This window comes from Erpetoichthys calabaricus, chromosome 3, assembly GCF_900747795.2.
Source record: "Erpetoichthys calabaricus chromosome 3, fErpCal1.3, whole genome shotgun sequence".
In the NCBI taxonomy this organism is placed as follows: Eukaryota; Metazoa; Chordata; class Cladistia; order Polypteriformes; family Polypteridae; genus Erpetoichthys; species Erpetoichthys calabaricus.
The window spans coordinates 167,576,012-167,648,100 of NC_041396.2; positions in this window are offsets into that span (position 1 = coordinate 167,576,012).

Consider the following 72,089-nt stretch of genomic DNA (forward strand, 5'->3'; position numbering starts at 1 on the left):
TACTGTGAAAGCAACATCTCTCCTGTGAAACAATGATGCCATGGTGATTTACTTTCTCTTGAATCTCTAAAGCAGTGGTTCTCACTCATGGGACTACAGCCCATAGGGTGCCTCAGTAAACGTTCAGGGGAACTACAAGATGACTAAAAATAATTATAAAACATCAGTAAAATACTTACATGGCTAAAAATCAAACTACAGTAACTAAGGAAAATAGGCAAAAATCATAAGATTATAACTACAAGTTTAATAAAACATTTTAGGCAATGTGTTGCATACCTGGCATAGTTCTCACTAAGACCAGATTTTTCACTGCTGCATGGAATCTTGGCAGCATTTCTGTCAAAGAAATAAAATGGATAATTTTTTTATTCTTCCACTAAAAAAAACTTTCAGCTGATCTAAAGCAAGCAAAAGCTTTCACTGAAATTTAAAACGCTGATGGAAATGCTCCAGTGCTAAATCCAGAGGATAACTAGGACTCACAGCTAACATAAAGATAAAGAAGGTTGCTGTGAAGAGGTCAGCACTAACAACCAATCCCTGGTCATGCATATAGAGATGGTTACCCTGCACACAGATGCTGACATGTCTGTTTGACCTGAGGGAGACTCTACGTGAGTTCAGACAAGAGACCTGATTTTGCTGAGTTTCTAGGAAGTGACAAATAGCTTGATCTACACAGACATATTTGGTGAAACAAATTTAACAAAGCAATGCAAACACAAATAGCATGAACAAGTTGAGGCTTTTACAAGAAAATTAAAACTACAGAAAAACAGTGCCTCTTCAGAAATAAGTGGGAATGCAAATGCATGCATTCATAGCAGAGTGAAAGCTGGACTTCAACACCATCAAAATCACATAATAGTGAATTTCTCAAAGATGTTGGAGAAGTTTGATATCTTATTTCTTTGCACCACCAGAGGAGCAAGCTGGTTTTGTACTTTTGGTTTAAAAATGTCTTTATTAAGAACACTGTAGCAAAGCTTCCAGGCATTTCCCCATATAACCTCTTAAAAAAGCTTATAGATATTTCATCTGATGTCACCTGAGAGCTTGTTTCGCTGAAGTACCATTAGACACATTTTGGTGTGAGTGTGCTACAGAATACCCAGTATGTCATGAAGCAGCACTGAAGGTACTGATATCACTTAGCACCACCTACCTATTTGTATTTTTAGCCATGACAGCCCTCAGAACTAAACACAGGTCCACATTGTGTGATATAGCAGATCCACGGCTCTGAGAGAATGGGCAGTTTTTAATAATCTGTTTGGCCATGTCAGTCTTTGTGGGAGCACTCATGCAACCACAGGGAGTTGATGAGATAATTAGGCAAGACCCACCTGCATGTGAAGGTGCGATCATTCTCAATTGCTTGATTAGCTTACTGCGGTGCGTGATTGAGACACTGCGCCCACAGAGTCACATAAGTACGGGCCGGACCAGGAGATTGAGTGAGAAGAATCAATGATGGAGGTTAAGGAGAGAAGATGGCAGGAGGCTGTAAAAGATACTGTGCATGCACGTGTGCAGGTGTTTGTACGTGTGTGAGAAAGAGAGTGCAGGCTTGCTGGTGAGAAAAGGCAACCAGCTGGGAGGAGAGCCCTGGAAGAGTGTTTGGCCGACACTCGGGCAGATGGATTGAGTCGCTCCAGCTGAGCATTTTAAAGAAGCAGGAGTGATCAGGATTATGGACGGCTCTCCACAGAAGGCAGTGGAGATTGAGGAGGCTTGGGATGGAGAGCCCCAGCGTGAGCACCCTGGTTGTTGAGGACCTAAGTCTCGGTCCAGCGAGGAAGCCTGTACGTAGCTAGGGGACGGTCAACTGCTCCTGCAGATAGGGTGACTCCCCTCTTGCAAGGCCCATATGGGATAAACAGGGGAGCCTCCAGTTTGAAGGGAGAAGGCACCAAGTTTTTTTTTAAAAGGACAACTTCTGGCCAGTATTTTAACCTTGTTTTACAGGATTTATTTATTAGGGGTTTTAAACTCCACTTGTCACCTGTTTTTTAAGGATTAATTTATGGACTGTTTTTGTACACTGCACTTTATTGGGAAACATTTATTTTGATTTTTTGTTAAAAAAAAGCATGGGACACTTTTACACCATCCCCTTGCTACAAGTGTGATTTGTCCTCATTTACCAGCTCATTCGGTTATGTTATCGATGGTGACGGATTCAAGAGGCTCCCAAATCTGGAAGAGGGAGTATGGAGCAGGACCCACACCATAACAATTGACCGTAGAGAATGACAGGTGTGGTGCCTTGTCAAAAATGTCTACATTCATCAAAACACACAGTCTCATTGTTTATAATCAAAGAATATAAATTGAGAAATGTTTTGTGGACATTTGGACATTTTGCAATTTATTTCAACCCTTATGACACCATTGTTTAATCTCCTGGCACAAAGGCACGTGGACATATTGCAGCCTCCTAAATTGAAAAATAAAACATACCTGTCTTCATCTTGGAACGATGCCTATTTATGGCCCAAATTTTGCCTTTGACAGACACACAAAGGAAAATGTTAACAGCAGCAGAGGGTCTTCTTCAGAAACAGGCAGGAGCTCATTATAAAAAAAAATCAAATTGTCAAAATCCAATACATTGACTACAAAATCACCACACAAAAACCTAAAACTGGAATAGCAGAAGTAAACAAACCTTTCCTACTCTATACACTAAAAAAATGTGTTACATTCCCACAACCTTGGACAATCTGTGATAGTGTGCCAATATCTTAAGTAGTGATGTAAGGGTCATCTGATGAGTATCATGTGATCGACAACCATACACCGCTAAATAATATGGCATCACCCATGACAAAACTACACAAACTGGATGTGCTACCCAAAACAAGAAAGGCCTCAAACCTGAATGTTAGACATACACTCCCTTACAGATCCATGCCAAAAGTATAGGCACCTCCAATCCATGCAGTCTAGCTCCTAACTCCAAATTCAGGGTAACACCCTACACAGACCCAATAGTGGGGCTTTAAAGTTGAAAAAAATTACTAAGGGATAGAGGCAAACACAATAGAAACCTTTGGCTCTTAAAAAATAAAAGAACATTACTTTAATGTTTAGAGATTTATTAAGATTTTTTTTTTAATTTACAAAGAAAGCAAAGGCAGGAGTAAAGAGAAAATTAAACAAAAAGTCAAACCTACAAGTGAACATATCCAATCCAGAATTCAAAAAATAGTACCTTTAAAGAAAAGCTAGATATCTATAAACCCAGGAATCCAATAACAAATTCAAAAATAGCAAAGAGACAGCTTCATTGTCAGGTGGGCCCGCCCCCCCCCCCCGGCTGAACATAAAGAACAGAGAGAACAATTTAAAGATCTACTAAACATTTTCATAACAAAATTATATTAAATAAACTAACAAAGTAATTTTTCATAACATGACCAATCATAAAAATACACCAAAAAGAAGAAAAACATCCAAAAACACATTCCTGGTTAAACCCTGGCAAATAGCAGTGTATAAATGACAAATAAAAAATAAAGTCAAAATGTAACTGTACATAAAATTAACTTTGAGAAAGGATTAAGCATATTTGAAAACACACAATCATGATACCTTTATTCCCCATATTTTGCTTTCTTCTTGACTGTTTCTATATATGATATCTTTGACCTTCTCTCTTGATCCAGACCAACCACCTCCTCTTTAGATACTATAACACTGAAAAAACATTCTTTGTTCTAATGAAGCAGTCTCAAGTCCTTATTAGGGAAATATTTCTTATATTTGTTCAGTTGATATTCCCAGCAAAATGAATAAGCTTTCAGAGTTCTTATATTCTGTGATGATGTTGTATAGACTGCTCAGTGCAATGCTGAGGTCAGGTACTAGAGTAATTTTGAAAGCAATCAGGGAAACACAGGAGTAAAACACATAGCACTGGGCTATTAAGTACCACAGATCAGGTGAAAATACAGAGCAAGAATGTTCGATCAAACAGCAGAAAGTTAATTTTTCATACCACAATATACTGAACAGTATATTACCTGTAATAATCTTTATTCACTGAGGCTACTTGTAAACACAATACAGACTTTTTACAGCCAGTAGAGTACAGGACTGCTTAAGTGTGTTTTAAATTAGATCTTCCTTTTGTTGTGTTTTACAGGACTGTAAAGGTTCTACGTTGTCTTGGGAAACACTCTAGTCCAGAGTTTATCTAAAGCTCCATCAATGATGGGTTTGTTAGTTGGTGGTCAACTCCAGAGCCTAATCATTGTCTTACTTGCTGTTTTATCATTTTAATTTCTGTGTTGTGCTTTATCTTAAAATAAAGCCATTCCATTTTTTACTTATTTCTGCTTGGCAGCTTTTCTTGTGAGTAACTGCACTGCACAGAGTTTTCTTGTTACTTTGTTTCAACCAGAAACTCAGCTGACACCATTTAACATTTAGCATGAATAAGTTTTGCCTTTTGAGCTGCAGTTAAAATCCCATACAAAACACTTCATATGTTGTTGAAATTGTAGGTATTAAAATTGGGTGATGTCAATGTTTGGTTTTCGAACGTGGATGAATAAGTAATGGGTTGGAAAGGCAGCTGAGTTTAAAGATTTTATGTTTCAAAAAATATGTGAACATATGAAAAATCAAGAGAATGGCAAGTTAAAATATCACCAGTCAAGTCTGATATATCAGTGCTATTAGAGCAGATAAGATCCAGAGCATGGATTGTGGATTAAAAATTAAAGCTGTTTAATACCACCAGAAAGTCAGTGACTAATGAAGGAATGGGGAATTCAATATGTTGCATTAAGTGAGAAAAAAAAAGCAAACCAGGACAAGGTGGTCTGACAGCTCACCAAGGAAAGACTGTATTTTCTTTAAGTGGATAATAAATGACAGCAAAAGTTAAGAACTGCAGACCAGGAATATCAAAATCTGTTCAAAGGAAGATGTAGCATGACTTGGCATCAGTTTGTCTTTTCTGTTCATTTGATTTGTTATGGCAATGCCACCACATGTTTTGGCCATATACAAAAAGCCTTTGGGATTGAGTGCCTTCAGTATACTGTATTCTTAGGATTTGTGTAAAGCTTCAGTTATAAATATGTTGTCTACATTTTCTTCCCTTATGAATTAATTTAGATGAAGCCTGTTATTATTAAAAGCAGTTACTGTCAAATACAAATATAATCTGTTATTAAAGTGCATAGATTTCCACTTTGTATCTTGTGATTAGAGTTTTAAAGGAGCCCACTATTAGCATAGTGAGGTACTGTGGCAATGGAGTGTCTGTGCAGGATTTCTTTAGGTGGACCACAAAGAAAGGATAATGAAAGCATCTGTTTGAGAGTAAAAAACAGTTACAAGCAGGATACAGCAAAGCCAGAGCAGAATGCCCAAGCTACTTAAAGTTCTGACATGTTTGGGAATGGCATTACATGCAACTTTGGATATAACTGCCATGTCTCACTCTTTCAAGAATCACTCTAGAATGAGAAAAACTTCTTTTGCCTCACTTGTGGGTACAAAGTGGGGTGGAGGGTTGGCTAGGGTGTGGAAGGAAAGGGAGCAATTCTATTTCTATTTTATCCCTTATACCCCAATAACTGTTAGTGGGGATGCACAAACCAGTGTGTTTCTTTGTGCCGGTTCCAAGCCCGGGAGGCTACGTCAGGAAGGGCATCCAGTGTAAAATTTTGCCAAATCCATATGTGGACAACAATACAAATTTCCAAACCGGATTGGTCGAGCCCTGGCTTAATAACGATCACCACCAGTACTGTTAGCCAACAGGGTGCTGGCGGAAATTGGGCTACTGTTGGCCGAAGAAGAAGAATAAGAAGGAGAAGAAGAGGGGAGAGACATGTCCGGAAGCAGGAGGAGAGGAGGAAGGTAAAGAGAGTGGAACTGAAGGTAGGAACTTTGAATTTGGCAATATGACTGGTAAGGGGAGAGAGTTAGCAGATATGATGAAGAGAAGGAAGGTTGATATATTGTGCATGCAAGAGACTAAATGGAAGGGGAGTAAGGCCAGGTGGATTGGAGGTGGGTTCAAATTGTTCTATCATGGTGTGGATAGGAGGAGAAATGGAGTAGGGGTTATTCTGAAGGAACAGTATGTCAAGAGTGTTTTGGAGGTGAAAAGAGTGTCAGACAGAGTAATGATTATGAAGCTGGAAATTGGAGGTGTGATGATGAATGTTGGTAGTGCATATGCCCCGCAAGGTGGGTATGCAATGGATGAGATTTTTGGAGTGAGTTGGATGAAGTGATGAAAAGTGCACCCAAGGGACAGAAAGTGGTGATTAGAGTGGATTTCAATGGACATGTTGGTGAAGGGAACAGAGGAGATGAGGAGGTGATGGGTAGGTATGGTGTCAAGGAGAGGAATGAAGAAGGTCAAAGGATAGTGGATTTTGTCAAAAGGATGGACATGGCTGTGGTGAATATGTATTTTAAGAAGAGGGAAGAATATAGGGTTACGTACAAAAGTGGAGGAAGATGCATGCAGGTAGATTACATCCTATGCAGAAGAGTCAATCTGAAGGAGATTGAAGACTGCAAAGTGGTGGCAGGGGAAAGTGTAGTTAAGCAGCATAGGATGGTGGTCCATAGGATGACATTGGAGATCAAGAAGAAGAAGAGAGTAAGGGCAGAACCAAGAATCAAATGGTGGAAATTGAAAAAGGAAGACTGCAAGGTTGAGTTTAGGGCAAAGGTGATACAGGCACTGGGTGGTAGTGAAGAATTACCAGACAGTTGGGAAACTACAGCAGATGTAGTAAGGGTGACAGCAAGAAGGGTGCTTGGCGTAACATCTGGACAGAGGAAGGAGGAAAAGGAAACCTGGTGGTGGAATGGGGAAGTACATGAGAGTATACAGAGGAAGAGGATGGCAAAGAAGAAGTGGGATAGTCAGAGAGATGCAGAAAGTAGACAAGAATACAAGGAGATAAGGTGCAAGGTGAAGAGAGAGGTGGCGAAGGCTAAAGAAAAGGCGTATGATGAATTGTATGAGAGGTTGGACACTAAGGAGGGAGAAAAGGACCTGTATTGATTGGCTAGACAGAGAGACCAAGCTGGGAAAGATGTGCAGCAGGTTAGGGTAATAAAGGATAAAGATGGAAACGTACTCACAAGCAAGGAGAGTGTGTTGAGCAGATGGAAAGAGTACTTTGAGAGGCTGATGAATGAAGGGAACAAGAGAGAGAAGAGGTTGGATGATGTGGAGATAGTGAATCAGGAAGTGCAACAGATTAGCAAGGAGGAAGTAAGGACAGCTATGAAGAGGATGAAGAATGGAAAAGCCGTTGGTCCAGATGACATACCTGTGGAAGCATGGAGGTGTTTAGGAGAGATGGCAGTGGAGTTTTTAACCCTTCAACCGCCAACTCCCTAAATATTCCCCACGCCAGGCGAAATCTGAACAATTTTCGTTTTTTTACTTTTTTACATTTTTTTTAAATTTTTTACATTTATTCAAGCAGTATTGACCACTAAATGTTGTGCAAGTTCTAGAAATGGGCAAACACATAATAAAACACAAAATGTACCTTTTCTCAGGCTTCTGGATTTATTGTCTACTACAAAACGGAACAGTCAAAAGTAATTCAAAAGTCAAAAGTAGTTCAGTCAATCATAGTTTCACTCCCAGTATTTGAGTTTGCTGTGCCACAGGCCAAAGCAGGGAACTGCACAAAGTCCTGGATTGCTGGGACACTTTGAGCAGAAGGTCTTGACGTCTCTACGCTGACCCTTCTTTGAACAGACACGACAGCGTTTTTCTGAAAGTCCAAAGTCCTTACATTCATCTGGCAACACTGCTGAAATACTACTCATAGGATCCTCTTTGCCAGTGTATACACGAAATCTATAAATGTAACCTGAATTCTCAGCTAAGCAAAACATCTTGATACCAAACCGTGCCCTTTTCAATGGTAGATACTGTCGAAACTGTAAGCGGCCCTTCCACAACAATAAACTTTCATCAACTGCAACTGACGGTCCTGGCATGTAGGGCAACTGAAATGCTTCAAATAAATGATCAATCAAAGGACGTAGCTTGAACAAGCGGTCGCGATTTGGATCTTTCTTATCTGGCTCATTTCTGTTGTCATTCAAATGAAAGAATTTCAGCAGCAAAGAGAATCGGTTACGTGTCATGACAGCTGCAAAAATAGGTGTTGCATACATAGGATCTGTAGACCAGTACATCTCAATATCTGGTTTTCTGATTATTCCCATCAACATCAAAATCCCAATGAATTTTTTCATTTCGTTTTCATCAGTGTCAAACCAAGCACGAACACGGGAATGTGGAGGTAAATTGGGATTTTTCTCAATAAACTGTGCTGCATACAGATTTGTCTGATGAACAAAATGTCTGATCAAATCAGGTGACACAAACAGCTCAGAAAACTGCTCAGCAGTGTAATTGTTTACATCAACAATAAAGCCACACATTGCCTGAAATGGATGCAGAAAAGGTAGTTCACCTCGGGCAGCAGTCCAGTTGAGATGCTGGGGATACACCCACTCATCGCCATCATCCGATGCGTCTTCATTCACAGTATCATGCAGCGCACGTTGCTGCTCATCATTGTCGCTAAAATCTTCTTTAGAACTGCTACAATCATGATCAGAACTGTCCAAAATCGCCTGCAAAGCCTCACTTGAAGTCAGTTTACGTTTCGCCATATTCACAGCTGTTACATGCGAATCACGTCACATGACCGGCCAAAACAACCACAGACTTGTCGAAATACAACGTAGTAATAATACCCACGCCAAACCGTCAGTTATACTACTTGCCAGGCATTCATATAACCACAGGCAAATGTGCCGGATAATTCTGGCAGTATGGCGTTAGCAATAAAACAACGGTGCCAGGATATATCCGGCAGAGGGCGGTTAAGGGGTTAACCAGATTGTTTAATGGAATCTTGGAAAGTGAGAGGATGCCCAAGGAGTGGAGGAGAAGTGTGATGGTGCCGATATTTAAGAATAAGGGGGATGTTCAAGACTGTAGTAACTACAGGGGGATAAAATTGATGAGCCACAGCATGAAGTTATGGGAAAGAGTAGTGGAAGCTCAGTTAAGAAGTGAGGTGATGATTAGTGAGCAGCGGTATGGTTTCATGCCAAGAAAGAGCACCATAGATGCAATGTTTGCTCAGAGAGTGTTGATGGAGAAGTATAGAGAAGGCCAGAAGGAGTTGCATTGCGTCTTTGTGGACCTGGAGAAAGCATATGACAGGGTGCCTTGAGAGGAGCTGTGGTATTGTTTGAGGAAGTCGCGAGTGGCAGAGAAGTATGTAAGAGATTTACAGGATATGTATGAGGGAAGTGTGACCGTGGTGAGGTCTGCGGTAGGAGTGACGGATGCATTCAAGTTGGAGGTGGGATTACATCAGGGATCGGCTCTGTCCCCTTTCTTATTTGCAATGGTGATGGACAGATTGACAGACGAGATTAGACAGGAGTCCCTGTGGACTATGATGTTTGCTGATGACATTGTGATCTGTAGCGATAGTAGGGAGCAGGTTGAGGAGACTCTGGAGAGGTGGAGATATGCTCTAGAGAGGAGAGGAATGAAGGTCAGTAGGAACAAGGCAGAATACATTTCTGTAAATGAGAGGGAGGTTAGTGGAATGGTGAGGATCCAAGGAGTAGAGTTGGCAAAGATGGATGAGTTTAAATACTTGGGATCAACCTGAATAGATCCTCAGATACAACAGCAATAACATCTAATACTGCAAAGACAATTACACAATTTGTACAGGATCATAACTTATTTGACCTATGGAGGTTCTTAAATCCTAACCGAAGAACATACTCCTTCTTCTCACCCATACATCATTGTTACTCAAGAATTGATTATTTCCTCATAGACAATAATTTTTTGCCCACTATTAAATCTTCTAAGTACGATGCTATCGTTATCTCTGACCATGCCCCTCTGATCATGGAGCTTAAATTACTGCATCCTACACACTCATCTTGTAGCTGGTGTCTTAACCCCAATGGGAACTGTACAGAATTCATATCCAAGCAAATTGATTACTTTCTTGAGACAAGTGCATCCTTAGAGGTCTCAGCAGGTGTACTCTAGAAAACTCTGAAGGCATTTTAAGAGGACAGATTATTTCATTTCTTTCTCACATAAATAAACTGGAAACCAAGAAGACATCTGAGTTAATCAGCGAAATTACCAGAACAGAAGTAGAATATGCCAGGTCTCCAAATGAGGCACTCTATAGGAAAAGACAGGTTTTGCAATCACAATTTAACCTTTTGACTACTAAAGAAAGAGAACAGTTTATCTTTAAATCGCGACATCATCATGCACTATGAACATGGAGAAAAGGCCAATAAGATCTTGGCTCAACAAATCCACAAGCAGAAAGTCCATAATGCAATAACAGCTATTAACAATGCAGACGGGGATAAAATTATTGACCATGAAAACATAACTGACACATTTAGAGAGTACTATAAGCCTTTATATTCTACACATGTTTAAAGAAGATGAGACACAATCTAACAAGTTTCTTGATTCATTAGAGATACCACAGCTTGAAACTCTTAGTGCTGCGGAACTGGATTAACCTCTGACACAGAATTACTGTGGGAAAGCAGCCAGCCCTTATGGCTACCCAGTGGAATTTTATTTAAAAAATCTCAAATAAATTAGCTCCACTATTATTAGCAATTATTTTCGCTAAGCATTAGTTACCATCTTTCCTAAGAAGAACAAGGACCTACTACAATGTACACCATACAGACCAATCTCTCTTCTGAATAACGATGTTAAGATACTTTCCAACATTCTAGCCAGAAGGAATGAGAAAGTGCTTCCTTCTGTATATCGCAAGACCAAACAGGATTTATTAAATGCAGACACTTAACTGCTAACCGTCAACATTTGTTTAATAGCATGTATTCACCATGATATCTTAACACCCCAGAGGTCTAATTATCTTTAGATGCAGAAAAACCATTTGATATGGTTGAATGGGACTACCTAATCACCACATTGTACAAATTTAGGTTCGGCCCAAATATATGTGCATGAATCAAACTACTTCATACTAGTCCAGAAGCCTCAGTTCATATTAACAACATTATTTCAGATAATTTCAAACTAGAATGTGGTACTCAACAAGGATGCCCCTTATCACCTTTGTTCTTTTCAATCACCATTGAACCGTTGGCTGTATACTTTCAAAATGCATCAGATATAAAGGGAACTACCAGAGGAAGACTTAAACAGAAAATATCACTAAATCCAGATGATATGGTATTGTATATATCGGACCCACAACATTCTGTGTCAGTAATCCTAAAAGCATTAGCAGATTTTCAAAAGATATCTGGATTTAAAATCAATTTGAATAAAAGCGTGCTTTTTCCAGTGAATTTTCTAGCATGTAATATCGGACTGGACACCTTCCCAGATCAGTTTAAATATATAGGGTTAAATATTACAAGTAAATATAAAGCTCTTTTTCAATAAAATTTTGCTGTCTGCATGGAAAAAAATTAAACAAGATGTGACTAAATGGTCTACCCTCCACCTTACATTAGCAGGGAGAATCAACTTTATTAAGATGACCATCCTTCCCAAGCTGCTCTTCCTATTTCAAAGCACCCCCATATACATTAACAAATTATTTTTTAAGAAATTAGACTCAATCATAACTTCATTTATTTGGAATTCGAAACATCCACACCATCCAAAGAGCAACTCAACAACAACCTGAAGTAGAAAGGGGCATGGCACTACCGAACTTTCAATTTTATTTCTGGGCGGCAGATATACAAGCTATAAAGACATGGACATCAACACAAGTTGATGAATATTCACAAGCCTGGTCTGCAATATAAATAAAATCTTGCAGTACTTTTTTAAATTCCCTACAAAATACAAACTACCATCATTTACACTAAAAATATAATTACCCTTCATTCTATAAGAATATGGAACCAATGTTGGAAGCACTTTAAGATAGAAAAGCTTTTATCTGTTGGACCTCTATATAACAACCACCTTTTTAAACCCTCTTAAACATATACACTATTCAATGTCTGGAAAATGTCCAGGATTAAAACACTTAGAGACTTGTACATAAAAAGTGTTTTCCATCCTATGAACAATTATGCTTCAAATGCAACTTCTCATCAACACAATTCCTCCACTTCTCCAAGCCAGAAACTTTGCTAAACATAACCTGCCCAGTTTTCCTCACCTTCGAGCTTGTTCTATTCCAGAAGAATTATAGATCAGTCTTGAAGACTCAGAATCTGTACAATTTATTAAAATATTTTAAAGTCTCTTCCTTTTAAAGACCCCAGAGTACCTTGGGGAAAGGATATGTCACTCAGCATTTTAGAGAGTGGAAGGCAGCCATGCACAGAATACACTCAAGCTCCATATGTGCAAAGCATTCACTCATTTAACTTAAAATCTTTTATCGAGTGCATTTATCTTGTTTAAAACTGTCCAAAATGTTTCCAAGGCAAGATTCAACCTATGAACATTGCAATCTAGCTCCAGGCTCACCAAATTAACAGCATTTTGGACAAACATTTTTGCCTATCAGACAGCCTTGGTGTCACAATCACTCCTACTCATTTAAAAGCTGTGTCTGATGTACTCCCAGACGGCCTTAAAGTGAAGAAGGACAAACTGCAATTTCCTTCACTACACTACTAACATGTAGACGTATCTTGCTCAACTGGATGAATCCCACCCCACCAATATTAAGTCAGTGGGTAACCGACAAGATCTAATCAATAACATTTTAGAATAAGCTTCCATTTCGGGGAAAAGGATACCCTTCTTTTCATGCTCCTTTTATAGAGTAGCTGCGGTTGCTGGCTCCTCTCTCTTCCTCTTGGGAGGGGGGTCGAATTTTGCTTTGATTTGTTAAATTTAACTTGACTGTATGGAATGTTATCTGTTTCTAATTAAAATCCATAAAAATATTAAAAAAAGAAAACCTCAGCAGTATTTTCGTTTGAAGGGTACATTAGCAGACCATAATATGAATATTGTGAAAATATTTTATTGTTCTGCATAGATTAATTGTACATTGTGTCTTCAGTGCTGGATTAAGCATGTTAAACTGAACAGTTTACTCTTTGCTTTCACACACTGACAAAACACTGAGAATTGTATTATATTATGGTCACTTGACCTTAGTGGTTTAATCACCTCTACACCCTCAATTCTATCCTGATTATTAAGAAAAAATAATTCCATTAGAACAAATACTCCTCACTACGTAGTAGCGCAGATGAGTTGGTCACAGGAACAGCCTGCAAAATATATAACGCAGATTCCTTGCATTATTGGCTCTCTGGGTGTGTTGGTATGCACTATTACATATAAATTACCTGCCGTTACTCCAAAGCTCAAATAGAGAAATGTTAGTACAAGATAAAACAAACTGATCTTTGACTCCTGGCTGCCAGTGCTGCAGCCTGCTCTCCAGCCATGTACAGGGTCCATATAAGCAAAGAGGACGTGAATTGAATGTATGCTCAGTTAGTGATGTTGCGGAGTACCTATTTAAAACAAACCTTAACAATTCTGACAGTCAGGAACCACAAAAGACCCAGTGAAATAATAATATTAACAACGATAGATTTATTACTATATATAAGGCATTTCTATAATTTTGATGAAATACAAAAGTGAACAGCATCTTAACAAGTAGATCGGATAACCAGTGCCCAAATAGGAACTGTGTAAGTGCAATGATATATATATATATATATATATATATATATATACAGTATATATGTGACAAGCAGCCACGACCTTTACCTCACTGGGACACCAAAAGAATGGAAGGACTGGGGGAGAGGGCATCGGTGACGCCATACCTCCCCTGGGACTCTAGAGGGTAGCCCTCCTGGGTGGCTGATTCCCACAGGGCACGCTGGGAGCTGGAGTTTGGTACAGCCCTGTTGGGTTGTGTGGGGGCCACCAGGGGGAACTGCAGAACCCTGTAATGGACTTCTACTACACCTGGGGGTGATTCCAGGTACTCTTGATGAGCCACCCAGAACACTCCCAGGACCTATTAAAGGAGCCAGTCACCAACACTTAATGGCCTGAGTCAGGAGGAAGTGGACAAAGCTCGTGAAGAGGAGTGGAGGCAGACGGACTAGCGAAAAGAAGGGACTGTGGTGAAGAAGAAACACTTCCCTGACTGCAAATAAATCATGTGCTGTGTGGTGAAACTTGTGTCCTGCCTGTCTGTGTCGGGTTACGGCAGCTGTACACAACCTGTGGTTCACAATATATACAGTGTATATATATAAATATATATATATATATATATATATATATATATATATATAAATTTTTTTTTTTTACACATTGCTAGTTTGTGGCTATTTCTTGTATGTTGTTTGTAGCATTCTTTCCATCTGTGTCTTTTGTTGCTTGGGGCATGTAGTGTAATAGCTTGTACTGCTACCTCATATCTCACTCAGATCACATTTCTGGCCACACTAATCAGTCCAGCATAGCTGATAGATGCTTCCCTGGGCCTCAGAGACAGTTAAAAGACCATTGCACCACTAAAGTCCACCCAAAACTAGTTTCATCTCTCCTTCCCCATTGACTTCAAAGTATGTCGCTGAGTTTGTTCCAGAACATTTCCGTGATTTCACCAAACTCACAGCGAAGCAAACTCTGAGAGGTTCACTAATCACTAGTTATAACAATCTTGCAAGTTGATTTGCAGTGAATGAAACTGCCAATGAGGAAAAAGCTGTCACAAAGTCATGTTTTTTTCTCTCCAAAACCTCTACAATAATAATAATAATAATTCATTACATTTATATAGTGCTTTTCTGAGTACTCATTCCACCTTAGATATTAAAAACAAGGATTCAAGCACACGTTCCTCACACTCTCTATTAAACAATTTAGCAAAGATGTGTATTATGAAAATACATTTTCTCAACATACAGAAACTATGAAAACTTTCAATCTGAGTGCTTCCAAAGTAATTTTAAAATATTGCTGGTATTACTGTACTGTGGTGGGATTCACCCCTGGACAAAGCACAACTCCATTGCAAGATGTACTTACTTTAAGTAAGTAAACACTTACCACACTCATAAATGGAGAAAATCTATGTGAAAAAGGGTAAAACTGGAAATTCCCCACTGACTAGGCTGGGAATTTAATCCAGTACCTATTAGGAGGCAGAAGCCATCTGTGGTAAGGAAAGGGTTATTGCTTGTTCCTGCGTCTGAGCTTTGTTTATTTATAACTCAGGTAAACAATCTACAATAATGAATTAAACAGACAAGAAAACTAAGCAAAACACTGAATATATGCATATCATTAAACATACAAGCAAACTTGGTGATTACTGAATTTATGATCACATTTATTTGTATAGCACATTTTCAAACACAAAGTTGAAAAATAAAGAGCAATTATTTACAGAAGTTTATTTAAAACTGTGAGAATGAGACAGTAAATGTCAAGTTTAATAAACAAATGATATGGTCAGATAGCCAGGGAGTAGAGGAAAACAAAAAACTGCAAATAGAAAAAAATAAATCCCCCCAAGGCCAAAAGACCACCCAGCCTCATCTGGGCATTCCAATAAATATGAATAATCATTTTGGCTGCAGCAATATGAGAATAGCCTCATTCATTCTTTGCAGTATCACAGCTGGCTACAATGTGCTTTGATCAAGTGGCAGTGGGGAAAATTACACCACAAAATGCTGGGAAAAGTAAACACACAAATGTATTGATTAGTTTAGTTAGTAGTCTATAGTTACATTTATGATAAGAGCAAATCACCACTCCCACACCATACACTTAAAAACTAATGTAAGCCTGTGCTAGCAGAACTAAGAATATGATTAGGAATATAAGGAGACGGACAATCCAGGATGTTTGAATGTGGGAAATTGTTCAGAGCCTTATTTCCAATCAGGAGCATTTTAAAAGCAGTTCTAAAGAGCACAGGCAGCCAGTGTAAGGATACTAAAATTGGTATAATGTGTTCAGATTTGATTTTTTTGCTTGAGAATCTTACTGCTGCAATTTCTACTAAGTGCTGTCAGGTTATATCATTATTAGGTAATGCTTTTAGGAGTGCATTGCAATCATCTAGACTGCAGAAGTAAAAAAAAAAGGAGTGTTTTAATTTTTCTAATTTTTTCAACATGCAATACAATACTTGCAATACAATAAGAGATATAACTCCTGTGATATTCCTTAAATGAAAGAAGGCAGTCTTAGTAGTTGTGTTAAATTTGTAATTTAAAATATAGTTCAGAATCCATAATGTTACCTAGAATCATTACTCCATCCATTATCCAACCCACTATATCCTAACGACAGGGTCACAGGGGTTTGCTGGAGCCAATCCCAGCCAACACAGGGCACAAGGCAGGAAACAAACTCCGGGCAGGGCGCCAGCCCACCGCAGGGCGCGCACACACACACACACACACACACACACACACACACTAGGGACAATTTAGAATTGCCAATGCACCTAACCTGCATGTCTTTGGACTGTGGGAGGAAACTGGAGTACCCGGAGGAAACCCATGCAGACACGAGGAGAACATGCAAACTCCACGCTGGGAGGACTCGGGAAGCAAACCCGGGTCTCCTAACTGCAAAGCAGCAGCACTACCCACTGCGCCACCGTGCCGCCCCACAATCTTTACTTCTAGCTATATTTGTAAAATAATGTTACAATATTTGTTCTTATGATTGCTGTTCAGCAACCTTACACATTCTTGATAAAAACCTGTCACTGAATTTGACTGTTTCAAGTGCCAGCTGATAGCACCATTTGCTGGGAGAAAGCAGTGTGCAGGTTTGCTGATGTCTTTAGTTATAATGTTTGCCTTTCTAAGTCAGCAAATGTTGTGTATGCCCTGATGAGAAGGCAAATGATTGCCAGCAATAGTCTGCTCTGCCTTCACCACCCTCTACAGAGCTTTACGTTATTCAGCTGAGCAGGTGCAGTACCAGGATGGGATGCAGCAAGAGAGTATGGACTCCAGTGTGTACCTGTAGAAGTCAGTAGAAACAAATGGATGAATGTAAGCTGTTCACAGACGCAAAGTGAGCCATTTTGAGAAATAGGTTAAATGTGTAATGTCCACCACAGTTTGTCAGTAACAGTCACTTCTTAAAATTTAAAAATTCTCACTCTTTCAACAGCACCTCCTCTGAAGCAGATGGAAGTCTGGTTTGTCTTCTGTTTTTTGTAGTTTCTGATCATTAATCAGTGTCTCACTTTTGCGGATATTGAAGGTGTAATTGTTGTCCTAGCACAATTAAGTCAGCAGTCAAACCTTTTCTCTGTAAGTTGTCTCACCATTGTTGGTGATCAGGCCATTGAAGGTGGTATCATCAGCAAATTTAATGATTACTGTGGCCACACAGTCACAGAATTGAACAAGGAGTAGAGAAGAGGGCTCAGCACACTACCCTGTGGAGTACCTGTGTTAAGGGTCATAGTGAAGGATGCAGAGCTGCATTCTGCACATACTGAGGTCTCTTGGTTAAGAAGTCCAAAATCCAGTTGCAGAGGGTGGTGGAAAGTGCTAAATTGAGGAGTATGGCACAACAGTGTTAAATTCTAAGCTATAGTCTATGAACAGAACTCCGGAGTTGCAGTTCTTATTATCTAGATGTGACAGGGTGACATGAAGTTCACATTATATGAAGGGATCACAGATTCTTTCTGAGAAATATTAAAGCTATCAGCTAATTAGTTGCTACAGGTTTTTAAAACTTGCCCTGAAATTTCATCTGAATCAGATGCCTTGTGGATATTAACTCATTTAAATGTCCTCATTGTGCTATGTACAGAAACTAAGAAGAAGTTGGGGGGTAAACGTTAACATTATTCAACGTTATTATCTGTTTTTACCTGCATTTTTTATTACTCTTTAATTTAATATTGTTTTTTGTATCAGTATGTTGCTGCTGGAGTATGTGAATTTCCCCTTAGGATTAATAAAGTATCTATCTATCTATCTATCTATCTATCTATCTATCTATCTATCTATCTATCTATCTATCTATCTATCTATCTATCTATCTAACTAAGAAGGATGAATCATGTGGTGCTGCAGGCAATTAATATGGGTATAGAAAACATTAAGTTGACCTGGAAAAGAATATGAACATGCCATTGGATCAGGTATTATTTTGCAGCCTGTAAACATTTGTGATCTCTGTCAAAGTTTGAATGAATTATTACAGCTGATAAATTCTATTTCTCGTTTACTTCTATACTGTCGTTTAGCCAGTTGGATTGCTTTTTTAAGTTTGTATCTGCATTTCTTGTATGTCTATATGTCAGCATTTGAAATGTATTGGTCTGCCACTTCAGTAAATTCCTAATGTCATAGGTGATCCATGGTTTATTATTAGGAAACTTATGGATTGTTTTCATAGGCAAACAGTTGTCTGTTTATTTTTTGAGGTCCCTAGTAACAATAAATAGTTCCTGAGGATGTAAATGTTTGTATTCTGTAATAAGGTTGTACAGATCATTCAGCGCTTTGTTCATGTTGCCTGTTTCTCTACTATTTTAACTTAATTGATTTTAAGGTAAATTATTGTATCTGTTATTATTATTATTTGTTTGATTGAGTAGCTTTGTCATTGTAATGTTCTGTCTTTCCAAAATAAAATATTGTTAAAAACAAAGATAAAATGAGTGACACTTAATCAATGTTCCAATTCAGCCAAACACTCGTGAAACACACACTGTTCATTATGAAACACACAGATGCATCCTTTTTTGGTTTTACTTTTCAGTTCAGTTTGATTCCCACAAAAAACAGTAAACCCATCCTACTGTATTGCATTGTCTGGTGTCTCAGCAGCTAGCCATGTTTCAGAGAAACAAAAAAAACTCCACAGTTTCTGATGTCTTCCCATGTCGGTAGATTTGCTTGAATGTCCTCTAGTTTATCATAAAGTGATTATACATTGGACAGAAAAATAATGGGCAAAGAAGGTTGAATGCCACAGTGTTCGCACTCACTTGATTTTATCCCCTTTGTCCCCATTTTATATCTCTTTTTGTCCACTTAGCCTAGTTGTGCTGTCTGAGTATGGCTGTTGGCAGAAATTCTGCATTCACCAAGCTCAATATTTGCTCGATTTTTTAAAAGGTTTTGTCGATCATACTTAATGGTCATCATATCTGCAAAAACAACAAAAATAACAAAATTATATACAAAAACACAGTGGTCTTTGGGAGATTAACAAATTGTTACCATCTGCAGCCATCGACACACTGGAAAACATTACCTTTAAAATTGCTGTAGGATAATTTGCATTTCTGTTCTTTTAATTACATTACTTCTAGAATACTAATAAATAATTTTGTCTCATAGAAGTGGAGAAGAAACACTGATTTTCTAGCCCAGTATGTTAAGTATGTGAAATTATACCATTAGGATGAAAATTACAGGCTATACTTCACTTTTATTTTTTTTTTTTTTTTCTTAACTATGTATAGCTTGGACAGCATAGTAGTACACTGGTGAGGGCGACTGTGTCACATCCAGAATCCTGTTTTTGAATCCTGTATATTGTCATGGTCAGTGGAACATTTTCACCAAATATAGTACTCTGGATCCCAAGTAATGAGAGTCATTCATTTTCTCAATTTCATACATTTCACAATAAGAACAGGGGGAGAATTATCTGAGCGAGAATATGTAACAAATTTGACAGGCTATCAGGAGACACAAAATGTAATGAACTGTGTATCTTAAAGTGGGCTGACTAACTTGAAACTGGCTCAATCTACTTAAGGGTTTTATAGAGACCAATGTATTTGGGGTGAAATTAGAATGCTCAACCAGATGTTCTACTTTTGAAATCACATCTTCTTACAACTTAAAATGTAGGGAAACTTTCATGTTTCCAATCAGCAAACATTTTGATAGAAGTGCCAGTCTTCAGCAAATTCTCCCGAACCTTAACCCAAACCTGCTTAAAGGTAGTTGAAAATTTGTGAGATTTGGTATGGATAGGAGCGAAAAGGAAATAAATGTTAAGGAGGGTTTGTAAGTAGGACTGAAACCCTTTTGGTGTAAGCAGTAACTCAAATCAATAAGGCTACATAATCACTGAAAGAGAAATTAAGCATGCGTGTCTCAGGATCATCTTCTGGGCTCATCAAAAGTAAGAGGATACCACACAGGGGCAAGATGGGGTGCTATTGCAAGCAGCAGGATGTCTATTCTTATTGGCAGTGCCAAGAAAACACCCAGTGAAGGCAACTGACTCCACCCCTTTTGATTAGAGCCCTATATGAACCCAGATGTACCAGAGAGAGAGCTGTCTCAATCTAGACCTGAACTTCATAGAGGATAGTGCTCCCAGTCAAGACCTGATGTATTGACCTATTGATTCCTGGAGCCAAGAATGCTACCTTTATTTTTGTTGTTTTTCACTGTTTTGAGGCATTTAGTACCTGTTTTCTTTGACAGTAACTAAAATAGGATTAAAATCTGTGACCCGGTTGGCACCCCAACATTACCTTGGAGTCCTCTTGTGTCTTTCCACCTATCCACAATGCTAATTATATGATGTGGGATAAAATATATACACTGTGTGCAAAACCTATAAGCTTGATTTAAAGAGTTAAAAAAAATGCCTCAAATTAAGAATTAGAAGTACACAAGTGTGTGTGTATGTGAATTAATAAGGTAAATATTACTGAATATCTTAAGAGTTAGCCAAAATGCTCAGATATAAATATACTGTGAGAATACTTTTCTCTTGTCTTTCTGTTTTACAACACTTTAGGAGATGACCTAATAATGCTCCTTATGCCTGACAGAAGAGACCCTTTCCTCTCAGAGATCAGATTATTGTCTCTCTGTTCCCAATCACCCAAACCCTCTACAGGAGTCAGTTTCCAAAAACTATATGAACTACAAGCCTCTTGGTTTTTATTTAATTCCCCAAACTCAAATAGTAACACAATGTGATGCACCAGTTCTTGTAGCAGTGCATTGATGATGTTAACCATTTAAATTCTGGTACTGCATAACAACTGTTGCCACCTTGTGATGACGAAAACACAGAATTACAGTGCCCAGGAAAAAACAACAGGGTGACAAAAACATCAAAAATTATTTTCTAATAAATAATAATTTCTGTGTTTAAAATAAATTGAAAAATCAGATTTAGTCCTTCCAAAAAATAATAATAGGAAATAACCATTTATAAAAAGGCTTAAAAAAGTGTACAAAAGTATGCCTTCATAGAGAATCATAATAGTGCCATTCCCAGCTACACATGAGAAATTCTCCAATTGTTCTTCTTTTTTCCTTTTTTAGTGATTATCAGATAATCACACATGCAGGCACAGAACCTGATTCCTGATAATTCAGGTTAATTGTAAATGCCTTGAAAATTCAGCTACAAGGAAAGTTTCTTTCCAGTTTGACTGAAATGCCTCAGCATTACACCACAGATATTTTTCTAATTCTTGATTGACTGATTCAGCTTATCTGTTACTTTTGTGATGGTTTCCAAGACATTAAACTGTGTGCCTATTTTAGAGTAAAATATTTGTCAGAATCAAGGCATACATTGAGGGCCGCAATCTGAAATAACAGATTTAAGGAATCCAGGATTCTAAATTGACCCTTTGTGAATGTGTGTGTGTGATTAGGCCCAGATTTATTTCCTTTCTTCTACCACATGCTGTCAGGACTAGCTTTGTCCCTTGCCTCCCTGAATTGGACTCGCCATGTGAGAATGTTATGAATGTTATTTATTAATGAAACATTTTTTGCTAATGGTGGTCTCCTTATAATTCCATGAGCCAATCTTAAAAGAAGTGGTGATGGGGCCTTTTGCTGTTATGCACCTAAAATCTGGAATACGTTACCAACAGATATTTGCCAGACTAATACTGTGGAACAGCTGTACTCCTAATAGACTACATGAGCATAGAATTAGCATATTCGTCAGGGATTTGCAATGTTTAATAATCTCTGTTTTTCTCTGCTGTCTTTTCCGGTTCTTTTATGGTGGCAATATGCACCATCACCACCTGATAAAGGTACCATGCAGCTCCCTGGATTGCTGGAATGAAGATGGGTGTCTCAACTGTCCACAAGACCAATTTCATCAAATCCTATGAAGCCTGGAATTTTGTTAGGCAGAATGCCCAGTGAGGGTTGGGCAGTCTTTTGGCCCTGGAACCCCTGCAGATTTTGTTTTTTTTTTACTGGACTTATCTTTAGAGACTTACATCATGATATTGTACTAGGGGGGCAAGCCCCCCTGGCGCCTTCAGTGCCCAACCCCCAGTTAAAAAAAAAGTCAAAGCGAACTTTATTGTCATCTCAACCATATACAAGTATAGAAATTGTGAAGCTCTGGTTCCACAGTGTAACATGTGCAATAATAAATTAAAAATAAAATTTAAATTTTAAATTTTAATTTTAAATTAAAACACAAACAAGACAAGACATTGTGCAAAGACAAGACAAAGAAGTAGCAGCAATATGAACATTGATGCAATGTATGGTATTTGCAACCTAGATACATAAATATAGTCAATAGATATGTAATATAATAAATAAATAAATGACATAGATAATACAGAAATTATAAGTGAATGATGATAGTTGTTTAAGACGTGTAAACAATGACAGGTCAGAATGTTTCACAGCAGAAGGATATCAAGAATGTCAAAATACTTAAAGGTCAGTATGAGATTTTCAGTTCTTTTCTACATGCACACTCGTCTTTATAGGAAAGTGGCTTGCATGTATAAAAGTTCCGTTTTTAGAGGTGGTTGAAGCAGTGTGGAAGATCCCAGGTGGCAGCCTGGTGTTAAGGAGTCTGACAGCTTGGGGGTTCTAACTATCCTGCAACCTGACAGATCTGGCTCTGATGCTGCAGTATCTTCTCTTGGATGGCAGAAGTGTGAAAAGTCCATGTGAGGGATGTAAGGGGTCCTGCACAATGCTGCAGGCCTTGCGGACACTGCATTTGTAAAATATGTCCTGTAGTGAAGGGAGAGGCACCCTAATAATGTTCTCTGCTGTCTTCACTATCCTTTGCAGGTGCTTGTGGTCAGATATGTTGCAGTTGCCATACCAGACAGTGATGCAGCTGGTCAGAACACTCTCAATGGTACCTATGTAGAACATGGTGAGGATGGAAGGGGGAAGGCTTGCTCGCTTCAGCCACCTCAGGAAGTGTAGTCACAAGGAACCTGGTATTCCTAACAGTCTCCTCATCTAAACCGTTGATGCTGAGTGGGATGTGGGCAGGATGTGATTTTCTGAAGTCCACAATTATCTCTTTTGTCTTGTTGACACTGAGAGATAAATTGTTGTCTTTATACCACGCAGACAGCCGTTCCACCTCATCTCTGTATGCTGTTTCATCATCCCTGCTTATCAGTCCCAGCACTGTTGTATCATCTGCAAACTTGATGATGTGGTTGGTGTTGTGCGTGGCTGTGCAGTCGTGAGTCAGCAGGGTGAACAGCACTGGACTAAGCATGCAGCCCTGTGGCACTCCAGTGCTCAGTGTGATGATGCTGGAAGTGTTGCAGCCCATCCGAACTGAGTGGGGCCTCTCTGTCAAGAAGTCCAGGATCCAATTGTAAAGGGTGGTGTTCAGGCCCAACCTGCTCAGTTTTACAACCAGCTTTTGAGGGATGGTTGTGTTGAAGGCGGAGCTAAAGTCTATGAATAGCATCTTGACATATGTGTCTTTTTTATCCAGATGTGTCAGTGAGAGGTGAAGGGCAGAGCATATGGCATCCTCAGTTGACCTGTTTGAGCGGTATGCAAACTGAAGAGGGTCAAGGGAGGCAGGGAGATTAGTCTTTATGTGTGACATGACTAACCTTTCGAAGCACTTCATGATGATTGGCGTGAGTGCAACTGGTCGGTAGTCATTCAAGCATGTCACTGATGACTTCTTCGGCCCTGGTATGATGGTGGTCGACTTGAAGCATGCTGGGACTGACGATTGGCTCAGAGATGTGTTGAAGATGTCTGTGAGGACACCAGACAGTTGACTGGCACATTCTTTGAGCACATGACCAGGTATGCTGTCCTGTAGCCTTGCGTGGATTGACTCTGGATAGAGTCCTCTTCATGTCAGTGATGGAGAGACAGAGTACCTGGTCAGTGGAGGGAGGTGTTGCTTTTCTCGCAGGCTCTTTGTTCTGCACCTCAAACTGTGTGAAGAAGTTGTTCAGCTCATCTGGTAGGGAGGCATCACCATTACTGCTATGTGGTTGGGCTTGTAGTTTGTAATTGTCTGAATGCCCAGCCACATACGATGTGTGTCTCTGGTGCTGCTGAAGTGTTTGTTAATCCTCTGTTGGTATGCCCACTTAGCTCTCCGTATAGCGCAAGAGAGGTTGGCTCTGGCCACCCTGAGGGCGGCCTTGTCTCCAGATCTGAAAGCTGCATTTCTGATCTTGAGCAGCGTGTGCACTTCTCTCATCATCCATAACAGTAACATCCTCTATGCATTTGGAGATGTAGCCAGTCACAGAGTCTGTGTACTCCTCCAGATTGATGGAGTCACCATCCACAACAGCCTCCCTGAAAATGTCCCAGCCTGTCAATTTGAAGCAGTCTTGGAGAGCTGAAACAGCACCAACCTGCCACACTCTGATGTTCTTGCAGGCTGGTTTAGTGCACTGAACCATAAACACACTGATATGGTCAGAATAGCCAAGGTGGGGGCGGGGTAGGGCCTTATAGGCATCAGGTGCGCTTGTGTAAACATTGTCCAGACAGCTTCCCCCTCTTGTAGCAAAGTTCACATTCTGGAAGAATTTTGGGAAAAATGACTTAAAGTTGGCATGATTGAAGTCTCCAGCAATAATGAAAAATGCCTCGGGGTGCGTCATTTGCAGTTTGCTGATGATCTCATAGAGTTCCGCTAGTGCCTGGTTAGCATTTGCGCTAGGCCGGAGGTTGACGGCAACCATTAGCACGCAACTGTATTCCCTTGGCAGGTAGAAAGGCCAGAACCTTACCAATAAAACCTCTATCAGTGGGGAACAATGTCGCGCGACTGCAGCAGCGTTCGTACATCACTCTCTGTTCACAGAAACACACAGTGCTATACCGCCGCGGGTCTTACCGGACAAAGAGGCGTCTCTGTCCACTCGGAAGATGGTCAGTCCATCTAGCTGGATGGCCGAGTCTGCTATGTTTTCCTGGAGCCATGTCTCAGTGAAAATAAAGATGCAACAGTCTCTCATTTCCCACTGCTTGGCCCGCTGCAGCTTTATGTAATCCAGCTTGCTGTCTAGCAATTGGATGTTCGCGAGCAGAATGGATGGTATCGCAGGTCTGGTAGGGTTGGTTTTTAGCCATGTGCTTCTGATCACTGCACTTGCATTTCCACCAGTTCAGCTTCTCAGGCTGCCAAAGTAAGTAAAGGCTGTGGAGCGTCTCTGTCACCTCGCTGAATATTTCAGCGCAGTTTCTTTGGAAATCGAGCAGGATTTGCCACTCGTAAATGTATGTCTGCATACCACTATCACTTAAATCTACTTCTTTTCTTATACTAGTTGACAAACACAAACAAAGATTAACACTAAACACCGCAGACTTGGGAGCTCTGTAAGCCGCAGCCTGCACAGGCGCCGCCATCTTGAACATACAGTTACATCTTGAACAGTTTCGGCCAGTCTGCCACTCACGTTGTGAAGAGAGGGGCTGAATGCACCCCAAGGAGACGCGGTCGCTCCTCCGAAACCCCCTCTTAAATGGTGATACAATGGGAAACAAATACAGTTTGTTTTTACCTCCTCTTTGCTCGATCAGCTGCTGGCTTGCTGCTGCTGCCGTGCCGCATGATCTGCATCTCACTCGGTGCTTCAAACATTTATAGCAGCTGTCCTACTCTTTGTCTTTAATTTCTGGGCCCAGGCATGGTTAAATCTCTTGGCACTCTTGGTTAAGTTTTGTCTTAACATTAAAGTTTGATAAATTATGAAAAGAATGATACCAAACATATATATGTAGGTTTTAAAATAAGCCAGATTTAAAACATGACATAAAAATGTGACATAAAAATGTTGCACAAAATCGTTGCACTTTTAGGCTTAGGATTTAATATATGTAGAGTAGATACAAGGATGCTACTCTTCTATTTGATATTTACCTCTTTTTTAGATTGTATAGATTTGTTTTTTTGTTACTTATTATTTAATATTATTGCCTAATCTTATTTGTTTTTCTTTTCTTGTAACTTTCACTTTGACATTTTGTAAAGCAATTTGATCTACATTGAATGAAAATGTGCTATAGAAATACATCTTGTTGATTCCTACATGATTTGCCAAAAATGAAGTATAATGAAAAAGTACTGTAGCAAGGAGTCTATTTAATGCACTTCACTTTACAAAAGCTAAACTGAAGTTTTGTTACAACGTTCCTACATTTGTAAAATAAATATTAGAAATGCCTTTGGAGATTATTAAAATAAATATTTTTTAGAAAGGTGCATGTTACATATCAGCTTGAGTTATATAAGGTATAAATAGTGCTGGTAACATAAAACAGAGTTGATGTGGAAGAGTTAATAATTGTTTTCAGAAGATGACATTGCTGCTCCCTTGGTGAATTAAAGGGGAGGATTCTTACATTTTATTTTTTTTAAGATATGGATGTCACCATATGACAGTATCCTAATGCAGGTTGTGATTCAGGCAATGTATAGCTAAAGCATATGGATCTCAGCTGTAAATGTGGTACTGCTTAACATTTTATATTTATTGAAAACAGTAGTTTAGCTAATTTGAACCAGTAGAATGAAGGAAAAGGTTACTGGGCTTTATATAAGACTGTCTCCTATACATATGAAAACTAAAACTGATTTTCAAAAATAGTTTATATGAGCTCTTTGTTTTAACTATTAATTACTTTGTGTTTCAACTGAACTGGTAAAATTTAAATTTTTTTTGTTGCACACTCCTATATACCTTGTACATACCCAGTAATTACCTGGATGTGATTGTCTTTTCTTATTTGTTTTTTATCTGTATCATTATTGCCAGAAAATAATATTAATGTAATATAATGAGGATGAATGCACATTAGAACAGTAGTTACTGCTGCTGTCTTAAAAGCCCAGAAACCTACAGCCCAGTTCTGTGTCCTGTCACTGTCTGAATGAATTCTACATTTTGTCCCCATGTTCCTATGGCTTCTTTCTTGGTGTTCTGGTTTATTCTCAAATCCCAAACATGTGCAGGTTAGGTTAACTGGTCCAAAATGGATGTCTCGGCAGGCAATAAACTACAACGGCTTCCTTTCTTGCTGGTTTCTGTCTCAGAAACCCTGTAATGGGAAACATGGGTTCAGAAAATGAAAGACCAGATAAATGCAAGTTTGCCCATCTGACTATTTTAGCAATTTAATGTTTTGACACCACTCTTTGTATCCAGAAAACTGATTCAATAAGGATTATCCAGGAATGTATGTATCACATTTACATGGCCCTCTTAATAACACTGTAGAATATGAATTTTGCACATATTTTGCTTTATACACCATGGATTATATGAACAGTATATTTGGAAATTCAGTCCGCTAAGCAAATGCTGGAAAAAGCTGAGGGGCTTATAAATTGCTTCAATAGAATATCTGACTCCTATTTGCTTCTTTTAAGACATATTTACTGTTTACTAAGATTTGTTTTGTTGCTACCATGGTTTTATAATGTAATTCTATTTTCCTGCATTAACACATTGTTTGACAAAGGTTGCCAATAAGATATTTCAGGAAATGGTACAGGAATTTAAGAAAACATCCTTAAACTACATAAAAATGTCATCTAACAGTATGGCCAATGACATTTTTATGTTATTTTCACGTTAGCTATGGGGCTTTAAAGAACAGAAATGTAGTTTGCAGTGCAAAAACATTTGTTTACATTTTAGAAGTAACATTAGATCATACAGCTACTATGTCAACTTTAAGAGCTTAGGTTATTTCTGGAAGGGAGATTGCTATGGCCAGCAGTGGGACAAATAATCAAAATGATTATATTTAGACAGTTTAATTTATCATCTGGAAGATAATTTTATTTCATATGCTGTGTAACAAATGCATAGCACAGGCAATTTTAAGAAAGAGATCTGTCATCAGACTCGGCTTACTCCCTTGATGGGTGTATTTCACTGAAATTCATAGCCTGTTTTTATAGTTCTAACTTTTAATGACTATACCAGCTAAGCTGCTGTTTGAACTGCGGCTCACCCCCCTTTTATCTCAAACTCTGAAAAGACAATATATACCTACAGCATGAAAAATATATTAAACAAGAAACTCCTGTAAATTCATTTGTGTTTTTACGACCCACGCAACTACAGTCAAAGCTCTTTGTGATCTTTATTTTATCAAATGATCTGAAAGCTGCTCCTAAACATTCTCAGCCCATGGTAAGTATAGTACATTTCTTCTATTTCCACTTAAACAGTCTTATTTGGTATTGCTACATGAACAAGAATATGCTTGTGTTATAAAATACTAAGCCAGAAATCATTCTCTGAAATTTCCAAATTATTCTACAATTTATGTTCTTTGTCAAGTAAATCTCAGTCTTGGTCACAAGTTATTAAATGCTGTGATAATCAGACTTCCAAAATGAAAGAAATGGATAACACAACAATGACAATATAAATACATTCACATTTTTTGTTTAACTTATAAGGATCACCTTTGATGCTATAATCTTAATATTCTTCTTCTTCCATAGCTATTCCCATTTTCATATGGGGTTGCTATTTTTTTGATCACACTTAACTAGGCAGATTACAGAGAAAAAAATACATACTATCACAGTGATGCTAGAAAAACAATATCTACCTTAATATCAACAAAACCAAAGAGCTTGTCATAGACTTAAGAAAGCTGAAGGCTGACCATATTTCAGTCTACTGGGGATGGTTTGGAGAGAGTCAGCAGCTTTAGATTTTTTGGTGTGACCATCCTCTAGGACCTGAAGAGCATTCTCAGCCTTTGACATGAGGGATTACTAATGCCTCAATGTGTGATGAAATCCCAGACATCTCTATCTATGCGTACCAGCTTCTATAGGTACAGTGTGGAGTTCATACTGGATGCATAACCTTTTGATATGGTACTTGGAATATAAAGCACAAAGGATGACAGACAAATTAGTTCAGAAAGTTATTTTTTACATATTCTGTAGATACCTCTACTTCAGGATGTGTAGAACACACAGCTTTGTAAAAGCAAATTGTATTATTAAAGAGTGAAAATTGGCAAACACAACATTTTTGTGTGTACCCATCATTTGCACATGAGCCCCTGGTTTTCTGATCTGTTTAAAATAAGCCAACTCTGTATTTCTGAAAGCCAGACTACTCAGTTTTGTCTGTGCATTTTGTATATTATCTTACCTTCTTGTTTTCTGAGAATGTATTGCTTTTTTATGTCTGTTTGCTTTTTTCCAAGTACTAGGGGGCTCGCCCCCTGCTCGCTTCGCTCGCTAACCCCTGTGTTTGGTTAATCGGATATACAATTTAAAATTTTTTTTTCTTTGGAATTGTTTCAATTTCATTATTTGCACTTTTACTTTAAAGCTTCATTAAAAACAATATTTTTTGGAGACACACTGTGACAACGCAACATATAACTGCCCGTGAGTGAATATTGTTTCTGTTTCTGTAATAAATAATCCGAGTTTTTCTAATGTTTGTCTATGTGATTTACTGATTGTCATAGCAAAAGCTATTCTCAAGGTAAACTGTAAACATTTTAATACGAATGGCATATCACGATCTCCTTTGGTGTGTAATGTTATTCACGGAATATATACATTACCTTTCTTTTTGCCTGTTAAAATTTGCATCGCTTCTCCGTGATCATCAATATACACCTGACCAAATTGTGTATTCTTTGAAATTAAACTTGTTGTTGCTTTAACTGTTGTGGGACCACAGATTCTCATAGCGTATGGTCCATTATTGTGTAAATCCATGTTTTGTGCATTGATTCATGCGAATGCGAAAAGACTTTGTTGTCTATACTCTTTTTTTCTGACCTCAATTTGTCCTCCTATTTTTTCAATTACACCTGGTTCTGATGATTAATCACCTTTTGTTTGCGGTAATCTTTTCTTTTATACTGTAGTTAGTGACAGACATCATAAAGTGTCACAAAATTTTTACTTGAACAATCACCGACTTTCTAACCCCAAAAACAACTTTCTAGCACCCTCTCCAACGCTCGCATCAATCAATACCCTGCCATCAGTCTTCCGTGCTGTACTCTGCCCTCCCTCAATCGGACCTAACAGTCACCTAAAACCAGAAAGCCCTCAACCTGGCTGGGACGCTACAATACTTTCTAATTTTACTGCTTTCATATTCTGTACCTTTCTCTGCATGTGTATCGCGCCATCGTTTTTTTGAGCCTGTCGAATTCCACTGCTTTCATTATCTCTTATCTGCCTTTTTTTCTCTCCAACGCCTTTGGGTCTCTATTCTCCATATTGTCCTTATACACTTTATATGTGCTGAGAGCACATGATTTATGTGTACTACGTGCTTTTACACCACTGAATTTTTTTTGATGGGTGTGCTCTTATATAATATCTTTTGTAAGTAGGGCGTGTCTTGCAAGAATCACATGTTCCATGTCCCCACGAGAAGGCCCTGGGACAATCTCTTTGCACCAAGTCTTATGTTTACAGTCCCCGCGAGACGCACCGTGGCAAGTCTCTGTCGTCTCGCGGGTCTTTTAAATGTCTTCCAAGAAGATCACGTATAGTAGCCTTGCTTGATTTTGCTTTCCAGGTTTTTTTTTATAATAGAGAGATGTTTTCTCTTTTCCCTGTTCTGTTTTTTAGATTGCATTTAATGAGATATTTCATTTTAAGGCACACACACTGACTACATAGTAAGTTAGACGACTGATGCAAATCCAGGTTACTGTCATGGCCTGCTTAGGACATTAATAATAATAATAATTTACCTTTATATGGTGCTTTTCTCACTACCCAAAGCTCTTCTGTGAGTGGGGAGCATATCCATCCTCTACTACTGTGTAGCATCCACCTGGATGATGTAACAACAGCCATTTTTGTAGTACACTCTCCACACATGAGCAATTAGGTGGTGAAGTGCTGAGAGAGATACCTAATTACATATAAGATGATTAGGGGGACAGAATGACTAGGTCTTGGTGGGCAATTTAGCCTGGACCTCCGGATATTCCCTACTCTTTACAAAGAGTAATGACCACTAACAATCAGGACCTCAGTTTATGTCTCATCCAAATGAGGGTGCCATTTTTACAGCACAGTGTCCCCATCACTGTACTGCGGCAATGAGTTCAACATTCAGATCACAAGGTAAGTTCCCCCTGCTGGCCTCACCAACACCCTCTTCCAGCAGCAACCCAAGCTTTTCCTAGATAGTCTTCCATTCAAGTACTAGCCAGGCCTGAACATGCTTAGCTAAAGGTGTATGACTGGTTCTGAAGTGTATGTGGTATGATTTACTATCTTGGTTTAGTCACTACTGTAATCTAGGTAATGAACTTTGACTTTATTTTATTTTTCATTCCACATAGGGTTATGAAGAGACTTGAGGCTTTTTGAGTTACAACATTATTTTAGGTTGTTACGTTGGTTTCTTTCTGTTCCTTTTTCAAGTTCATTGTATCTCTTACTGCTGACATAATCTGCCATAGGCAATATAGATGTGTTATTATCAGTAACAATTTTATATAAAACATGAAATAGCCATCACTCCCAGTCAAAACTTTGGCACATACAGAAACATGTGCTGTTTTGCTAACAAAGCGCTTAAAAATTACATATCTTCAATAAAAATGAATGAAAGAACATTTTCTTTGTGACTTAAGACTTAACTGGTTTTGGTATTTCTGTTTATTAGTGTAGGGACCTGTGGGCTCTTTCCTGAGTAGGTGCTCCTGGGAAATACTAAAGTATGTCTCGTTTCTTTTTGGCTAAAAGCAAGCATGCTTGTTGTGTAACTGTATCTGTTATATTGGGTCTCCGAGTACTGACCTTGCTGTGTTTTTGTTTAGTGTTCAAGTGCACCTTCTGATTTAAACTATTTCTTCATATTGATATTCACAGTCTCAAACCCTTTCTGGCTTTTGGTTTTCCTAGCATATTTATCTACATCTCAGTTGATCTGAATTAGACAAGCTATCCAGCAGGCCCAACGGAATCATGACAGAATTTATATATGTTTTAGCCTAAACAAAATATAAAGTGTATTGTTTCTCCTTATTTAATTAATTTTCTTTGACTGTTGAATTGCCACTGTTTTTTCTATATTAATGCACATTTTATATAGTTTTTTCTGTTTTGTTTTTTTTTAATGTTTTGGCTAGTCAAAGCCTGTGCAACAAAACAAGAAGCATTATGATTACCAGGCGGATGTATTGGAAATATGTTACATTTTTTTCACAGTCAGCCAAAAAAACTGTGCAAAATGGGCTAACAGCCCTTTTTTTACAGATGGTTTTACCATAGTTTTTATGTGATTAATCATAAGACCGATCACCTCTTTAAAGTCCCAGAAAAGGGGAAATGAAGGTTTGCCAAATAGTTTGTTAGAACAAATAAACTATGTAAGGGAATATTATGGACAAGTCTTTAACTGCAAGCCATATTTATGTTAACAAATCCAGATTCTTATTTATGTAAGCCATCTCGGGCACATGAGAATTTTGGTGTTAGTTCTACTAGTCACCTATTAAAATAAATAGTATTTGGTTTTAATTAGGTAGTAAAAAATTCCAATGTACTGGTAAGGACAAATGCATAAATAAAAATGTGAAAAGTTTCACATGTGATACCTCTCATGGATAATAGCATACATCTACACAAACATGCATAAATAAATGCTGACTGTCAGCTGGTGTAACAAGCTCAACTCAAGTTCAAATATCAGAGCGGGTATACACGTGACACCAGCCTGGTAGAGAAGAACCTACAAATGATTTTTAGTTCAGAAAATCTGAAATTTGTTTTCTAGCTAGAGCACAAGTGATCCTAATGAGGACCACAAGTGATCTTTGTGAAAGAAAAATAAACTGCTTGCAAGCTACTTAGTGTTAATAGCTGGCAAAGCTGTTTTGTATTAAGGCAGGTTATTCATACAGGCGTCTGTCACAAGACAGGGTGCAGTAAGCTAACTTAGACAATTTCCAGTTTCTTTAGGAACATGTCTATTTGACACAGGAAAGATAACCTTTCCTTCTTTAGGGTCTATCTGACAAGTAAAAAAAAAAGAACAAATGACCCATTAGCGTAATAAAATAAAATGCTTAAGAAAACAATATTATGTTTTTTTTTAATGATAAATAAGGAGAAGGGGGAGGAAGGAGAAATTATGAAAAGCCTATTGAAAAATGGAACTTTGCTCTTCTGTCTTGCAACGTAGAATCCATGTACTCATCTGTGACTGAATAAAAATCTAATTGATTGAACTATTCCTATCTTCCTCGGGGGTTTTCTTCCACATCTTAATGATGAACAAACTAGGAAATTAATAAAAGGTTTGAATTGTAATATTTAAAAACTATGTACAGTGTAGCAGGTGTTGTTATTTATTAAAAAAAAGTTTAGATAACCATTACTATGATCAAATATTAGGTTACGAAGTGACAATTCACTTTATTTTCTTTCCTACCTGTTATGATCATTCAGTGTCAGCTTTCAGATCCAGCCTTTAACCTGTAAGTCCTCAGAGAATTATTAGACTGAAGAATACTTTTCCTGCATCAAAGATACAGTGCACCAACTACAGCCAACAGATTTTTATTATAAATGCTGTAATGACAGTTGTTTTATGGCATATATGTATGTGAAAGTTTATAATGACTAAATCTAACATTGATGGATTTGCTTTGGTCAAAAATTTCTGACAGTGAACCACAACAACAACAGAGTTCGGAAGAAATTGTAAAATCAAACAGAATGATAACACTGATGCAGTATAAGGTGTGTGCAGCGCCAGATACAAATAATTAAGAGATTTCCTTTGTTAAGAATGGGTTCAGCAGACAGGCATAATTTGGAATTTAAAGGAAATTCCTGCATGGTTATGTTGTGAAATGGAGTCCCAACATAGCAAAATGGGAGTGAAGACTCCAGAATATCACCTCAAAGCAGGCCAGGACCACCCAGGAGAGGCTCAGACCAGACCAGCTTGCTCTTCACTGCTATCTGCAGGCTTCATTCTAGCAGAACTTCAAACAAGGAGTGATGCCAATATAATTAGAAATGTCACAAAATGTTGCAAAGGCCTCACAGAGAAGGAAGATGGTTGTAAATCCATTGTCTGGTGTACTGATGGGCACGTTTAAGCTTTAAAAATATGAAATAACATAACAGATTAACATAACCAAGTGCTTTTCACATCATGTCACCCAGATATGATGGCTGTGTCCATGCAGGCTACTGGAGTCACACCCGTGGACTACACTATGAAAACCACTGCTTTAATCCTCCTGTTTTGTTTTAACTTTTTTATTCATTTCCAAACCATCTGCTGATTTATCAACATTCAGCAATTCAACAGTCTCTATTCTAGTATCGATCTCCAAAAATAGTCTTAAATGTTTTTTTTGTAAATATTCTTGTCAATTTTAGTGAAAGTCTATAATCTGTAATTTCTGTGAGTGACGTTTTCTTCTGGTTACTCCAGTTTTCCTCTTACATCCCACATATGTGCAGGATTGGTGTATTGGGAACTGACAATTGTAGAATGGCCTTCTGTAAGTGAAGGTAGGAGAGCCCCAGCAAACAAACTAGCATTGGGCCACAGTTTAGGCACAGTGTGGGCAGACATATTGGCCCTACGTAGACAGCCAATGCCCCAATTGGGATTTGAACACTGAGGCTCCAAAACACTGGCCCAGTTGGAGCAATCTGACAGGAAGGCCAAATCTGGTCATGAGCCTAAAAAATATCCAGTTATTAGGTTTCTATACCTGTTGAATATAAAAATGATACTTTTCAAGTCATTCAAATTATTATTTATACTTCAACAATCAAAATTTAAAACCCACTGAAAATAGAAATTAACTTTGTTACTTAATATACAACAACATTAAAAATTGGGAAGCTATAGGGTCATGATGTCATTGGTCAGTATCACCAAACCATCACAAAAGGACCCAATGAGGAGCTTATTGATCTGGAACTGCTAGCAATTTATACACTTTGTACCACTAGCTGAACTTTGCAAAACTTTGTAGCAGCCCCCACATTGTGCCAGTGCAGTATTTAATTGAGTTTTCCCAAGTCCATACTGCTCATGGTCTGCACTTATAGCTGTTGGCATAGGTGGATTAACACAAGAATCTCTGAAGCCTACGAAAAACTCGTAAACCCGGGCCACCTTAAATTCCTTATTCCACCTCTCCATCAGCGTCTTTTGTTTTGCAAATGTATCGATCAGCGCAAGCAGCAAGAAGCCTACTATCCCATCCCCCCCTAAAAAAATCGGAGCTGAAGTCAGTCACAGAATTCTCAGAGCTCAATACTCAAAATACAGAGCACCCAGATTTGAACCCAGAACCTTTTGGTTTTTAAGGCAGCAGTTCTTGCCTCTGCATCATCCAAGAATACATATCAACTTTCTGTCAATTGACATTTCAGCTTGTGTTTTAACTCAGTGACAGCAACATGTAAATTGAATAATTTTTTTTCTTATATTGTTGAATAAAAGTGCATGTGTTTATTTGATATTTGGACTAAAGTCTTCACACATTATACACTTCAAGTCATTATTAGTAGAACATGGAAAAAGTTTCTGTTTTAGTTATGTTGTCAGCATTTCTTGCCTCACATTTCCTATCATCCTACACTTGAACAGATCGTTGTAGACAAGGAACATACATGAAATATATGTATTCCAAATAATATATTATTTACCCAATACAACTCCAGGCACCTCACATCCAGATACACACAATTGAGTTCTGAGAATTTTGTGATTGACTTCAGCTCCGTCGGTGTGGGGAAGGTGTTTGGTGGGGATAGGATAGCAGGCTGTTGCTGCTTGTGCTGATTGACACATTTACAAAACAAAAGACGCTGATGAAGAGAGGTGCGAAGGAATTTAAGGTGGCCCAGGATTATGAGTTTTTTCATAGGCTTCAGGGATTCTAGTGTTAAGTGGGTCATAAAATGGGCACAAGAATAGGTAAACTTTTTATTAGCAAGGAACAATCAAAAAATGATAAATGGAGCAACGTGTGTGAAATTGAGCATACACTTCAGTCTTCAGTAAGCTTGCAAGTAATGTTTGTATTCAACTTTATTTAACACAGTGAATTGTTTAGTCATATCTCCAATAGAGATCTACCTCATTACACATGTTGAAAACAGATGTTATTATAGCCAGTCTCTCCTAATGTAGCAATAATTTGAAAGCCCTAGCTGAGGAGTAGATTATATACAACAGTTGAGAGTATTGCACAATTACTGAACATCTGTAAAATTTCACCATCTCTACTAAAATGATGGAAAGTGTTTTATGCAACCATGTCAACAATGATAATATCATGTATTTAATTTGTAAAATTGTCTTGTACTTTTATTTGGTCTCTCTTCATTAAATTAGAAATGCAGGCTACGTTTATTATCTAATAAGCCAACTGGAAGGTTTGATGTCACATTTCAGATTTTCCAGCAGTTGCGAATATATAGCTATGTTTGCCCAAGATAAAAGGCTTCCAGACATGTAAGAAAAATATTTAATACCTTAAGGAGCTACAGCAAGTAAGCTGGCAACTTGTATTAAAAGATTATCGAATACTTTTCAGAAAACAGTTCTCGCCAAATGCATTTTAATGCCAAGAAAAGGTTAACTGTTTTAAAACCAGACTGGTAAAATGCATTAAAACAAACCTGAAATAGCCACAATATTTCATATACAATTCGTTAGAAATGGATCAAAAACTAATATGTAGATAGCTTGTCATAGCATTTGTTATATTTGAACATTAGGCAGAATATACAGTGCTCCAGGATAAGATGGGATTTGGAAAGTAAACCGGGAGGCAATATTCTCATTAGTACAAGAAACCTCTTATCTGTTGTGACATTCACAAAAGTTAGGTTTTACATACCTGTATGTCACAAGCATGGCCGCATCACAAACCTTATGAGAGCTGATAACAAGGAACTCTGGGAAAGAATACTGTGCTTACACTTCTAATCTGCCTGAAGCTTAAAATCATCTGGGGCCTCATGTATAAACGGTGCGTACGCACAGAAATGTTGCGTACGAACCTTTCCACGCTCAAATCGCGATGTATAAAACCTAAACTTGGCGTAAAGCCACGCACATTTCCACGGTAACTCATACCTTGGCGTACGCAATTTCTCCGCTCGGTTTTGCAGACTGGCGGCACCCAGCGTCAAAGCAGTGCTACTGTTCCTGTGTGGTTACCCTTTCTTAGATCCACATCCACGGCGGCGGCTTTATCAAATACACTGAAATTAACCGCATATCGTTCATAAATTTAATGCATCTGATTGTAATTAACCTGTAACAATATAATGGTCCACAAAATGGTCAAACTACTGTTCCTGTGTGCTCATCCTTTATTTCTTAGCTCCACATTCCTGACGCGGCTTTATAAATACACTGAAATTAACTGCATATTGTTTATTAGTGTAATGCATCTGATTGTAATTAACCTGTAGCAATATAATGGGCCAGGGAATAGCCATAGTATTCCAAATACCATAACTGCTTTAGCGTTGTTACGCTTACTGCATCTTGTTCTTCTTTTTGCTGCTCCCGTTAAGGGTTACCACTGCGGATCATCTTTTTCCATATTACTCTCACTGCACCACTCGGAGTATTTATATCACTGTATCTGAGTGAGGAATCACAGCAGCAGATGATCGGAAAGAGAATTATCGGTGTACAGTTTCAAGTACACACTACCTCAACCACAGCAAAAAGCGTCAAAGCCTTTCCTGTACGGACCTCACGTTTCAGAAACAGTTTCATCCCAAGAACTATAAACGCACTCAATCAGTCCATCAAGTGCTCCTTGTAGAACTGTTTGTACTTATAAGTACAATCACCTCACTGTAAACTTACACTACAGTTATAATATTACACAACCTGCGCTACTTTATAAAGCGCGTATGATGACAATATCATTTTTAAGATGAAATGCAGCAAAATATGTTGCTTATAGTATACAGATAAAACTTTAACTTCATTTAAATAATCTGTATTGTTAATAATTAAACATGTGAGGACACAGTGCCGCAGCGTATAGCTAATTCAAGGATAGCTCCTGCCTTGCACTGTATTCTTGCTGGTGCTGACGCGACACTGGAAGGATAGACGAATAGAATAATTAAACATGTACTACGAAGATATTTCAATGTTCCTTAAAAGTTTTGAAGAATCGCCGTTCTAAGCTTACAAATGGCTTAACGTCTATTACAGAGCTGATTGTGTGGCGATTGGAGAAAGAAAAGTATGGACAGGAATTGGTGGTTAGTACGTTTGAAAGAGACAGTACTTCTGTAATAAATTATTTCATCGAAGGTCGCACATGGTGCAGCAAGCCTCTTGCGTGAGATATGAACAATCACTGCGCCACCGTGTTTCCATGTTTAATAACATGCTTTGATTCCTATCATCATGAAAATTATATCACATATACATCTCAGTATTTTAATTACTCAGAGAGCTGTAACATCTCGAATGTAATGGATTCTGTGTCCTGTCGGAGAAAGAGAAAGAACGGAAGCACGTAGTGATTCACACACATAGAGCACATAGAAGATCAAACACAGAACAAAGCATTTAACATGCTACTTGAGAAACTAGTAAAATAAACGATTTTAAGATGAAGTTTATGATGTTCTACTTTAATGGCAAAATAAACTACGTGATTAAAGTGGAAATTTCGAGATTAAAGTTGACATTTCGTACTTTTTTCCCACTGTGTGCCTATTTTTTTGTTTGTACCCTAATACGCTTTCATATGGCACTCAGACGGTGGGCTACGACTTGCCTTTTCACGGCGACTTTGATATGTGATTTCTTTTTTATTTCGGGCACTGTGCGACTTTGTGAATTTGATCTTTCGAGTTTTTCAAACACTCTGTCACTCGATCAACTTTCTTTTGTTGATTATACCACTGTTTAAACCAACAAATAGTACGTTTTTCCTTTGCCTCCACTTGGTATTCGCTGAAATTCTTATATTTTCCCCTGTGCTTTTCCCATTGTCTTTTCACAGAAGGCTATTTATATTGATTTGCATATTCAAAGAGGCGTAATTCTGGGAGGAGTTGGGGCGGGACAGAAGGCGCGTGCACATGCGTTACTTTTCACGCTGATTGGGATTTATGTAGTGGAAGAACGTGAAAGTATGCGTGCGCACAATCCTGCTTTTGTGCTTACGCCATGTTATAGTGTGAGTTCTACGCACGGCATTATACATGAGGCCCCTGGTCTTGAAATAAACACCAATATGGCCTCTTCTTAGACTAGTGAGTGACAGAGGCATACTAGGCTAGCCAAACCACAAGCTCACTTACTGTACTTTGTTTCTTAAAATTGTTATTGCCTCTGTGGCAACAAATGGAGACACCAACGTGGATCTTCAACTCTTTTTTGATGACTTGGTGTTGGTCTTATTTAAAAAATGATAGCTTATAAGCAGCTAAAAATTTGACTTCAGGCAGACTTGGAGGTTGCTTGTTAAATGTTTTATTTATTTTTGTTTTCAGAAGGGAGACATTCATTCAGAGGTGTCTTCATATATAATACAAAATGCACCTTCTGCAATTATCATGTCTGTCTGTCTGCCTCATAGTGGGCTAATTTTGTTTGAATTTAGAACACTTATTGTTTCAGACAATTTGTGTGGAAAAATACATATGCTCCCCTTCGCTCACCAACCGCATCATTGATCCTTGGCACCCATGACCCTGTCATGGTTTCCCTGGTTGTCCTTCCTTAGACTTATATAAGATACTAATGACTGTATATTGGGAACTCCTCACAAGACCTGTCATTTTGGAAATGCTCTGACCCAGCCATGTAGCCATCGCAATTTGGCCCTCATCAAAGTGTTTCAGATCCTTATGCTGGCCCATTTTTAATTTTTCCAATGCATTGCCTTCAAAAACTGACTGTTCACTTGCTGGATGATATATCCCACTCTTCACAGGTGCCATTATAACAAGACAATCAATGTTATTCATTTCACCTGTCAGTGGTTTTATATGTTGCTGCTTATCGGTGCATTGTTTCTGCAAAGTTCATGTTTTGAACCAGCAAACAATTTTACTTTGCAACTTCAAAACATATTTGATTTTTTCATTGAGTACTTCTTTCAGTAATGTTTTGTTTAAGAAATTTGACCTACAGCTAATTAAAGATGCTCCCCATCCAATCAACACAAAACAGGACATGAATTGATGCCATTTTTCAGTACATGAATTGGAATCTGCCTTCTGTCAGTGCATCTACATGCACATATGTAACTGTGTTAAGGTAAATAACCCCATTAAGACAGAAACCTGATTTCTCAATAATCTGTTGTCACACACGTGCACATGAGAGGCAGCTAAAAGGTCTAAAAGAGTAATGTCATGTCAGCCCAGGGGGTGGCAGAGTGCACTGACTCTCACTCATTTTGTTGCAGATTGTCCACGGGAAATTCCGCCTGGCCCTGATGACGTCACTTCTGGTTCTGATCTCTATGATGTCATGTCTGGTTCCAGACAGAATTACGTCACTTCCGGTTCCAGATCCTGGCATGGCATTACTTCCAGTGGAGAACCTATGAATGAAGAGACTTCCGGATCCGGCCTTTTTGATGACGTCACGTCCGGGTCCGAACCTATGGAAGAGGACCCTTCCACTTCTGCCCTTGATGACTTCACTTCCTTTTCTGGCCTTTAAACCTGCCATATTCGACTAACCAGATCAGTTCTGTTTTGGACTCCAATCTGTGTACATCAGTGCTATTAATTTCCCTTTTTTTGCAGCCAGGGAACATTATACAGGTGGCTGCCCCAAACCTTTTATGACTCCTGTCTCTGGTTTTTGTGACACTGTGTTTACATGTATAGTAAGTTCTCCTTTGGCAAAATGCTTTGCCGTCATTAAACTGTGCAAAAATGAGGTCAACAGCATCATTGACTACCATCAATCTCAAAAAAAACAATACGCCTGTGACAATTCTCTTGTGTTTTATAAATATGTTTAGTCAACATGACTATGCATTATTTATAGGTTTCTGTTACCTAAATGTATGCAGCACACTCTCCTGCTTGGCCGTGCCACTGAGCCATGCAAAGGACCCAGTTCTTGTGCTTCTTGCCCTACACCTACTCTGTTGGAATAATAATAATGCAGGTATTTTTACCTCAGTACGATAAGTATTGAGTTAGGTAACTGATTACTTTAAAAAGTAATCGGACTACATAATTCATGTGTCTTTTATTACTTTGCTACTCTCAAGATTGTGTTGCTGAGTTTAGCATTGTAGGCTCAGTTCGACATAAATTTAGCTATTTCTGAAATACTGGGACACATTTCAGGCCAGGAGAAGAAATAATGTGATCGCCTGATAGCTGCTGAAAAGTGTGTGTGAAGTAAATACATATGCAGTCTGACAGAGTGCAACAGACATGCAGAGACTTCTTATTAACAGTAAGCTGATTAAGGGTTTACATGGCCACATAATCTGGTTATTCACAGAAAAATCAATGTCTGATACTCCGGTTTCTCAGAGGCCAATCTCCTGATTTCTCTAATGTCAATAAGGGTTTACATGGCATATTAGAAATCAGGTTTCTGCTAATATTTGAGTTTTTGAAATGCATGTAAACACACTTTGTGAAAGCTATTGAGCCACACAAGCCTATTTGTGCTCCTTTTTTAACTACATGACATTGTAAAGTATTGTTAAAAAGCGTGTGTTTGATGTAGTCTACTAAAGCTTGTGATTTCATTCTGTTATTGCTGTTTTTGTATTATGACTCACTGTTTCAAAAATATCTAATAAGCAAAAATGTGACAACTGACTCTTTGATAAAGTAACTAAAAAATATTTCATGCTGTAATAATCAAATCAGTTAACCATTGCCGCATTCCATCTGAAGTGCAAAGTCAGTATTTTTGAGTTCCTAGTTGGAATTTTCATTTGGAACAACCCTTAAGTTGGATTTCCAACTTGAACACTTGAGGCAGTTCTGTCAAGCCTGACTTTGTAAGACTTCAGATCGTAATGTCAATCCAAAATGGCAATGTACACCGCAAATTTTAGTGAAAGCTGTAGTATTATACTGTTTATTATCACTTCTGTATATTTGTGTTACACACACACAATACTGTCCAACTTTGATCTATGAAATGTTGTTACAATGTTTGGATACAGAAAATACTGTGTGATGCATTGTTATCAACTGCTATTTATTCCAATGGAGCAAGCACAACAAACATTTTCCTGGATGTGTCCATGTTGCTTTTCTAAATGTTTTATGAGAATGCAGTCAGCTTGGGTGTGACGTCATTCCCAGCTCCGACATTTGACATCCAAGGTAAATGGAACACACCATAAGTTATCAAACACACTTGAATGTTAGGCTATGCATATGTTTACGTGAACTGGTGAATTGTACTCATTTTACTAATTGTCATTTTACAAGACACAATAATGAAAACATTACAATATAAATTCATGAATAACACAACAGTCCATTACAATACAGTTATTGCACACTTCTTTATTTTACAGTGAGCCAAAAAGAAGTACCACATTTCAAATGTTTATTCTACAAAAATGCTACAAGATAAAATAAATTTCATTACGACACAAGAAAGAGTATACAAAATAGATTTTTTCACTGTTTCAAAAATGACATCTTCAAGGTGGTGGTCATCATTAGTGACACACTCTTTGAGATGATTTCTGAACATTTCTCATTCAGCCATTTCAAGGGGAATAGCAGCGATTCGTAGCAAATAGCATCCTTGAAGGATTCAAGGTTTTGAGGCCAGTGCATGTATACCTTTGACTTGAAAAAGCCCCACAAGAAAAAATTGCACAGAGCAAGATCAGGTGAATGTGAAGGCCACCCAACATCGCCTTGCAAGGAGAAGGGCTTCTCCTGAAACATCTCCACCAAAACATGCATGGATCTCCGCGCCGTATGATCTGTTGCTCCACCCTTTTGAAACCAGGCATCCACCACATTAATTTCTTCCAGTTGGGGCCGTAAAAAGTTCTCCAGCATTTCAAAGTAATGTTCTGAAGTGACGGGGACTGTTGCTCCCCACTTCTCAAAAAATTAAGGGCCTACAATGCCAAATTCTGCAACGGTGCACCAAACTGTAACATGCTCACTGTGCAGGGGTCTCTCATGAAGTTGGTTTCAGCCCAATAGAAAAAGTTTTGCTTATTTACACAACCATTCAAAATGAAATGGGCCTCGTCACTGCACATGACGATGGCATCTTGATGAACAGTTTGAAGAATGTTCGTGCACAACTCACTACAACTCTCCCAGTCTCTCTCATTGAGTTCCTGCACAACCATCATTTTGTATGGATGGAAATTAAGGTCCTCATTTCCAACATACATGTTGGAAATGCCTAAGGCAGAAGAATGTTTGTGTGCTGAATGTCTAGAAGACTGCAAAATTGGTGCCCTTATAGCTTGGATGTTTTCAGGCATTCATACAGTCCAAGGACGGTCTGGAGATTTTCTGTTCAATGTTGTAGCCGTCTGTCTAACTTTAGCCACCCACTTAAGAACTGTTTTCTGATTTGGGACGTCACAGTTAGGAGGAATGCTGAAGTGCATTCAGAAGGTGAGCTGCGTAATGATGATGGATTCATTGTTTTGAAGAATGCTTCGACTGTGAAAGCACGGTGCGCACCACACCAAGATATGTTGCTGTCTGAAAACTACAAGGGATCATCTATCAAAAGACCCTCACCCCAACCCACACAGCTGCCTCTACCACGCGCAATGACCTTGAGAAAAGTGGTACTTCATTTTGTCTCACCCTGTATAAACAGTCTACTTCATCTAAGTTCATTTTAATGTGAAAACCATTTATCTTTGATTTTAATTATTTAAGGGTATCACCCTGTACTATAGCCTGGAAAACTAGACTCAGGGCACACTTGAGTTATTCCACTAGCCTGGAAACATTTGGGAATACTTCCAGAAGAATGGGAGGAAGTTCATTGGAATATTGTGGTCTGGAAAACCCAATTTGGTGTATTGCCTGTGTAAGTCCTCACCAGAAAAGACAATGAAAATGATACTTATTTTTAGCATTATCTACACATTTGTAGGGATCCTTTAGAAATAATAAATACAGCGTGGATATTGAAAACACTGCAATAGAATGCTCTTATCATTCAACTGCACTGAAAAATTTTGCCTAAAGTGATCACAGCATAGTACTGATTCCGTTCTTGTTAACTTTTCATATACTGCAGAAGTTAGAAATCTAAGCTGCAGTATTACAGAATTTTAACTTGCCAAAATTTTCTGGGAGATTAATTTGCACAAGTGTTCCTAGGGAGGGATATAGGACAGATTTTCTTTGACAAAGTTTGGAGACTAGATTCAGATCATTTAATTGCTTTTGCAAGTTCCAAATATGAAGACACGAGAATAGGCAATCATTAAAAAATAATGACAATGATTACATAGCCAAATGGTAATTGAAAATGGAAGTCCATTTTTATCTAAAATTGCTGTTTTAGCCTTAATGAATATTCCTGGATAACAAAATTCATTGCAAGGTTTTGTTCAAGTCATGCAGAATAAATGCACAGTTTTGATTTTTATGTGTGCTTGTTCTTAGCTTACTTTGAGTAAGGGATGCTTTTAATAAAGTTAAACTAAGTTTCATCATGAATATTGTACTTATATAGAGTGACAGTGTGTTTGATCATCTAAAAGATGAAATTGAAAAAATAAAGTCCTTTCATGGATACAGAAAGAATCATATTTGTGTAGTGAATTAAATGTTATTAGTGGGTCAATCCAGCAGTCTGCATTTTATATAATATTAATAACAGCATGCATTGTCATCATCAGAAGGCACTTTATGGAATAAACAACAATAATAAATTCACAAACTGAACAAATAATTAATACATGCAACCAATAAAATGCAACACTGACATATAGCCCAAGCTAGAAAGGATACAGTTCCTAAAGAGTTTAAACAGTGAGCTATGACAAGTACTGAATGCAGTCTAACTCAACAAGTAAAGGATCAGTGCTTTACCATCATACAGTGCCATCCAGTTGTAACATTTAAAGTAAAGTTTGTTTGACTGTGTTTGCACCACTTGGTTTTTTAAGCTTTGGAACTGCTTGAAAAGTAGGTAATATAACAGCCTACAGTGTATTTTCAGGAAGTAAGGAGGACGATATTCCTCATTTTGCTGTCATCTATTTATTTTGTAAATTATCTTAATCATTGCAAAAATATTAGTTTATACTTTGATTAATGTGACTGTAAATATTAAATACTAAGTGGAACATTAAAAAGATATAGTACCTCTAGGTGCTACATGCAAATGTTAATTTAGCAAAATGTTTTTTTTTTGCTTATGTGAAATATATAAAAGTTGAAAAAAGTTAATTTAGAGAAATGATTTTTTTGAAAAAAAATATTGTTGACTTAAGTGCTCTCATGTTGTAAAAATGTTCCCTGTTTCCAAATAAAATTCAGTTTTGTTTTTTTTTTAAATAAACCACACCATGCCAAAAAGTCTCTCTAGTATAATTACATTTTTTAAAAAAAAAACTTCTTTGAAACAGTGAGGTTCGTTGATTCAAACAGTGCTTGTCAAATTTTGCTACATACAGTAAAACATTACTGAAGTGGCAGGCACTACATACTCTATATGTGAACGCGGGACATGCATACACTGTCAAAAGCCTGTTGTGCTGCCTTTAGAGCAGGTGACAATGTAAACCTCAAGACAGTGATGGCAGTGTTGAATTTAAACGCTCAGTAAACTCCTGAAGCAGACAACATACTTGGCCAAGTCCTCAGTCCTCAGGGAATATCTATACAAGTTGAGGGATACCTTTGCAGATATCTTCAACATTTCATTGAGGCAGGCAGTCATGCCCAAGGGCTTCAAAACCACAACCATCACACCAGTGCCAAAGAAGTCCTCTGTCTCATGCATCAATAACTATTTCCCTGTAGCACTCACACCTCTCATGAAGTGCTTTGATAGGTTAGTCATGGGAAACTTAAAAGCCATACTTCCTACATTACATGATCCTCTCCATTTTGCCTATTGCCTGAATCATTCCACTAAAGATGGCATATCATTTTCTTTTCATCAATCCCTGTCCCATTTGGACAAAAGAGACACTTATGGTAGAATGCTTTGACTCCTATTCAGTTTTCAACACCATCATCCCTCAGAGGCTCATAGGGAAACTGGGTCTACTAGGCTACAACACTTCCCTATGCAAATGGATCCTGGACTTCCTGACAGAAAGACCCTAGACAGTTTGTGTTGTAAACAACATCTCCAGTATCATCAAACTGAGCACTGGATCCCCCAAGGGCTGTGTACTCAAACTACTTCTGTTCACTCTGCTGACAATTGTATGACCGTGCATAGCTCTAACAGCATGATTAAGTTGGCATATGATACAATGGTCGTGGGTCTCATCAGCAATGATAATGAATCAGTTTATAGAATGGAGATGCGATGATTGGCAGAGTAAGTGCAACAATCTTATCTCTTAATGTGGTCAAGAAGAAAGTAATGATGGTTTACTTCAAGAATACCCATGCTGTCCAGACCCCACTGCACATCGAGGGCTCTGTGGTGGAATTGGTCAACAGCACCAAATTTCTTGGGGTGCAGCTGGCAGCTGATCTTACTTGTCAATTAAGACCACCTCCATAACCAAGAAGGTGCAGGCAAGCCTACCTCTCCTCCTTCTCACCACATTTTACAGGGGCACCATTAAGAGTGTTCTGATCAGCTGCATCACTGTCTGGTTTGGGAACTGAAGTGCCACTGAACCATAAAGTCCTAGTGCACACCGCAGAAAACATCACTGGGATCTCTATGCCCAAAGACTTCTTTATAAAGCGATGCATATACAAAGCCTGTAGCGTTGTAAAGGACCACTCACATATTTTATTGGTATCTTTGTACAACTTCCATCTGGGAGAAGGTTCCATACCATCCAAACCAATTCTTCCAGTTTCTACAATAGCTTCTACTCTTTGGCTGTCTGGACTGCTCCTAGACCTTTATTTATATGCAGTATACTTGTTATTACAGTTGTTTTTTATTATTAGTTGTTATTATTTACTTACTTATTATTTACTATCTATTTTAAATTATTACTATCCATTCACTTACATACATATATACATAATAGGTATTTATTTATTTATAGTGTAGTATAGTTCAATATCTGTCTTGCAGTTGTCCTGTATTTTATATATATGTTGTCACTACAGTCCTGAAAAATGTTATTTTGTGTATATGTGGTATGACAATAAAGTCACTTGACTAGACTTGCCTTGATATTCTACATTCAATGGCACTTAGCAATTCCTACATGCCAGGTAGGAAATGGATAACTGAATGTTTGTATTTCAGACATAAATGATACATTGAGGGTGGCACATTGGCTAATACTGCTGCTTCATAGCTGCTGAAAAGTAGGGTTTGCATGTTCTGTATATGTCGGCAATAGTTTTTCCTGGTTTCCTTCCACATTCCCAAAAACATGAATTACATAATAAGTGTGGGTGTGAATGTAACTGTCTTCTGCCCCCAAACTGCCAGGATAGGTTCCAGCTTCCCATCAACAGTTACTGGGTTAGAAAATGACATAGTTCAGAGCCTGACGTGTTTAGTATTTCTAACATAGAGAATTAACAGTTGTACTAAATTACAGGCATCTCAGAAGAAGACGTTTGGATAAACACCAGCATCTATGTAAATCACATTCAGTTGTTAACCATATTAGTTGCCAATTTCTAAACAGAAAAATAGTTTGTGTCTTTAACTAAATGTCTTATTTAATTTAATGGACATTTACATGCATTCATTAGCAATAAAATTGACTGAGGTGAAAAAACATTCTTGTTACCTTGGGGAAAAAAGTAAAACATTAACTTTCTCAGTTGAATTCCTCTTTAAAATGACCAGGCTCTTATTCAATATGAAAAATGACCTATTCGTATTTATATCACCACTTTCCATTCCTTCACAATATTATGTTGTTTCTGAAGTGAAAACTGACTTTTAACATGAATCAACAATTTAATTCAGTGTACTGTTGTTCAGTGTATTTGTTGTCTATGTAGAATTTACACATTCTCCCCATGTCTGCATGGGTTTTTCTCCAAGTGCGCCTGTTTTGATTCCACATTCCCAAAGATGTGCAGGTTAGGTTAATTAGCAGTAACAAATTTTCTTCCTGCATCTTCCTGTCAGATTCTGCTTTAGCCTTTAATTGCCCCAGAACTGGATTAAAAGGGTTTGAGAATGTTACATTATGTAAAAATACAGCACATCTCATTGATATTCCCTGTGCAATGTACACTTGTACAAATAATGGAAAAAAATTAAAAGAAAAATGTAATAAACCAATAGCACTATGCAATAAAAGAGAAATACAGAAAACATTATGTGTGCACTGTATATTTACTGAAGAGCCCCTTGAATAGCAACCACCTTTTATAATAGTGAGTTGCTCCCCATTTTCTCTCAGTATACTCCAAATTCATTGGAATGAGTATGGCTTTGAAAATCTGGCACATGAATCCTAGGTTGACTCCAGTGTATCCCACAGATGTGTTCCAATTAGCGTATCATGGTTTGCCACTCTGATTAGTTTATCCCATGACATAATGTAATTGTTGAATTAGTGTATAAGGTAGGGGTCCACAAAGTGTTACACCTGTGAGAAGAGTCTGTATGAGTTTCCCAGGCATTCCAACAATGTAATACGCAAGCTACCTTAAGCAAAAACATTTGTATCTTCTCATCACCTTAGGAGATACATAGCTGACACACACACTTCACTCCTTACAATTCTCATGGCTGCTGCCACAAAATAACGGACACAGACACAAAGGACATCAGCAGTGTCAAGTGCTGGTGAAACTGTTATAGTTTGTGCAGTAGTTCTCAAGACTGACCTTGGAAATTCTCCACAAGCTTTCAAGCCAACTAGTATCTTAATCATCAACTCATAACAAGTACTTTAAATGAAAAATCATTCTTAAAGAGCGATTATCTTTAAGAAAGAAAAAGAGAGTGTATGTTCCAACTTTAGGGGACCACATACTTCAGCCTCTTTGGGAAGGCCTATTCCAGGCCTCCAGAAAGGAGGACCAGGTTCTTGGTTAAGCCTTGAATTCAGGAGGAAAATGCAAATTTCATCCTGGGAGCAAAACACTGGACAAGCTTTTTACCCTCATAAGGATTCTGGCAGGTTCATAGGAGTATGATGAACCAGTCCATATGTGCTTTTTATATTTGGAAAAGTCATACAAATTCATCCCTCTAGGTGTCCTGTTCGTGGTGTTGCAGGAATATGGGTTACCAGGCCAGCTGTTGCAGGCTGTTCATTCCCTGTGCAACCAGAGCGAAGGCTTGGTTTGCATTGCCAGCTGTAAGTCAAACTCATTCCCGGTGGATGTGTGACTCTGCCGGGCAGGCCTTTATCACTGATTCTGTTTTTAATTTTAATGTGCAAAATGTTTAGTCACAGCCAAGGAGCAGAGGGGGTCCAGTTTTGTGGCCACAAGAACACAGCTCTGCTTTTTGTGGATGATGTGGTCCTTATGGCTTCATCGGGCTCTGATTTAAGACATGCTATTGAGTGGTTTGCAGCCGAGTGTGAAGCGGCTGGGATGAGGATCAGCACCTCTAAATGGTTCTCAGTCGAAAAAGTGCCATCTCTAGGTCAGGAGGAAAGTGCTACCCTAAGAGAAACAGTTTACGTATCTTGGAATATTGTGCATAAATGAGGAAAGAAAGGGATGGGTAGATTGACAGGTGGGTTGGGGCAGCACCCACTGGTCGATCTACATTCCACCTCTGTGAGTAGTAACCAAAAGAACTTGATCATGGATACAAGGGACAGATATGAGTTTCCTACGGAGGATGTCTGGGCTGAGCTATAGAGAGGGTGAGACATGTACTGTAGAGCTATGGGAGGAGCTCAAAGTGTTGCCACTGCTCCTCCTCATCTAAACCACCAGTTGTGGTGGTTTGGACATCTGATTAGAATGCCTCCTGGACATTTATACTGAATGAAATCAGCACCTTGGATCAGGTGACTGTTAAACTGCTGTTTGTTAAAGGGAATAGCCTGTTTTTGTCACAACTGCTTTTATATTTGTATGTCTAATAACTGAATACCAAATACAAAAGCCATATCCAGATATAGGGTGACAAGGCCATGTTTCTTGTAGTTTTCATACTCCAGTAATATTAAAAAGCATTTATGTATGTAAATAGAATTGTAACCCAGGCTTGGCACATTTTGAACTACAACATCATTTTCTGTTAGACTAGCAAGTGTTTTTGCATGGCACCAAATTCAGTCAACTTCATATTAGCAGCAGACATCATTATTTACAAAAACACAAGTGACAGTTTCAGTTTTGCCTGCTCTGTTTTTTCTGTAGGAGTAAGGAAGGATCCAACCTTGGAAGGTGTGACAGTTCATTACAGTGCATACTGATATATAAATCCAGAAACACTTATTCTGCCCCTAATTTAAAGTCAACTTTTTTGTAAAATGCATATTTTGGGGTATGAGAAGAAATAGGACCCCATGAGAAAACTCAGGCCGACATAGTTGAACATGTACACTGCATAGAAACAATGTTCTGGCCAAGCCTCAGACTTTGTAGGAATGACAGAGTGGCATTAACCACTGTGCCACCTTTCTGCCTAAGTTTTAAGTAGATGAAAAACATTGATGAAAAAAACAGTTAATAAAAATGCAAGTAATCAATCCATTTGAATTTAAAACAAAAATATCTACCGGAAAGGATTCTAAGTGCAGAGCACCAGATTATCCATAAAGCAGTTGTTTTCACTAATCTGTTTGACTGCTGCTGATGTCATTGTATGTGTTGCACTATAGAAAATTTTCATTCACCCTGCTTGAGAATTTGCTTCATGTTAAATCATTTCACGTTACTAGAAAATTTGTGTGTCGACTAAAGCATTTCGCAGAACATTGTTTTAGTGCTCTGAGAACTTAAACATTGAAACTCTGGAGCCAGACAAGGACTCCTTGACCTTGAACATAAACCAGACAACATCTGTGATGCCATTTGAACTTATTATTTCAAGCATATCAAATTTAGAAAGCACAGAATATACCCAAGGGCTTAAGTTCTTAAAGAAATATTCACACAGCAGAAGGCTACTGTTTTACTGGTTGCTGATTTTACAAATTATCAGTCAAAAAAATAATGTCACAGACTACCTTATCTTTGCAACAGAAGAAATGAAAATTACCAAACACTGCAGTGAAACAAAATAGAAGAGCGGATTATCTTTCTGAGAGCTTTTCTCCATACCTCGAATGGTGACCTTTGCACGGCTGCCTTTTCCTCCTTCCTGCTGCAGGAAACCCCAGTAAAGTGCCATTTTATGGACATCTGAAAACTTTAGTGCAGTCACGGACATGTTTTCCATGTGGAATCTCCAATGGAAACAGCAATTTAAAAAAATAAATGGTCTCCGAAGCCTAAATGTTCTTTTTGGAGGAAGATGAAATAGAATGGGAGAAAATGTTCAAATAATAATCCTATTATACGTTTCACAAACTGTGAGAATAAAGAAAGATAAGCATCTCATATTTTTAGCTAAAACAATTAATGTGTTGCTCTCTAAAACTGTTGATAATTTATCAATAATGAGTCCATACGGACTGAAAATAAAGATCACAGAACTTTTGGTTTCTCTACTTGGCAAAAGAGGTCAGCACATAGAAGTGCATTTATTATTTCCTGGCTTTTGTAATATTATGATTCATTTTCACACTAACAAGAAACTTCCTCTGGTTTTGTCTGCCTTAAGGGAGCCTTCTCAGACATACATTACAAATCAGTCCCTAAACCCCAAAGGCTAAATAGAATTAAGTCAAATTTACTTTCCAAAATGAAAGAAAAATCATGCATTACATTTTTTATTTTGAATTTAGTTAGTATTAAAACAATAATGGATTATTTGATTATTTTGGCAATACTAACTGCAACAAATTCACATATGCTCATTGTGCTTGGATAGTAATATTTTAAATTATACATTCAATCATGATGCAATATTTTTCAAATATACACCAGGGTTTTACTTAATGGTCCCATGGCATTTGACTGCTGAAACTCCATTCTACAGCAGTCCTGTTCATCCAAGAGATTTTTGATCCCACACTCACATTTTTCATGTGTATTTGTTAATTCCAACATAAATAAAACTTCTGATATAATACTTATTATCTAATTTCAAACAAATTAACTCTGACAGAAATTCATGAAATAATTGGTTGAAAATGAACATTGCATGCAAAAATTATGTTTAAATATAATTTAAAATAACATTCTTAAATCTGATTAATTTGATTCTGGGTCATATGGGACCAGAAGATATCTCTTCAACACTGGGCTCAGGGTGGGAGCCAGGATCGGACAGAGTGCCAATCAATCTCTGGACCCACTCGTGCAAATACCTGCACGAGGCAAATTTAGATTTACCAATAAAGTTTAACGTGCAGACCATTGGGACGTGGAAGCAAAACTGAAGTACCTGGCGAGTACATGCAAACTTCACACAACTATAGGTGATTTTAACCTAGTATGCCAGAACTGTGATGTGGCAGCATTATGCAATCACATAGCCCCTACATTTTACCCTCACAATAAATTCCCTAGTAATTATTCTTGCTAAGTTTGACTGTTTAATGTGGGGCTGTCTCTTGCATTAATGGTTTTCAATATTGGATGTATTATTATGAAACAGATACCAGACCTTTATGCTTTGTTGTTACTTTACCATACATATGTATGCAATATTCCTTTTTGTTTTAGGGAATCCAACAGTGCTCTCTTCATCTACGTTCATCGTGTCATTCACCTAGTAAGCCATAAGACTTCCTGTATCGTTGATTATGACACTGACCATTCAATATCAAAATATACCTCCCATTACTAACACTTTGATAATGACAAGTATTGTAATGGGGCACCTGTCTGCCAGTGAGCGTGCTAGGGGCAAGAAAGCCAAAAACAAAAAGGCCCAGAAAGGAAGTCTGCAAGGTTGTAACAATCCACTGTGTCAGTTAGGACTCGACTGAGAGTGTAGCATATCTTGTCTTAAGCTTAGGGGGAATGTGACAAGGTATGTATAACCTCCTCAGAGAAATTCTTTGGTGGTGAGTCAGAGGTGGGCAAGTGGGGGATAGAAACAAGGAAACTTTTGTAGTACGCAGCATTTCTTTTTAACTATTAGCCCCTTTGTTACTTTAAGTTTCCATTTTGTATCACCCAGCTCTGTGTGTTTATAAAAAAAATAAAAGCATAATTTCTGCCGGTGGAGACACTTTAAGGTGTCTTCCTATTGCAAGTTAAATTTATTAAGTTACTTATTAAGTAATTTATTAAGTAATACTATTCCTTTTCCTGTAATTCAATATGAATAGGAAAAGAGGTAAGTTATCTGGTGCTACATCAGCAGGGTTTAGTTTGTGGTCGACCAGGTTTGTGCAGCATTTGATGAACACAACTACCCATAACTCCTATCACTTGAATGTGATGCTCGCTCAGTTTTCTGCGTACTCTCCACTACTCTTCCGCATCCTGACAGTATATTAGGTAAAGTGGAGAATTGAATTTGGCCAAGTTGAAGTGAACAGATCATCGGGTGAGTGTACCCTGTGACAAGCTAGTATCACTTCAGAGCTAGTTTCTGCCTCACATCCTTTGCTACTCCCTGTGACTCTACTCTGAATAACTAAGCTCAGAAAAAAATAAGAATTGATGCAGAATTATTCAATAATAATACATGCTCTGTATGTTAAGTTTGCATGTCCTCATTGTTTACATATGGGTGTTTCACCGAATCCCATTTATTGTATGCTTATAAAAATGCCAGAGATAGTTTTGTATTAGTGATAGTAAATGTGTTAGCTGGGGAACCATAACATGGATCGGTGCTCCACCTAGGGTGGTTTCTGCATATTGCCCAGTGCTGTCAGGATTCCGCTACCCCAGAATATGCACTTTCAGAAAAAAAATTAGTTAACATAATGGCAGTAGCCTGGCATTGATAAATATGGCAGTGTATGTTGTTGGCATTGCAGTGGCCTGGTATTCTACCATGCATTGGTTCATAGTTTGTGTGTATTAAGACGCCAGGCCAGAGAAGGAGCTGGCTTTCTGTGAAACAGCCATTAAAAAATAAGTAAAACAATAAACAAATCAACTGTCTAGCCAGAATGTAATTCAGTAAAATATCTAAATGTAATTTAACATCACACTCACAAGCAAAGGTTTTTACAGATTAGCTATAATGGTGCATAAATAAACATGACACTAAATGCCACTTCATGCTTGAACTTTATAAAAGTATTATTTGTGTCTCTAGTGCTTACTGTAATAACATTGTGGAACCAATTGCTTTAGTTTTACATGTATAATATTCTGCTGTAAAAGTTTTGATCACAATATATAGTTTATGTATTAAAGGTTTTTACAAGATGATTAAATTGAAATGTGCATACAATTTAAGCCAAGATATTCATATCCAAAGAGCAAATCTCCCCTACTTTGCTAAGAGACAGATTGAAAATTCACCAACTATGGCCTCCACAGGAATAATATGCATCATGTTACCAGGTAAATAAATGTAAACAAGATGCGAACAGTGAGGTAATGCTATTTTATAGAGTTTCCTAATCTTGTTTGATTTGAAAATCACTTCCTTCTGTGAAAACTAATCCAATTAATAATGTGATCTTAAAATCATCAAGTTTAACAGTGGTGATAGATGAAAATATTTTTTGGCACTATATCCTGATTTATTATTCTTTTATCCTTTTTGTTATGTTAAGATGAACCTAATGATTTTGTTTCTAGCTGCTTAATATATCTAAAAAATGCACTCAGCCTGTGGCCTAAATAAATTATTAAAGCCTAACCCTAGTAGGAAAAATCAACATTTCCACATTCCTGAATAATGCAGTAAATCCCAAGAAGCAACACTCTATCAATGGGATTTAAGATTGGAAGGATGAGCACCGATAAAACAGAAAAATAACGTAAGAATGAACAGTCCATTAATGCAAAAAAAAAAACCAAACAGACATTTGTCTTTAGCTGCCGCATATGATTTAATTGCAGGAAAAGGGAAAAGGCAGTTCATGGTGTCCATCTTAATACTGCTCAAACTGCTGTATAATGAACACTATCATCTACAATGTACTCCACCATTCCACTTTCCACTTTTGTGTAGTGATCAGAGAACTGGACTTGCTGGTACCTTTTAATTCACCTTTCTTGACTGACCAGTCTGAACTTTTGCTTTATAATAACACGACTAAACCCTGGAAACTGAAGCATGCTGTAGGTTGGAACACTCTCGATAATAAACTGTTTGGGATCTCCCTATTAAAGTCTGAGTATCCTGACAAGCTATAAACTCAGCTGGGCCTTTTATACACACAGAGCTCGGTTCTTTAAATATTAGTGTTTTATCAGTGTCTGCCAAGATATGTATCTGAGCAGGTCACTTGCTCCATCTTCTGGTCTTTGATGTGAACTTGTTGGATTAATTAGTTTGGCACAGTTATTTTGCTGCATCCCATGTGTACTTCTGGTTGCAGTTTAAGGTAACTTTTCTGAAGCTAATACATTTTTTGCATTTATGTAGCGCTTTTCTCACTACTTAAAGCGCTCAGCAATTGCAGGTTAAGGGCCTTGCTCAAGGGCCCAATGGAGCAGAGTACCTATTGGCATTTACGGGATTTGAACCAGCAACCTTCCGATTGCCAGTGCAGATCCCTAGCCTCACAGCCACCACTCCGCCTCCTCCAGCTACTCCATGAGCATCTATTCAAAGCCTAATTCAGTTAGACAGTTTACTAAGGTTGTAGTCTAATCATGCATTCTGATATAAACTTTATGATTTACAGATGTCATACAGGATGTACAATACACAACTGATGTATGTATGTACATAACAATGACAAAAAATGTATAATTATTCAAATATTATGAAAAGATATGCAGAATCTTGGGATAACATTCTCCACCCCTAATCTTGGACAAATAGGTGAAACAAAATAAGTGAATACAAAACGAGTATAAATAAAGCAGTCAGCTAATTCTGTCAAATAGTGTGACTGTAAGTCAAGATTCTCCAGGCATTTGCTTTAGGTTAAAATGCATTTGTTTCTTTAGACAAGGGCTTTTTAGGAACTGGAATAATACCTAATTTTCAAGGAGACACAAATAAATAAAGAATATAAACATAACCAGAAAACACATCTCCTAGTTGCTCAACACAATGATTTAGAATCCTTATGGGACTGCTGGACCAGACATAAATGGAGTAGTGCTATAACATTCATCACAGGCAGAAAGTTAATTTTTTATTTTTAGTGTGAGGGAAAAGCCACATCTCACTTGGTTCACTGATTTTTGTTAAATTTTCGAAGAAAAAATGTTTAATTCATTGGCAAACTTGAATGAATTATTTCTTCTCAGTCCTGCCTATCATAATACCAAGACCTTTGCATGGATCTTTGGCACTGCCAAGTTACAGAACATTTATTTGTTTAAGTTTATTGATTTTCCATAGCTCATTTTTGGGATATACCTACACATGTAAATGAGTCAATGCAAACCAGAAGATAATCTGTAATGGAGTTATTAAGGGGGTGTAAGCTCTCTTTGCAGCCAGTAAAGAAAACATCTCAATCAGTTGACATCATACTGCCTGTAGTTTCTCAACAGTATCTTCTGTCCACATTTGAACAACTTAAGATAGCAGGGGCTATGTTTTTAGCTTCTATCTGTATTTTGGCAAGAAATGCACTACATTATGGCCTAAGTGATTCTAAGGAGGTCAGCACCTTTTACCGAATGCCCCCTTACAGATTTAATGATTTTCTTACACATTGCGTTTGAACTGATAATAGTACTGTATCCAGGAAACAAGCTAGTTGGCAGGAGTTGTGTTGAGTACTTCCTTGTGACCTTCTGCAATGTGTAATGTACCTCACTGCCCATAAGTAATCACTCTCCAGTGTATAGACTAGAATAACTTAATTCTTAAAGTAAATAATGCAGTCTAAGTTCAGTTCAACCTTCATAATTCTTTCTTGAAAACAGGCTCACAGTGTTTATATAGATTTACAATTATAAAGCAATTATTCTAAGTACACAATGAAACAAGTAACTGAGAGATCAATAAACATATGGCTGGGGGAAAACAAATGAGAGAAAAGCAATAGTAGTGTCCTTTCAAAAAATAAATTTTCTCCAGAATAAGGAAAATTGGAGTTTGGCTAAACGTAGACTGTTTGCATATGCAATAAACACTTTGATATATGGTATAAGTATTTAATAAGTTATTTAAATGGTAGATAGTCATTTTAATTCTGACAAGGATTTGACAAAAACATAATAAGAAATGGTCCACATACATACAAAGTAAGAATTACATAGATGGGATAAAAGCATTCATAATGGGTACATCTTAGACCTTCTAACTATAATACATGATAACAAAGAAAATCAAAGTATATCAAAAATCTGAAAAAAAAATCTGCTAAAGCCTTACTGCCCAGTGTAGCTTGTCAACATCAAGTGGAATACTTGATGTACTGGAAAAAGTCCAAGGTTACAACTCAGATATAATTCTAGGATCAGGCTTAAAAAACTCTTTCATGTGTTGTTGTAGTCAGTTTGCATTTGAGCGTTGACAAGGGGCAAGAGTGGAAGGAGAGAAACGAAAGACAAGTAAGAAGTTGTGATGGGCAATTTGTGAATGATTTGCTCTTTTTGAATGACTCATACAAATCAACGAATCAGTTCAGTGGAGCTCAATGGGACTAGTGGTAAAGGGCGTGCATGTCCTATGTGGCGTCGTTATCATCTTGTGTTTCACTGCCGCTGCCTACTGGTGGATATGTAAAGCACATGTGCAAGAACTCATGAGATTTGACTCATTTGATTTGTGATCGAGTCACTAGCCGTGCATCAGTCTAACAATTCTCATTCATCTGATTAATGAAGAAATCATTACGAGTTGCATGGTTCTTGTTCACTTGTGATTTTGTAACGTAATGTCTTACTTTAATTATGCATCTTAATGTGTTATCATGCTTTGTGTACAGAAACAATGCAATGACAAATGAATTACCATGTTAAATATATAATGGATTAATCATATATTAGATAATGCATTAAATATAAATTAACAAGCACTATGAATCTAATGTATGAATTATTTAATATTTGTGATGCAATCAGGATGGAGCAGGAGCCAACTGAACTATAGTATAAGCTATTCCTAAAAATCAATCAAATGAAACAACAGAATCGATTCACTTAAACGGGTAGTTCAAAAGGACCGATTCAGCAAATAGAATCAAAATGCCTATTACTAGTACAAAGGAAAATATATATTGGGTCTTATAACATAGTGTACAATACATTTTACTGTATTTTGCATGCTGTCAAAAACAGGAAATGTGTGTCCAAAAAAACTCTACTTATTATCATAAAGAGAAAGCCAATAGGTGTTATAATAAACTGAAATGCACATACTTTAAATTAAATTGTAATTAAACTGTAAACTACATAATATTTCTTTTCTGCTTGCATTTATGTGAATACATTATGTGATAAACGCTTAGACATGCTTTACAATATGCAGCCATGACCCAGTTACTAGTAGTTAAAAAAGAATTTTCCAATAAAATGGCAGAATGCTAAGAATTTTATCACAGGGCCCTCAATACTGTGACATTAAACTTTAATACAAGTTAATTTTGTTCCAATTACTGTATTGCTGTATAAGAGTAAACATCTAGTTGCTAAAATTCTGCCTAAGATTTCCAAATCAACAAAAATAAATGTATATCTCCTACTGTCATAAAAATGTTCTCTTGCTTTATTCATAAGATTGTCACTCAGTTATTGATTAGAAAAGTTAAATTGCTCTTTACTAGCTGATTTTGCTATCAAAAATTGTAAATGGGATTAAAATCTGACATGCAAATCTGAAACTGCTTCTAAAACCAATTTTTTTTTAGTTTTTAGTTTCAAAAATATGCTTTAAAAGAAAAGTGTTATCACAATCAAATACTCATTGTTTTAGACCAAAACTAAAAGGCAGAACAAAAATCAGTCCAATTATACACAAAATCAATCCCACATGTCACAGACGGAATTAAGAGTTGAGTCAATATGTTAGCAATGTAATGGAGGAAATCACGATAAGTTTATTGCCAACCCCAGCAGAAAAAAAACAATAAACACTGCTGAAAGAGGATTTGGGATGATCATAAATATGAAAGTGTTTGATAAATAATAAACTATCTTTGCCCAAAATGTTTTTAATTTAGGACATTCCCACAACATGTGCCCTAGGGAAGCTGGACATATGCGGCATCGTTTACAATAGGGATCCAATCATTCATATATTTTACATAATTTTAATCTATTGAGGTGTTTGTGGGGCGCAGTCTTCAATGGAACATCAAACTGATGAAGAATGAATATTGTAAATGATCAAATCGCTGTGCTTACATAACACATTGTTAGAGAGGTCTCTTTCCCAGCATTGCTTAAAGTCATCTATCAGTGAGCACCATGATTGATATAGTCTGGAAACACCACCAATATTCTTTACAATATTTAACTAAAATACTTTTGAATATGTACTTTGATGGGGATTAGACAAGTAGGCACATTCTTTTTTACAGATTCCTATGTTTTAGAGAATTCCATATTTGCAACATGTTACAACTTTGTGAAACATGTTATCAGTATAAAGATCTCTAAAAGGCTGAGATGCCTAAATGACATGTATGAATAGATTGTGCAATTGAGGAGGAGATAGAAAACAAAGTTGTCTTGACAATAGCCAAACTTACTTAAAATGTCTTCCATATTGGTTCCATATTTGGAGTGAGAGAAGCAAAATCTGATTACTAATAAATTGGAGAAAATTATTGATGACTGATATACAGAGTAAAGCATACGGTACAAGGATGAAAGTCAGGTAGCACCATGCCACTTTCTACTTTTGATTTTTATAGTATCATCCTTTCAGTATATTTTTTACCTTTCATATAAACAAACTTACAACATAGTTGAGCATTTTTAAAAAATGATTTGTTAATGAACAAAGGAATGCTGGGAAACAAGAATTAAAATATGGGAAGGATATTTATTTTAACAGCATTCATTCTGCCTGTTAGAGGAAGCTGAAGAGTTGTCCACCTGTTGATATCATGCTGAGGGTTTTCTGTCAAATTGGAAAAATTAACTCTAAAAAGATCTTGTCTTTGTAACCGTAAATAACAGTTTCTTAAACAAACAAATATCATCCACATAAAAAGATATTTGTTTGTTGAATTCCTTTCTTTATAATTCCCTTTACTTCCAAATCATCCTGGAGACAAATGGCCAGCGGTTTGATAGCAACTGCAAATAACAGTGCTGATAGTGGATAGCATGGCTGGGTACCACGTTCTAACCTGATATGATTTAAATTTATGTTATTTGCCCATACACAGGCTTCTGGGCTTGAATACAGTAACTTGAATTAGGCACAAATATCTAGGTCACACTAAAGTTTGTCTACAACAAAGAGACATTCCTATTCTACTTTACCAAACAATTTTTCTATGTATAGACACACTAATACTGCAGTAAGCTCATTTACTGAGGGAGTGTATAGCACATCAAACACACCAATTATTTGACGATAGCTGCCTGTATTTAACGACTCTTGTTTGACCTTGTGATATTATTATACAAAACACTTTCTATTGGTTAGGCTAGAGATTTGGCCAATACCTTAACATCATTATTCTATAAACAGATTGGTCTATAAGATGCACGAATCAAATGGTCTTTATTGTTCTTTGAAAGGACAGTAATCAAAGCTGAATGTATTCCCACTTATAGGCTTATATCATACCAGTGGCCCCTTTTGGCCATCCCACACTGTGTTATATTTTAATAGGGGTTGTTGCCCTTGCTTATTTATTTTTTGTTTATTTAGTTATCCTGTAATTGTTTAAAAATAATTTTGCATGTTGAGTTATTAATTCTGTTTTTAGTTTGGCATAGTCTATGTTGTGTTTTTGTAATATTATTGATAGGATGTTCAATTTCAGATATTTTAGTCATAAATTCTTAAATGTTTGAGCTTGGTGTATATATGTCAACTAAATTTATTGTAATTTTATTTAAGGTGTTTTCATACTCATCATCCATTTTCTTTGTTCCAAATCAGGGAATGATTCATTGCTTTGTGTTAATTTCCAGTTAGTTTGGTTGTGTTTCACACTGCAAACTTTCAACTAAACTAAACATATCAATAAATACCCCATGGTCATGTCATGAATTTCTTTCATTTAGCAGAATTTTTTTCCCCGGGTAAAAAAAAAATATATGACAACATGACAACAGCTGTACTTGGACACTGCTTCATTTTCCATAATTGTTTGGTTTATTTTGCAAACACACCTTTGAAGCAAAATCCTTATTATCGAACAACTGGAAGACAACTCTTATACTATTAAGCATGGTATGAAAATGACACATTTCAAATACCCAATTGTAGAAAGGAAGACAACCTCTGCTGAGGGCACACATTGATGTGCTTCAGTTTGTTGTTTCAGATGTGTAAGGCGATCTTCATGTAATTATATGTGGTTGCTTATTTCCTCTCCAGTAGCCATCGTATGAATGAAACCTTAAATTTGTTTATTTCAAATCACATATCCACTGTCTTAACTCATATTAATATTTGTTAATGCTGGAATGTGTGATTAGTCACAGCATATGTCAAAGTTAGTGTGCCTCTGTAACTCAGAAAGCGATTGCATTGAGAGGATGCCCCAGTGCAAGCAACACATATGTGGTGTAACATTAGGGGGTTTGACATCAGTCTCACAAGGCACTGCTATTAATTTCTTGCTACCTCTGTATGTATTTTGATAAGACCAGTGTGCGTAAGAGGCTGAATTGAGGGCTGGACTTATTCTGATTGACTGGTAATTGTGCAATTTTTTTTATACAACAGTATTTTGTTTGTACCTACGTGTCTATTTATTTTAACATTCTTAAATGTTTTTAATGCTCCATTTTAACCGTTGATTCATTATGGTCTGAATAAGATCTCCTAATTACTAGCAACAGATGTTTACTGTGACTACCACAACACAAACAATTTCACATATATTGCACAGCAATTCATGTAGATCAGTCGCATTGCAGATGACATGCATACCTCATGTGAACTGCTATGGTGCAGTAACAGATTCAATATGTAGCTTTTGTTTTAAGTTGATTTGATTGCACTGCATATCTCTTATCTTTGCATCATGGTTAAATTAATATGACATAAAAATTAAAGCAATTCCAAATCTGTAACACTAGGCAATAAAAGATGTGCTGTTGACAAACAGTGAGTCTTATAACACAGAATAACTGTATCGGTTAACAGTCTCGATTTAAATACTGATTCTTACTTATTTTTCACATGTACCAAAAAGGTTTTGCATAATATGTTATTTCACATATACGTCTGTGTATGTCTTGCATGTAAGGATGTGCGTTCCATGGCTCTCCATGTCAAAATCATAAGCATTAAATTAAATAAGCCAAGTGCTTATACCATTGAGGACACTAAGAGCAAAAATAGATGTACTGACACACTATGTCAACATTTCTCTACTTGGAAATTATTGTAAATTTGACATTGCCTTAACAAGTTTAAATAGGAAAATTAATGGAAAAATTTTAAAAGATAAAATATTTTTATAGACTTGACCTGGATTGGACTGGTTTGGACTGGTTCCTCAAGGTTTGAATGTTTCCATTGACTATCAAAAAGATGATGTCACCAAAATACATACCAAAATGTTTTATTTAAACATTTGTTGATTGGAATTGGATTGGCTACTTTGATTAAATATGTATGCTTTTTAAGGCACTTTATGAATTTTATGTACAGTATAAGTATACAATGTAATCTTAAAGTAATAAGCTGTAATTATGTAAGTAACTTGTTATTGTCAACAAAATTTTAAGAATGATTTTGAACTATTTGAGCACTGAGTGTAGGGATTAGGTATACAGTTTCTGTATTAAAGGAATATCTTTTTAATTTTAAGAATTACAGTCATTTTGGAAATAACTACTGGTGGCCAACAGATGCTTCTTCTTAAGTAATGGATTAAAGCAATGATTTTTTTTTTTACATAGCTGCTCGTAACAATTTTCTGTGATGTTATTTTGAGATCTGAGGCCAAACTACCATTGTGTCATCACTAAAACCTTTCAAGCTGGTGATTTCATCTTAAGTTATTTTGAACAGATATAAAACATAACAAAATCACTTCTTGTATTTCACTGCATTATTAATTTTGAAAAATTAATTTAAAATGTGTGTTAAAATTTGAAAGCTCTGCAGCAGCACTACTGTGTAATGAAAATATGTAAGTCAAGTAACTACTTTTCATTAGAAAAGTATGAAAATATAATTTTTTTTGCCATTTGTAGCACAAATGATAAATACTGATACCTGTAATATTAGATTTTCTGCATCTTCTAGTATGAAACAAAAATTATCAAATAATGTTTTGAAGTTGTAATAATCTTTACTATTCAGCCGGATTCAGCCTGTATGTTTAAAAATTAATTATACGACAACAATAGCTACTTTCTTTTCAATCCTCCAATACTGTTACATTACTTACTTCACTTTTAATATATTTTGCACATTTAATATTATTTCTCTTGACTGCTCACTAAATATAATGATTAAATTGTAAAAGTTAACTGTGTTTTGGAAAATTTTTGCAGACATTAAAAGCAAATGGCAAACTCTTAAATGCCTAACTAAAAGTAAATTCCAGGAAACTACCTTTAAAAATGTTAATGCAATAATAAATTAAAATGCATGATTGTTATAGCATGTGCCAATTTACATAAATGCTGATTTCCAAATAATATAAACTATTGTCAAGATCCCAGGGTGTTTTGTATGTCATTACCTGCATACGTCAAAGACAAACCTTGTTAGGTTGTAAGAAAATGAAGTGTAGCCAGCAATGAAACATGTAAAGTTTAAATCTTTTAGTATTCTTTAGTACCAAAGAAAATCTCTCAGTCCAAAAAACAGTCTGTTTTAAAAACGTTTCGTCATAATTCAAAGCAAACAGTTCACACAAGAATAGAGAAAGGTTGTTACACACATAGAATAAAAGACAAAAGAAGGAAAAATGGTTCTTCTTGTTTCTGTACTTAAGGAATTATTTCTCTATGCTTTACTTCACATTCAGTATGTTCTAAACATACAGCTCTGCACATACAACTAAGCACGTTAAGGCACGGTTTGAAACTGTGTGTCTTCCATTCCTTACCTCTGGCAAGGCAGGTCACTAACTGAGACTAATCTATGGTCAGAGGGACAAGAAATAGTTTATTCAATTCAGCTTGTGGGTGTTATAAGAACCTCCCATATGCTATGTGCTATATTTATAGGTAAACATTTAATATAACAAAGAAAATACTTCTATCAACTTAGCATGACCTAAATAAATGGCAAATGGCTCTTACACATTGTGTATCGAAGACCTTATTCTTGAATTAATCTTGTTCATTTTTTTGTTTGCCCATCTAACCTCCTATTTTTTGTTCTTTACCTTTCTAAAGGCTATCTTTTTTATTTCTTTTTGTCCTTAAATGCCCTGCAAAAAAGCTTATTGTTCTTCCCTGCTTTAAAACAGCAAAGCTTTGATGATAAAATTCTACTAGCCATGGAATTTATACAAATAACAGGTCACGCATCAGTGGTGCTTCTTAATACAGTAAAGGTTAGTGTTTTATCTTGGTAGAGTAATGTATTGCTCTACTTTCCCCTATTGTATTATTAATATTTAGCATTTGTCAGAATGCCTCTAATCTCACAGACTTACCACTGTTTATAAGGTATTGTACAATATAACTCCTCCCCACCTTCCCTTCTATATCTATAACCCCAGGCAATTACCGTATTTTTCGCACCATAAGACGCACTTTTTTTTCCCCAAAAGAAGGTTGGAAATGTCTGTGCGTCTTATGGTGCGAATATTGCATCACAGACCATGATGTGTAATACCTGACAAAAGTCAACATCCAGGGCTAGAGGGCGACAAAACTCACTGTTACGTTACAGGCATTCCCTCTGTGCTTGGAGGAATGTTAGACTCATTGACTCGGCATCTAATCCTTGCGTGTGCGTGAGTTGCGAAATCTAAACAAATATAAACAAAGGCAAGATAGCGTCTACATCTCATGAGGGAGCGAAGCGCATTATCACTGAGTTGGACTCTGGACTCGATAGATTACCAGCCACTGGACTACTTCAGGCTGTTCTTTCCTGAAGCTGCCTTTCAGCTACTGTCAGACGAGACAAACAGGTATGCAGAGCAATTTTTTTAATCGAGGGCTGTGCTTGCACCTCATTCTCATTTTTCAAACTGGAAACCCACAACAAAACACGAGATGAAGGGCTTTGTGGCATTACAAATATAGATGGGACTAGACTGGCGATATAACTTCAGGGAGCATTGGTCCAAACGTGCTTTGTCCCCTGGTGGCTTTGGATAGGTTATGTCGCGTGATGATAGGTACGTGATGCTGCAAAGTGATTGTGAGCAACTGAGCTTAATAAATTCTGACACTAGCGATGAGGAGTTCTTGGGGTTTCCATAAAACTAGAAGAATGCTTGAACCTTAAAGTCTCTCCTTATTTGTTAATGACAGTGATGATGTTTCTTAATACCGCTGTTGAATTTACATGGTTGAAATATTATTCTGCTATATTTTATTAAACATATTAGTGCACCATTTGGTTCAGAATATTTTTTTTCTTGTTTTCCTCCTCTAAACCTAGGTGCGTCTAATGGTCAGGTGCGTCTTATGGTGCAAAAAATACGGTAGGTATAGTAAAAGACAAGCAGGAGTTAAGTTACACATAAAATAATGTATTATTGATAATATTCATGAATAATAACAATATGCAAAGTACATTTGAATATTGGCAACCATACAACCTGATTAAATGGTGATGTGTAGTTTCAGGCGGCACACAGACTTGTAGTTATTTAAAATGTCTCTAGTTAAGGCATTATTGGTGCTCAGTTTTCTTCAGAACAGGCCGCAAGCCTGTTCAATATGGCTGCCGAGCTGTGCTCTTCTTTGTGTTGCCTTCTTCATCAGATGTTAGTAAGAGAGATGCTTCTTCATCATCAGAGGTTAGTAAGAGAGAGAGAATGTGGTTTAACAAGCAGATTTATAGGTTCTCTGTCCAACCCCTACAGCCAATAGGACATCATGGTACTTAAAAGCTTCTGATAGAAGCCAATTCCAAACAGCCATGCTTCAGACCATTGGGGCAAAGAAAATCTTAACACCTGTCATCCCCCAAAACCAAATGTTAAGGTGCAGCTTGGCTTCCTTGCGGGGGTTGAATGACTTTAGCAGAGAAACACTTGCCAAACTGGTTTAAGGCACATCACCTCCCCCCACCCCCCCCCCCCCCCCATCTCTGTTGTAAAATTCAAAGAGACCCATTCTTAAAGGGGGGGGGTAAACACTCTAAATTACATTGCTTTGCCTAAATTACAAATAAAGACATACAAAATATTTATCATTATCATTATTTATATGCAAAATCTTTCCTCACAACAGTTAGAAAGTGAAAAAAAACACCATAATAAATTATCTTGAGTATGTTTTCTGAAAAAGATTGATATTAATGAAAAAAAAACTAAAATAGCGAATCACATAGGCAAAGAAAGAGTGAGTTTAGCCAATGTTTTCTAAAGGCCTTTGTTATTTAATGTGTGAGTTTAAAGTAATTCTTTGTTGGCTCCTCTCCAGCACCCACTTGACAAAAGCACAGAAAGTCAATAGCAAGAATATCAATCCCACATATTTCAATTGTCAAATGTATGTTATACTGTCACAATAGATGAGTAAAAAGGTCATAAAATTTAATTAAAACATACAAAATAAAGACCAAATTGATTTAACCTATTAGTCAAAAATCTGTAAATAATTTCAAAACGTGATGTGGCTTCATCACAAAAAAAAAACAAAACAATGGCAAGCAACAATAGGAAAAGGAAGCATCACATCGCAGAAGAAGAATTAAAACAACATCTGGAGAAGGCCAGAGAAAGTAAAGAAATATTGTTTTCCATTCCTTGTGGAAACTTTAGCAATAATGAGAAGAAAATAAAATGGGATGAAATTGCAAAGAGAACAGGTGCCTTTAGTGCCCAAAGAAAATCTGGCACTGAAGTCAGAAAAAAAGACACGACTTTCCAGTGTTGCCAAAAAAAGGATGCTGAGGTGAAAAGACAAAGTTTCAAATCTGGTGGTGGGCAGTCACAGGCAGTTCCTCCCAGAGAAAGTGCAGATCCTGGTTATACCAGCGCTAACTGTAACTGAAGGAATATCTGGAGGGGTGAATGTGTGTTTAAATAAGTTTAAATCCACTTTATCCCGAACCTGCCAGTTCAGTGTGACCTTCTCCCTACTCTAGTTCTGGACAACCTCCAGGGCCCTCTTATACTAGAGCAGTCAGAGGTCTGCACCTGCAAACTTTTAATTTATGCATTTCTGTGTTGTCCAGTGTTGATTGCTTGGAGAAAGAGAGACTTCAGAGAGAGAACAGAACCTGCTGAAATAGAAAGAGCCACAGCAGAAGGAGAGGCACCATCTGTTGCTGCTCCTGCTCAAGAAGTCAAAGTTGGACATCTTGAGCAAACAGCTTCTGCTGGTAGAGGCAGAATTCAACAGGTCTTCCATTTCCATTCCTGTTATATTACACTGAAGTGAAGTATTGACTAAAATTTAAATGAACTAAAAATGAAGGTGCTGTGTAAAGTTCTGTATCAATTAAACAAATGTATGTTGTGGCTGTGTCAATGATTTATGTACTCTCTTTGCAGACACACATGCACAAGACCAACCAAACCCAGTGTCTTGAAGACCTCCTTATTATTTTGGCTTAGTTTCATTTCTTGTCTGTCCTTTTCTTCTTTTGTACCTTTAGACATTTTTTGTTTATTTTCTAAACATGAAATATAAAGATAAAGTTTGCATTGTATGAATATGTGTATCCGATGTTTTAACACAAAAAAACACAATATCATTATCAAATAAAACACTGCAAATATTCCAAATATTATCAAAAAAATAGATTTCTGATTGTGCCTTCTGGATTCTGATCCAGCCTCCTCTCTCCCACCACTTCAGTGTTGTCTTCCACTTCCTCCTTAATGTCATCTTGCTCTTGATTTTGAGCATGTACTTTAATATTGTGCAGCATAGCACATACAACAATAATAGCACAGTGTGTGCTGTGGTGTGCAGTGTTATACCTCTCCTCAGTCAGGTTTGGGAATTCAACATTGAAGTCAACATTTAATCGTGAAGAGAATAAACACTGTCTCCCACTAAACGTCCACCAGCAGTAACACCATCACTTGCTATCTGACACACATCAGAGACGGACCAGCTATAAACATCATATGTATTTCCAGGACACTTGGCAACAACGTCTGTAAAATGTTTCTGATGGTTGTATAAACCAGGATATTTAGTGCCAAGAATTGTTTTCGACCAGTGTAGATGGGACTCAAGATGCTGGGAGTATGAATAGGGATGAACATTCCATCCAATAGCACCTGAAGTATGCCTGCAGTGGAATGAAAAGCAATTTTAGCATCATGCAAGGCATCCCCACCTGAAGGAAATCGTGTATATGATGTGATAGTAATCTGGTCACTGAACGTACAGACTTACTGAAGCCATGTGCATAACCGAAATGGAGAGCTGTCAGAAGCCGCATAGTGGGACTGAGGGGAAAATTCTTTATTAATGCTATTATGTGTTCCTGTCCACAGCTTCTGCATCAGCAGAAACTCTGGGCAAAAATGCATATTAAATTGGAGGACTATGTCCCCAACATAGTTGTCCTCAAAAAGGGCACAAGTCACCAGCATAGAAGCAACTATCATTAAGCATATGTACTTAGATAGACTGGTCATGTGTGCTGGATGATTGGTTCTAGACTCCCAGATGCTCTACAGTAAGCTTAGCACTGGTTGTAGTACTGTGGGTTGCCCCATGTGGTGCTACAAAGACTAGCTCAAATAATTAAAAGTTCAGTATTACTCAGGACACCAGGGAGGCTCAAGCAGCTGGCCGCAATATCTGGTGACACACCATTGTGAGTGGTGCTGTGATATTTGAGAACTACTGTCAGAGAAGAGAATTGATCAAACAAGAGAGACGGAAGCTCTGTGAAGCCCAACCACAACCAGGTCTACAGTGCCATGTATGTGGCCAATTGTTCAATGTGAGGATCGGCATTATTAGTCACCAATGATATAAACACAACAAGTAAATGACAATAATGCTATTATAGGTGTAAGTCAGAATAACAGATTTACACATACATTTGTTAAAAAAAAATTAAAAAAAAACAAAATAATCAAAATATGGCTTTATCTTCAAAGGCAACTTTCCCTCTCTAGGAAAAAAAACTGCCTGACCATTACCTAAGAAATAAGGCTCTGAAGCAGTCTTAAATAATTGAGGTCATCCAACTTCCAAACAATCAGGAGCCTGAACTGACAAATAGGAAACTGTTATTGTCCCCACAAGCAGCCCATGCATGCCTCTGTAATCCCAAGTCAGTTAAACGACCCCCCTAGCAGACAATGCCCGACACCTTATAAAGCCGCTGTCATTTCTCTCTCAGAGCCCATTGCTGTAGGACGACATTAACTGTATTCTCTTTCAGGTGGAAAATTACCCAAAGGTTTCACAACCAAACTAAACATAACCCTGCTCAATAGAAACAATAATAACAAACCAATAGTGCTTTCTTACATTTGCAATCTCAGAAATAACAAACTAAAAAAAAAAAGTTGAACCAACAGAAACTCAATGCCTTTAAAAAATGCCTTTAAACCCATATGGCTATCTTTTCCCAGATTCCTGAGCACAGCGCAAATGCCCTACCAAAGCGCCACATTTAAAATGGCATCTGGACTGGCGCACACCATTTGCAAGGAGACAGCCAGAGAATAATGAACTTCAGTAACCCCCTCCCTTCACATGCTAACCACTGATGGTAAATCCTCTTATTTAAAACCCTTTGTTCTCAGTTTTTCCCTGTTACCTTAACTACAATGTTTAACCACCTCGTTGTGCTGCTGGGCACTCAGAGTCATGCCTGTTTCAGCAGCAAGTTGCTATGCCTGAACCTGTTTTTTCACAATAGGGTTATATAGCCCACTGAGGCACCTTCATATGCAAGACAGAAAGAAAACCTAAATGGGATGCTAGCCATCCATAGTAGGGTAAACTAAAACACAAGCCTAAACACACTCAAGCCACTGCAGTCTAGTTTTGCCATTCATCCTGGCACCATGTGTTTGGACATGAACATAAGGTGAACCGGCAGATCTCACACAGAAGTCAACACCAAGGTTTAATAAAGAATCAAGATCAGGATCATAAGTACTGGCATAAAACTTCAAAAATACAACAAAAAGCACTGCCGCTACAGTTTAAGTTGGTGTTGCGTACATTTTTAATGCAAATACTTACACGTACTTAAGAAGCACTGAAACAGAAAAGGTGTTGTTCAATGCACAAAGATGGAAAAAAATTCAAATATACAGAATGAGAAAAGATGCTGAGAATGGAGCTGTCCCACAGATAATGAAGAATAATTCACTTTTTAATTGAATTTAACTTGACTCCAAAATTTAAAATAAAATGTGGAAAGTTGGCAGTGAGAGTGTCTATGTTTTTTTTAAAGAAGAGAATTATTCCCACATATTCAGAACACAAACCAATCTGCTATATTTAAATCTGTCTGCTATGTGACTTAAACTATTTACAACATATTTACATAGATACAGTATGTAACAAAATAGATTAAAGTTGTACTTTCTTTCCATATGACTATATAGATAAACATTGTTCCCCTTGTTTTTATTATAAAATTTAAAAAAATTGATTTTTAGACATTCATATCATAAAAATATAGAGAAAGCAAACTGTTTCCAGTTTGTTCTGCTGTCCAATAGTATGGTTGACATCTGAGGAAGTTTATTAGAGCATTTAGTCCAAGCTAAACAAATATGTCACTAATCCAAATCAGTGTTATCAGATGTTTCTAGAAATATCAGTCATACCGTAACTAAGATCTAAACAGGCAGATTGTAGTGTGATGTTTAGAGGATTATGCAGGCAGATTTCAAAAAGCTGATGACAGTCATTTTACAGTTTATAAAAGTGATCACTATTCCATCAAATGATATATTATTTAAAATTTCTGAATTAAACATCAGCCGTCAGACTTTGAATCAAGAATAACCTATCCTGTCAATCCCATTTAATCAAAGTGGGGAACCTGAGTCAGAAACAAGGCAAGAAACAACCCTGGATGGGATAGGAATAAAAAAATTTCTAAATTACATTCTTCATATCTTCATCAAAGAAGAGAACAGAAGGACTCAAACACAACTATACTTTAACTTGGACACAATGCAAACAGAACACTGTAAAGAGAGAGCTCAGTGCAGGATTTACGTATAAGCTACACAAGCTATAGCTTAGGGCCCCCGCCTTCTTGGGGGCCCCCAAAACAAATTGTCCGAGTGAGCAATTGTCATATATACTTAAATATACT